This window comes from Benincasa hispida, chromosome 11 (assembly GCF_009727055.1).
Source record: "Benincasa hispida cultivar B227 chromosome 11, ASM972705v1, whole genome shotgun sequence".
Classification (NCBI taxonomy): domain Eukaryota; kingdom Viridiplantae; phylum Streptophyta; class Magnoliopsida; order Cucurbitales; family Cucurbitaceae; genus Benincasa; species Benincasa hispida.
This window is the reverse complement of record NC_052359.1, coordinates 76875700-76947788: the sequence shown is the minus strand read 5'-3', so window position 1 is coordinate 76947788 and position 72089 is coordinate 76875700. Positions and strand designations below refer to the sequence as shown.

The window sequence follows — 72089 nt, the reverse complement described above, 5'->3', positions numbered from 1 at the left end:
TTCTATTTGGGACTCTAATATTTAAAGATTCTCAATAATCGGTATGATTTTCATGGTTTGGTAAATCTCTCTAAACGTTTCAATAAATTTTGTAAATTATAGTTTTCTTTAATTGTGTCTTATATACACTAAGTTGATGCTTACTTAAATGTTTTATATTATATATATTTCTAATGGAGACAATAGATAAGAAGAGGTCTTTTGAGAGACTAAACAAAAGTACTTAGATTGAACGATGTAATATTAAATTTGTTTTCACCCATTAATTTAAGTTTTTGGGCCAATCGATAATTTAAGATAGTATCAAAGTAGATGGTTCAAATAGGTCTTATGTTCTAGCCCTTGCAACGTTATTTCCTCCCTCACTAAAATTAATTTCCACTTGTTAGGCCTTTCACATATTTCAAGTCTAGGAATGTCGAACGATGTAGTTTTAAATTTATCTTCGCCTATTAGCTTAAACTTTTGGATTAATCGGTGATTTAAGACTTAGAACTAAATTGAATATTTAAAAATTATGTAAATCAAATTTAAATCAAAGGTGATCACCAAGTTAAATAACAGTATAAGATATAAAGATTAAAATAAAAAAAATATTACTATTATTATTTTATCAAGTGAGAAATAAATGGAAACTTTCACATGGACTATCGAAATAGAAATTTTCAAATAATTAAAATATGTAATATGATTTTAGATAAAATTAAACTAAAATCAAGTGGGCGTCTTGGAATGAAACCTATCACATGATTCCCATTGACTATTTATAATTCTAAATTTCTTTATTTTTAAACAAAATTGAAAACCTCGAAGACTATTAAAATAAAATTGAATTTTATATTTAATAGAACAACAGAATTTTCTTAAGAAAAAATGTTGAGTGGGTTAAGGCCTCAAGGATCTATTGAAACACAAAATTAAAATTTAAGAATTTTTTTGACTTAAAACTGAAAGTTGTATCACCCTTTAAAATTTCAACTTAAACTATATATATGCATTTGGTGCCTTCAACTCAAATTATCGTAATTTCAAAGTATTTAGAAATTTAGTGTTACTTTTTTCCTTTTTCATTTCCCTCTCCTAATTTGACTTCGAAGTTAAAGGTTTGGTTATTAACTCCACATACTGTCTTGAATTCAACTTTAAATTCATTTTTTTTAAATCAACTGGATTTTTTTAACTCTTTATATCAAAAAAGGAATATATATTTATGATAGATTTCATTTGAAATAAGCAAGTTTCGAAATATCAATGTCCATGAAAATATCGAGGTCCCGATTTTATGGAAACATCGATGGAATTTCGGAAAATATTACGAAAATTGATAGAAATTGTTATAATTAGTTAATGGAACTTCGATTACAGGTTAATTAGAATATAGTTGATCAAATTTTAATCACAATTTCTATAAAGTAAGATAATATTTGGATTTTTATTGTAAATGTTAGTGTAAAATGTTGATGTAAGAGCAAATATTTAAAAAAGAAATGGAAACAAATTACAAAATAATATAAAGTTTAGGAATATTCCGAGGTGAAATGATGTGAAAATTATGAAAGTTTTGGATGGTTAAAAAAAAAAACTTACATCAATTAAATTTTGAGGTGAAATTGTTACGGTGTTGGTTGGTTGATAATGTTTTCTTTTATTTCGTTGGATTTTTTGCCTCTGACTTGGTATCAACATTCTTTCTTTATTGGTAGCAGATTTGCTAGGATGATCTTTTCCTTGTTTGATTTGTTGTCGTTGGTGGCATTTTTTGCCTTATGAGGCTTGTTTTTATTTGTGCTTTTGGTGTGGTTTTAGGGTAGGCCGCATTTCTTGCCAGTGTGAACTAATTCATTTTAATTCAAACGGATTTCACGTGTTCGGTGTTACTACTTAATTAGAGTAAGAAACAGGGCGGTTCTTTGAAGCTTGGGCTGACCAAGTAGTTTTGCTGTGGTAGAGTGTTGGTTGAGTGTTCATTCAACTAAGCTAGCAGGTGAAAAGGGGATGAAGTCATTGTTGCGGCATCACATTTAGGGGGAGCCTAAATCTGCAGACTCATCGTAAGCAGTATCAGTGTTAAGAGGAGCCTAACTTGCTCACTAGTATTCAGTAATGAGAAAACTGACCATATGTAATCTTAGTTTAAGTGTATATTGTAAAAACTAAGTTACGATTTCTTTTCACTTAGGTCAAAAGCCTCCCAAATGTAAGTGTAATTTCACCAAACTGAGTTAACAAGTCTCTGTGTGCATCTCCCTTATTCTTTACTTCGGTCTGTTTGCCTTTACTTTTGTTAATAGCCATTTTACTAGCTTGTGGTATTATTGTGATTAACTTTTTCCAATTGATATCAGAAGGGGTTTTTTTCTTGTTCATTGAGTCCTCAATGGAGTCGATCAGGGAAGGTGGATTTACTACACATCCACTAGTTCTGAATGGGGCAAACTTGGAAGGCTCAAATGATCCCTTCCTTAAATCTATAGACAGCAAGTCTTGGAAGGTGGTTCTTATTGGTTGGTCACATCCTACAGTTATTGACAAAGATAGGGTTGTTAGTCAAAAGCCTGAAAAGAGCTAGATTGAAGAGGAAGTTCAAGCATCGCTTAGAAACTCGCGAGCCTTAAATGCTATCTTCAATGGTGTCGATAAAACATTTTTAGGTTAATCAATACGTGTGTTATTGCAAAAGAGGTGTGGGAGATTTTTATTGTGGCCTATGAAGGAACATCAAAAGTAAAGATGCTAAGGTTGCAGCTCTTGACAACCCAATTTGAATCTCTAAAAATGCATGATAATGAGAGTGCTGCGGAATTTAATGTTCTCGATATCACTAATGAATATTTTACTGTTGGAGAAAAAATTTCAGAAGAGAAACTGGTTCGTAAAGTGATATGATCTTTACCTAAAAGATTCGACATGAAGGTTACTACTATTGAAAATGTGAAAGATATTAGCACCATGAAAATTGATGAACTATTTGGTTCTCTATATACATTTGAAATTTCCTTTGATGACAAAAAAAGGTCACAAGAATTGCCTTGCAATCTTTAGTGAATGATGATGGATCGTCAAGCAAAGTCAAAGAGTCTTATGAGAATCTAACAGAATCTATATCTCTCTTGACAAAACAATTTGACAAAACTCTCAGACGATGGGACAAGCGATCAACCCTCGTGGTCCCTATGTTCCATCTCATGACATAGACATGAATAACAACAACAATCATAATATTTCTAGACAGGGAAATCAATTTGTCAAAAAAACTTAAAGCGACAAAGAAGGCAATAGTGGTCAAGGTCTTCGCGAAAGAAACTTCAAGTGTTATAAGTGTGAAGAACTTGGGTAATTCCAGGTTAAATGTCCTAAATTTCTTAGAAGGCAGAAAAAATGTTTCTCGACTACCTTCTAAGATGAGAAAACAGACTCTAGTAATGAGCCAGACGATGAAGTGCGTGCTCTTATAGGAAGTCTCCTTATCTGTCCTGAAGACTATAAGACATCCTGTCTTGATGATTCTACTTCAAAATCCCAGATCGACAAAGCTACTGTTTCTCATGACAAATTGTCCTATGAGGAAGTTTTTCAGATGTGGCTTTATGACTAAAAAACTTTAGATGTTCAAAAAGAGAGAATTGAGAATCTGATCGAAGTCAACTGTTGTCTGCCAAGCACCATTTCTAACCTAAAGAAAGAGTTATATGTTATCAAGGCTGACCTTGAGATTATGTCAAAAAATTTGTTCGGATGCTCAATTCTGACATAGATGATCTCAACAAAATTCTATCCTTAGGAAAGAAGGTCTCAGATAAACGAGGCACTCAATTCAACAAGTCTGGGAATCGTCTCTAAAAAGGAGAATTCTCCCTCTTTAAAAGGTTCATTCCTATCAAAGATACTCAGATGTCTGAGTCATTGTCTAAAGCAAGTGAAGGAACATCAATCCCCTAGAATCAGTTAGTAAAAAGCAAGTGGGTTTGTCACTACTGTGGGAAGGAGGGTCATATTTGACCTTACTGTTATCAATTAACAGGAAGAATGAGTGACAAGCTATGGTAGAATTATCCCAGGTTCCTACCCGAGGAAGATATGTTTAGAAATCCAAAATAGAATGGAGGATAAAAAAGAATCATAGTAAAATTGATCATAGATGCCATGTTTCTTTCACCTCTCTTCGTGCCTTATCAAAAAAGGACTGATACTTTTATAGTGGGTGCTCATGACACATAATAGGTGTGAAATCATTTATTAAAAATATTCAACTCCATGGTTCTAGTCATGTTACATTTGGAGACGGAGCAACAAGGTTCTCAGTAAAGGTAAACTGTCGTATCCAGGTCTTCCCTCTTTAAAATGTGTTATCCTTGTTGAAGGATTTACTGCAAATTTAATTAGTATAAGTCAACTATGTGATCAGAGTCATTCGGTAAATTTCTCTAAAGATAAATGCTTTGTGACCAATGTAGACAATGTGAGTATCATGATAAGTATCTGCTCATCTGATAACTGTTATCTCTGGACTCCTAACATTTGTTTTGATGTCTGTCACATAGCACGAAACAATGATGTTGCTCCTTGGCATAAGCAGTTAGGACATGTTAATCTCCATCCTATAAAGAGGGTTGTATCCTAAAAAGCCATTCTTGGGATACCCATCTTATTTGGAGGTGGAGATGCAGTGTGTGGTGACTGTCAAATTGGAAAACAAGTAAGAGTTTCTCATAAGAAAGGTCTATCTTGTACTACCAATTGAGTGATGGAATTGCTTTACATAGATCTGATGGGGTTGATTTAGGTGGAAAACTTAAGGGGTAAATTATATTCTTTTGTGTATGTTGATAACTTTGTCTGATTCACGTGGTCAGAGAAAAACCAGACACTTTGCAAGTCTGTCAGATGTTAAGTCTCTAACTTCAAAGAGAATAAGAGCCACAAATTGTGAGGATTAGGACTGATCATGGTAAAGAGTTCAAAAACTCTCAATTTGAAACCTTTTGTAACTTAGAAGGTATTCAACATGAGTTCTCTTTTCCTACAATCCCTCTATAGAATGATGTTGTTGAAAGGAAAAATCGTACTCTTTAGGAAATGGCAAGAACTATGTTGCATGGAAAACGTGTGCCTCTACACTTTCAAGCTAAAGCTTTGAATACAGCTTGTCATATTTAAAACCAAATCTCTATTCGGCCTAGCACTCTAAGTACAAACTACGAAATTTGGAAAGGTAACAAGCCAAATGTTAAGTATTTTCATGTGTTTGGGAGTACCTGCTATATTCTCTCAGATCGAGATTCTAGAAAGAAATGGGATACTAAAGCTGATGAAGGTATATTTCTAGGGTACTCATCTAACAGTCGTGCTTATCGTTTTTTTAAGAAGCGCACTTGAAATGTTATGGAATCCATTAATGTCGTAGTTGATGACTTTCAAAATACTGAGAATTCCTGTAAAAATTATGAAGATCATAACGATACTTCTTATGTTGCTCTCGATGCTAGTGACATCAGTTCCCCCATTCCATCGTGCAACAATGTGTGTGAAAGTGATAATTCTAAACTGATTGGTGTAGAGAACGAGATGTTTCCTATATCCAGTCGTGCTCAAAAGAATTATCCTCTCAGTAACATAATTAGTGAGTTAAATACAATTGTCCGTACTTGCAAAAACGAGAAAGTGGACTATCTCAAACTGATCAAGAACGTTTATTTCACCTTTCCTATCGAGCCAAAGAACGTCGATGAAGCTCTGAAAGATGAATTTTTGACGAATGCTATGCATGAAGTGTTAAGTTAATTTCAACAAAATGAGGTATGAGAATTAGTTCCTCGTCACAGTATCCAAATGTTATTGGAATAAAATGGATCTTCAAAAATAAATCCGATGAACATGGAACTGTCACTTGCAATAAAGCTTGACTTGTTGCTCAAGGATACACTCAGGTGGAAGATGTTGACTTTGATGAGACCTTTGCCCATGTGGCTCAATTGGATGCTATTCATCTACTTCTTGGAGTATCCTGTATGCTCAAATTTAAATTGTGCCAAATGGATGTTAAAAGCGTCTTTTTGAATGGTATGCTGAATGAAGAGGTTTATGTTAAACAACTGAAGGGGTTTACAGACCCGTCATGTACTCAACATGTTTACAGACTTCAGAAAGCCTTCTATGGATTAAAGCAAGCCCTAAGAGCTTAGTATGAGAGATTAACATAATTCTTGTTATATAAGGGATATTACAGAGGGAGTTTTGATAAAACCTTGTTGATAAAGAGAATAGTAGGAGATTTTATAATTGCCTAGATATATGTTGATGACATTGTATTTAGCAGATCACCACAATCTCTAATAAATTAGTTTGTTCATCAGATGAAAACTAAATTCGAAATGAGCATGGTGGGAGAGCTAATATATTTTCTTGGTCTTCAAGGTAAACAACTCTCTGATGGGATATTTATATCCAAAAGTAAGTATGCTAGAAACATGCTTCAAAAGTTTGGCCTTGAAAACGCTAGTCCCAAACACACTCCAGCTTCAACTCATGCAGAACCTACCAAAGACTCCAATGCTATAAATGTTGATGAAAGCTTATACAGAAGCATGATTGGAAGTCTACTGTATTTAGTAGCTAGTCGTCCAGACATTGCTTACGATGTGGGCGTATGTGCTAGATATCAGTCTAATCCAAAGACAAATCCTCTAACAATTGTTAAACAGATCCTAAAATACATTAGTGGGACAGTGGACTATGACCTTCTTTATTCCTCTGATTCTTGTTGGAATTAACGTCCTAAATCTCGTGGATCTTATAGTTTTAAATTTTTAAGTACAAATTATTTATTTAATAAAATAAACAGTATTTTATTCGAAATTTAGAATGCATTAACTCAATCCAATAAACTAAGATCCTAGGTTATTTTATGTAGCTTGAATAATATGTGGTAGACATACAAGTGGATCATGTTCAAGCAATAACCTAAAAAGTCTGCAGTATATGGATAAGGTTGGGTACCTTATCTTGGTGACACTGCGAATATGGCCCACTTTGTAAGTGTTACAAAACTTGTAAGTGTTATAAACGATTTGATCCAAATACTGTACAAAGAGTAAGGGTATCCTACAAATATGGCCCACTTTGTGAGTAGGGGTATCATGTACAAATAGTTTGTATAAGACTAGACCAATAAATGATTAATCTCATAGCATTGTTAATTGAAAAGATTAACATTTCATAGGATGACCATAGGTAACTCGATCTCAATCTTGAGTGAGTTATGGATTTCTTTCTATGAGGGAAATCCTTTAATCTATATAAGTGAGAGTGGCCCGGGTCGCCGACCCATTAAACCTACTATTGTGGGGATTTGTTCGAGTAGGGAGCTAGGAATATAACTACACAAGATGGAGTTCACTCCTTCCTACTTTAAGGAAAAATAGATGAATGCTCTCTTAAGTGCTAACTCCGAGTCTTGAACAAGGGGCTTTCCCTCTCATTGTCCCAAGAGGGATTTGTTTATAGTAGGATCGTAACAAGTTGTTCATTAGAGAATCAATGAAACTTAAGAAGATAGATGTAATTATAGGGGTAAAATAATACTTTGACCCAGTTGTAATTACGAGCAATTCTTGAAGGATTGACTTATTGATGACTTGTTATATCCATGGATATAGAAATATATTTATAGTGTAAAGATTGCAGCTGTGGGTCTTTAGTGAAGTGACTCACAGTTGATGACTAATTCATGAAAGATCGACTTATAGTTCAATAAAGACCCAACTGTAATTACGAGCAATTCGTGAAGGATCGACTTATTGATGATTGGTTATATCCATGGTCAGAGAAATATATCTATAGTGCAAAAAGTGCAGTTGTGGCTCTTTAGTGAAGTGACTCACAATTAATGAATGTTGATTATATTAATTAAATAATTTGATTTATTAATCTCAAATCATTGGAGTTTCTAATCTGTAGATCCATTAGGCCCCTCTGCTAGCTCACTAAGGGTAAAACAATGATCAATTAATTTTGGAATAATTTAAATTAATAAGGATTAATATAAAGTATAATATATAATGACATATACTATATAGTTAATTATAAATAAGATTTATTATTAAAACTATATAATGTGAAAAAATAAGATTTGAATACTAATATGAATTGAATTCATATTAAAACTCAAAAGAGAGATATGCATTTTATATAATTTACATGCACAATTAATAATATGTGATATTAATTAATTAGTTGTTAACTAATTAATTCTTATTATTTATTTAATTATTTTATATATATTAAATTTGATTGAATATATATTTAATTAATAATAATATGAAATAAATAATAGGAAAAAGGGAAATAAGTCCGTACAGAGTGGATCATGGGTGAGGGCATAACTCCAATTGTTGTAGAAAAAAGAGTTTTTTTTTATAGAACATTCTTTTCTTTTTTTCTTTTTCTTTTTTTTTTTTTTGTGCAAAAGCAACTTCACTCGGTAGAAAATTTTCCCTACTCTCTTAAAATTCTCCATCCATCCCCTCTCATAAGCTCTAATTCCTTTACTAAAGAAGGATCCCAAAATCCTTGATCCTCCCAAAGACATAGTAGGGTAGTGATAGGTCTTGTAAAAGACTATCTTTTCTATGATAAAACCCTAAATTCTATCATTATTGTTTGCTTACAATGTCTATTTTATAGGCAAACTCCAATCCCGACTCAACAAAGCTAATTCGGAAGATTTTGAGCTACTTCAAGCCAAATAACACCAAAAGATCACTTAACAAAAAGACCCATGATGAACTACCACTTTGCCCTTTAAGAGGAACAATTCAACACTCTTCAGCAATACTTGCAGCATCACGACACTCCTTACAACGCTGAGCCTGATACTAGCTCGACGCTTGAAGACAGAATGTATCTATTTGCTGTAAAACAGGACAGCGTCGCAATGCTTGACCCAGGGTTGCAACGTTCCAAATATTAATGGAATAGTCCGCGCGCGTGTGCGCCTTGCTCAACCAAGTATCAACACAACGTTGCAATGTTAACCCAACGCTTCTTGACTTTTCTACGATTTAGCGTTGCAACACTGGTCTTGGCGTCGCAACGCTATGTCTGCTGATGTAAATTTTGTTGTTTTATTTTCATCGAGGGAAGGAAGAAAAACTTAAACTTTTAGTGAGAGACTTCGAATTTACAGAGCTATTCTTGTAAATTTTGGAGAGATTCAATCAATTTAAATTCAATCCTTGTACCAATTATGCAACTATCAATGGATTTCTTGAAGAATTTCATTGTCCATGAGTAGGTAATCTTTTTCTTGGGGAATTATGTAGATTGGCACTTTGAGACTTTTTCTTGAAATTTCTTTCATGTCATTACTTTCTTTTTAATGTTCTTGCTGATATTTAGAATAAAATTGATTAAGAATGAACTGACAACTCAAAATTAATCAATTTTTGTATGCAAAAATTACATAGTTCTATAACAAATTTATAATTAGGGTTGCCAGAATTAGTAGTCTTGATAGAAAATGTGGATTTCTTTTCCTCTTTTCTTTAAAGAACCTATTAATTCATAACCTTCATGCAATCAATGATAAATTTTCAGTCTTTTGATTTCAAGAGTTGGAATAGTTAAAAAAAAAACTCAGTTTAATGCAATTTAGGGATTAATTGTGAAATGTCTTTAGGAAGCAATTAAAACCTAGATTAGGGTTAATTGTCAACGTAGCTAATTAGGGAATTAGGGAATTTATTCTTAATGAACTATTGAATAATCTAATTGCATGATTGTTTGGTAAGTCAATGATAGAATTGCCTAGTTTACATAAAATCTCCAAGATTTCATTTTCAATTGAATCTTATCTCATAATCTTTCTTACTTCTCTCTTGATCAACCTCTTACTCCACCATTGCTACGTGCTAGTTCTAGTTGTAGTTAGGATATTATAAATTTCATTTGTTTTGGATAAGATAGAACTAACAACACCTATTTTAAACCAAAAAAATTGGCGCCATTGCCGGGGAACCGTGCAATAGCCTTTAAAAATCCTTGAATTCCTTTTTCTTAGAAAAAGAAATTAAAAAAAAAAACAAAAAATTGTTAGTTTCATTGAACTCTCCTTTTGTGCATGACCTGTTCCTCTTGGAGCATGCTTTGTGATTTTGTTATAGATATTGACAGTAGGGAAAAGAGACTATGAAGGGAAAGAATAATAAGAGAAGAATGAGAATTTGAAGAATCAGTTAACAAGAGGAACCAATATAAACAAACATGATGGGTGAAGCAAGGAAGCAAACATTAAGAGAGCTTGCCGAACCGGATTACACTCAACAACCGTTATGTATAGTGTACCCAGAGACTATGGTACCATTTAAATTGAAACACGGTTTAGTTCATCTCTTACCCACTTTTCGATTTAATCTGAGGACCCACACAAACAGATGAAAGAATTCCATTTGGCATGTGACGATATGCACCCATATGGGGTAACGCAAGAACAACTTAATCTTAGGGCCTTCCCCTTCTCCTTGAGGGATGTGACTAAGGATTGGTTGTACTACTTGCTGGCCAGATCGATCATCACGTGGAATGGTCTTAAGAAAAAGTTTTTATAAAAAATTTTCCCTACATCTAAGGCTAATAATATTAAAAAAAGGAATATATGTTATAAAGAAATTGGTAGGAAAGTCCTTATATGAGCATTGGGAAAGGTATAAGCAACTTTGTGCTTCCTTTCCCCATCATCAAATTTCTAACCAATATCTTATTCAATATTTCTATTGAGGATTGCTTCCATCTGACAGGAGCAACATTGATGTAGCCGCCGGTGGAGCTTTAGCTAACAAAATATCCACTAAAATTAGTCAACTAATATCAACTATGGCAGAGAATTCATAGAACTTTGGATCAAGGACTCTAGAATATGATGTTGTTCAAGCTAAAGAGGTTAATGAGTTGAAAACTCAAGTATCTAATCTAGTTTCTCTTTTCACTCAGGTTGGTCAATGTGGGCTTCCTCAAATTAAAACATATGGAGCATGTGGAGTGGTTGGACATGCTTCGGAATCTTGCCCACATGGTCAACCTCAAGTTAATGCAATAGGAAGTTTTCAAAGGAAGTACAACCCCCATTGGCAAACTTATAACCAAGGGTGGCGAGATCACCTAAATTTCAAGTGGGGATCCCAAGGGCAATTTGAGAACCTTAACCAATCTTCTTCAAGCTTCTCAAGTATGTCCCTCGAGGATGTAGTTAAATCTCTTGCTGACCATTCATTAAAATTTCAATAGGAACTACACAATTTGCAAAAGAACAATATACAACTTCAAAAAGAAACAAAACAACTTTAACAAGACACAAAATCTTTCAACAAGAAACAAGGCAAGGCTTTTCAAACTTGGGCACACAAATCACGCAACTAGCAACTGTGGTAAGCAAGCTTGAGAGTAAGTCATCAAGAAAGCTCCTCACTCAACCAGAGCATGTAAATGTAAGCGCAATCACTGTAAGAAGCGGTAAGGAAATTGCTTCTTTTTCCCAAGTAGCTAGCCTAGTTCAACCAACTCCCAAGAAGCCTAAAAAGGTAATTGATCATGATAACAAGGTAAAAGAATATGAGGAATCTCCCATCTTCTTTGAGGTACGTAACTACTTTCCCCCCTAATGTAGATCAATATGTACCTAAGGCCCCCTTCCCTAGTAGACTAGCAAAACCTAAGGTAGAAGATATTGACCATGAGCTAATTGAAATGTTTAAAAAGGCAAAAACTAATATTTCATTGCTTAATGAAATACAACAAATACCTAGGTATGCTAAATTTTTAAAAGACTTATGTACTAAGAAAAGGAAAGGGAAAGAAGATGAGAGAGTAATGTTAGCAAAAACGTGTCTACTTTGCTAAAAAAGGACATGCCTTGTAAGATAAAAGATAGAATTATCACTCATGCCATGCTCAACCTAGGTGCATCAATAAATGCCATGCCTTTTCATGTCTAGGAAGATCTTAAGCTGAATGGCTTACAAAAAACGAATGTTTGCATACAATGAGCGGATAGGTCATATATTCAACCCCTAGGCATAGTAGAAGATGTTTTGTTGAGAGTTGGAGAATTAATCTTTCCTATTGATTTTTACATTTTAAAAATGGATGAACCATACTCAACTTCTTCTCTAATATTTTACTTGGTAGACCCTTCATGAAAATTGCAAAAACAAGAATTGATATAGATAAAGGGTCTTTGTCAGTAGAATTTGATGGAGAGGTAAAATCTTTCAACATTTATGATGCCATGAAATTTCCTAAAGAATATATGTCTCTTTGTTCAATAGAAACATGTGACGTGTTTGATGAATTATTATTTTCAATTGATGAAAATTTGGATTATTTGGTTGCTCCCTTCATTGACCTTGATGATGATGACTCTTTGATTGACTCATTCTTTACTTTGAATGATTTTGATTTGAATGATAACCTTTCTAATGATGATGTTGTGGAATCTCAGATATAAGGGATCAAGCTTAAGGCTCTCCCTTCTCACCTCACGTATGTTTTCTTTTGAGAAAAAAAAGCCTTTCTTGTGATCATATCTAGAGAACTGACATCTTCTCAGGAAATTTCACTAGTAGAAACATTGAAGGATTACAAGAAAGCGATTGGTTAGACTTTAGAAGATATCAAGGGGATAAGCCCTTTCCTTTGCATTTAGAGAATTGTTCTAGAGGACAGAGCTAAGGCAACCGTTCAATCTCAAAGGAGACTAAATTCAACCATGAAGGAAATTTTTCATAAAGGAATCCTCAAGCTACTTGAAGTCAGTATAATTTACCCAGTCTCAGATAGTCAATGGGTAAATCGGGTACACGTGGTACCGAAGAAAAATGACATGACCATTGTGAAAGATGAAAAAACATAGATGATCCCCATGAGAGTGTAGAATGGTTGGAGAATGTATATAGACTTCAGAAAACTCAACGAGGTAACGAAAAAAAGATCATTTTCCTATACCTTTTATTGATCAAATGGTGAAACGGTTAGTCGAGAAGTCATATTTTTGTTTTCTTGATGGTTTTTCTAGATTTTATCAAATACCGATAGCACAGGAAGACCAAGAAAAGACTACTTTTACTTGCACTTATGGTACGTATGCATTTTGAAGAATGCCATTTAGGTTATGTAACGCCCCAGGTACGTTTCAACGATGCATGATGAGCATATTCTCTAACTATATAGAAATATGCATAGAGATTTTCATGGACGACTTCACTGTGTATGGTAGTTCTTTCGAAAATTGTTTGCACAATTTGAGTTTGATCTTGAAAAGATGCATAGAAACAAATTTGATTTTGAATAATGAAAAATGTCACTTTTTGGTTTCTCATGGAGTAGTATTAGGACACCTTGTATCTTCTAAGGGCATAGAAGTTGATAAGGCTAAGATAAATGTCATAGCTAACCTTCCCCATCCTAAAAATATAAAGAAAGTACGCTCTTTTCTTGGTAGTGCAAGGTTCTACAGGAGGTTCAGCAAGGAGTTATCAAAAATTGCACTCCCTCAATCAAGCCTACTTTAAAAAGATGCAAAATTCGATTTTCATGTGATCTGTTTCGCATCTAGAACACTCAATTAATCTCAAATCAATTATTCAACAACAAAAAAAGAATTTTGATCTATAATTTTTTGCTTTGGATAAGTTTAGATCTTATATTCTCGATTTTCCAATAATCATTTATACTGACCACGCTACTCTCAGGTACCTAATGACGAAGAAAGAATCAAGTCCTAGACTTGTCAGTTGGATTCTTCCTTTACAAGAGTTCAACTTAACTTTCAAGGATAGAAAAGGATCCAAAAATGCATTGGCGGACCATCTAAGTCGAATCAAGCAAGAAGAAGAGCTAATACCTATTAGAGTAGAATTCCCAGATGAACACCTTTTCAAGGTAACTGCTTTCTTATCGTGGTATGCCATCATGGTAAATTACCTTGTTACAGGTAAGTTTCCTTTTAACATGTCTTCACCTAGAATGTCCAAATTAAAAAGCGACTCTAAATACTATGTGTGAGATCCTCCTTATCTATGGAAATTTTTTAATAATCAATAGGAGATGTGTCCCTAACGAAGAATTTGAGTCTGTTTTATCATTTTGCCATGAACATACATGTGGAGGTCATTTCAATCCTAAACGAACCGTTAGAAAAATTTTAGATTCAGGATTATTCTGAGATTCTCTTTTTGTCGATTCATATGCTTATTGTAAGTCTTGTGAAAGATGTCAAAAATCTAGATCTTTGTCTAAAAGAAATAAAATGCCTCTCAATTCAATTCTTGTTTGTGAAATATTTGACGTATGGGACTTATATTTCATGGGTCAATTTCCTTCATCGTTTGGTTATCTGTACATTTTGCTTGGTGTGGATTATGTTTCAAAGTGGGTCGAGACAATCCCCACTAGAACAAATGATTATTCTATTGTTACGAAATTCATGAAAAATAATATATTTTCTAGATTTGGAATACCTAAGGCCATTATAAGCAATCAAGGAACGCATTTTTGTAATAGGACTGTAGAGGCATTATTGAGGAAATGCAGAGTTCACCACCGTGTAGCAACCCCTTATCATTGTTAAACAAATGACCAGTCGAAAATCTCAAATAGAGGAGTGAAAAAGATTTTAGAAAATACCATGAACCTGAAAAGAAAATATTGGAGTTCTAAATTAATTATTCACGTTGGGCTACAGAACCGCTTTTAAGATGCCTATAGGTACAACCTCATATAGAATTGTATATGGCAAGTCATGCCATCTTCCAGTAGAAGTTGAACACAAAGCGTAATGGGCAGTAAAACGATGTAATTTGAATCTAGCCCAAGCCGAAAAGGAAAGACTCCTAGAGCTACAACAATTGGAAGAGTGAAGACAAAATGCTTATAAAAATTCAAAAATTTATAAGGAGAAAACCAAAATTTTTCATGACAAAGGCTTAATAAAAAAAGGACTTCAAGATTGGACAAAAAGTTTTGCTTTACAAATCTAGACTACAATTGATGTCTGGAAAGCTCAAGTCCAAGTGGCTAGGTCTTTTTGAAATTACTAACGTTTTCTCTTGTGGCGCAGTTGAGATAAAAAGTCTTGAAACAGGAAAAATCTTCAAGGTGAACAGTTACAAACTCAAAATCTACAATGAAAGGGCATGTAAACCAAGTTCAAATGGGCTTGTCTTTAGCTAATCCCTCATATATTTGACACCCTTCTTCATCAATGTCAAGCAAACAACACTAAAAATTTGCAACATGACAAAATTTTCCTTTTCTTTTTCTTTCTTTTCATTTTCATTTTTTTTTCTGTTCTAATTTTTTCATTTTTCTTCTTTTTTTCTTATTTTAGCATTTCAAATAAATAGAACAATTTATTCTTCTCTTTTTCTTTGTAGGTGATTTACTCAATAAAAAAGAAAAAAGAAAAAACTCTAAAAACCGGAAAAAAAAAAAACAAAAGCAAGGAAATTCTCTCTCAAGCAAATAAACGATCAACAACAAAATCAGGGAAGTTTCTCTCTACATCCCTTCTCTTTTGTTTCTTGAATTCATTTTCTTATTCTAAACATTAAGAACAATGTTCCATCTTTAAGTTGGGGTGGGTAAACATTGCACGTTTTTTGTATTCTTTTGGAATTCTTTGACTAGTTTTAAAAATGAGCCTCATTGAAAATTTTTGCGTGTCTGGAACACTTGAGCATCTAAGCTCGGGTTAATAGATTGTTGAATACTTAGATTGATTACATAGATTTTGTGATTCTGTTCTGACATATCTGATTAAATTTGAGGCTCTGATTCATCTTGATAGTGTAATTTTGATTCTTTGAAAAACATGTCTATTGAATTCTTTATTTCTTTAAAAGACCATTTTTGCCTCGAATGCAATAAATTCATATTTGCACATTCAAGAATCTCATTAACTTTGATTCTATGCATCATTTGTTTTTACTCAATCTCTTGATTTTTATTGATGAAACTTTGATGACACACTCTTTCTAGTAAGGATACAAACAAAATTTTAGACCTTTTAAGTTTTTCAAACAAAATTTTGAAACTCATCTTTCAAAATAAACTTTCTTTTCCTTTTAACTTCATAAAAAATCGAATAGTTAGACTTTTAGATTTATTTAGAATCTTTAAACTCTTAGAAATTTCATATCTACTTAATTTTCTTTGTTACCTTGATAGGACAAACTTTTGTCTAAGAACAATCATTTTGTTTTAGAGACAAGTCTAGACATAGAGGAATAAAAAGGGCCTAGTATATAAAAAATTGCTAGCAATAAAACAATAAAACAAAATTGCCAAATTAACATAACCTTCACTAACATGTGTGTGCGTGCATGGGTAGAGGTGAAAAGAGCTACCTTCATCATGTTTCTGTTAGGGCCCACGAGAAAAGAGTGATAGGTTCCAGTCGGTGCGAGTGTGAAAGTTATCCCTCTAAGTAAAAGAAATGCCAATTACGTTTTGTGTGTGTGAGTTTTTTTTTAAAAAAAGGGCACCCTTATTAGAATTTCCTCTCTCTAATGCAAGTTAGGTATATCATAGACCGATAACCAGGCCAGTGTAGGGCAAAGAGGAATTAAAAGTTGGATGTCTCCTTTCTATTAGTTTAGGCCTTTAAGTAAACTAAAACTAGGTAGTCTTTTCTTTTATGATTTTGCAAGAAAAAGACCATTTCTTTTCAAAATAAGCTTCAACCTTTTGTTAGCAAAACTTTGAATTTTTAAATGCTTTCTTATATCTTCACTTCCTTGATTGTTGAGAAAAGAGATGAGAATCAATTCATTATGTAAGATACTTGTATGTATAGACCATTTGGATGTGAAGATGAAAATGTGCCAACTTGAATAGTCAATCTTGAATAAAAGAATGAAACTTTGAATAAACAATAAGCAATCCATTTTGGCTTGATAGGTCTGGTAAAAGACTATCTTTTCTATGATAAAACCCTAAATTCTATCATAGTTGTTTGCTTAAAATGTCTATTTTTTGTAGGTAATCTCCAATCCCGACTCAAGAAAGCTATTTCGAAGATTTGGAGCGAATCCAAGCCAAATAACACTAAAAGATCACTTAACAAGAAGATCCATGATGAACTACCACTTTGCCCCTCAAGAGGAACTATTCAATACTCTTTAGCAATGCTTGCAGCGTCACGACGCTCCTTACAACACTGAGCCTGATGCTAGCTCGATGTTTGAAGACAGGATGCATCTATTTGCTGCAAAACAAGGCAGCGTTGCAACACTTGGCCCAGGGTTGCAATGCTTTGAATATTCACGAAATAGTCTGTACACGTGCCTTGTGCAACCAAGCATCAGCGCAACGTTGCAACGCTGGCCTTGGCGTCGTGACGCTATGTCTGCTGATATAAATTTGGTTGTTTCATTTTCAGTGAGGGAGGGAAGAAAAACTTAAACTTTTAGAGAGAGACTTCGAATTTATAGAGCTATTCTTGTAAATTTTGGAGAGATTCAATCAATTTATATTCAATTCTTGTACCAATTATGCAACTGTCAATGAATTTCTTGAAGAATTTCATCATCCATGCGTAGGTAATCCTTTTTCTTGGGGAATTATATAGATTGGCACTTTCTTGTGACATTTTCTTGTAAGTTCTTTCATGTAATTACTTTCTTTTTAATGTTCTTACTGAAATTTAGAATAAATTGATTAAGAATGAATTGAAAACTCAAGATTAATCAATTTTTGTATGTAAAAATTACATAGTTCTATAACAAATTTGTAATTGAGGTTGCAAGAAATTAGTAGTCTTAATAGAAAATGTGGACTTCTTTTGCTCTTTTCTTTAAATAACCTTTCAATTCAGAACATTCATGCAATCAATTTAAATTTTTAGTCTTTTGATTTCCAGATTTGGAATAGTTAAGAAAACTCATGAGTTTAATGCAATTTAGGGATTAATTGTAAATTGTCTTTAGAAAGAAATTAATACCTAGATTAGGGTTAATTGTGAAATTAGCTAATTAAGGCATTAGGAATTTATTCTTAATAAAATATTGAATAATCTAATTGTATGATTCTTTGTTAAGTCAATGATAGAATTGCCTAGTTTACATAAAATCACCAAGATTTCATTTTCAATTGAATCTTATCTCATAATCTCTCTTACTTCTCTCATTACTAATTTTTTTATATCAATTCTTGATTTTTGACTTAGTTAGTTTCTAGTTACTTAAAATAAATAGTCGCTTCCCCTCCCCTCCCCGATTAATCTTTTGCATTTTGGAATTCAATTGTCTATTTTAGGCCAATTAATAAAGGTTACGTGCTAGTTCTAGTTGTAGTTAGAGTATTATAAATTTCATTTGTTTTGAATAAGATAGAACTAACGACACCTATTTTAAACCAAATAGGTAGCCTAATGATGGTGTCCGTTGAAGGATTGGTCTTCAAGATCGTGTAGAAAACTCTCACTGAAGAACTAGTCTTCAAAAGGTAATTTTTCTATAATGAAAAATTTACATGATTAACGTTTTAAATCTGTAAAATCAATTCTAATTTTTCCATCCCAGTTCAAAGAGAAAAAGCAATTGCACGTTTTCGTATTAAGATTCGATCCCTTCGATTATAATGGAGTTCTCGTAGGATATTGCGATGCTCTATAGGATGGAAATTTAGAAGATAGTAAAAGCACCTTCGGAGGATGTTGGTTCAGCAAGAAGCAAAACTATGTTTCCTTGCCAACTATTGAAGTTGAATATATAGCTGATAACTTGTATAAATACAAGTTATCGTTCTCTCAAAGTTGGAATAATTAGGATCCTTAGTGATATAAATGCACTCATTATGAAAGAAAAATGCATGAAATTTCATACATGTAGTATACTCATACAAAAGTATCCTTTTAAGTGTTGCAGCCAAGGCCAACGCAAAGAGTGTGTCTAAGAATATTCAACGCATGAAGGATACATTGGCTCATGCATTTCATGTCAAATCACCACTTGCAGGCATGGACATCTGACTAGCTTCATCTGAACATTTGAAAAGTGGCAGACGGTTGTTCTAGGGTATAGAATTTAATGCAAGTCAAATTGCAAGTTGTTGAGATTTGCCTATAAAAGGAGAAGCCACCTTTAGAATCACAGTTAGACACTTTAGAGTCCATGTAGTTAGAAACTTTCTTTAGCATCAGTAGATAAACTCTGTTGTTTGCAAGCAAGAAGTAGGAGGGAAGACACCATTTCACCATTGATCAAGAGGTGCTATTGGAGAGAAGCTTGAGAGAGATATCTTCTTCAACTTCTTTACCACATTGATTGTAGCAAGCATTAAAAACAAGCCCAAGAGGACACGAGATTGAACTCTGTGGCTTGACTTCTTCTTTTTACACTTCCTGTCCATTCACCATTTCATTTCACTAAGCTGAGATGATTTGCATAAACACTTGTTATCTTTAATTCAATCATATCTTTGGCTATTTATCACTTCCTCATTTTTTTACCTTCGAAATTGTGTGTGTTTGTGAATTTTCTGACTTAATGACAGCATGAAATCTAGTGTAAATCTCCCTGATCAGTTGATTAAAGTGATTAAGTAGTTAAGTCACTCGAGAGAGCAATTTTATTATTGAATGCATTAAGTCAAGGCGTGAAGTAAGTCTAGAGATAGAGTTGCTCACATCTTTTTCCTGTCCTTTATGACCAACGCATGCACCCTAGAGATAGGATTACATGTGGCTTTCGCATTGAGAGATGTTGAACTTAGCATGAACTAATAAATAGAATTTTCAATGCATAACACATACATTTAGATTGTAAACAAGCACCTGTATCATCCTCATCTCATCTTCATTATGCTCACATAGGCTTGCTAAACTTGCCAGGAAATTAACGCATATCAATTACACTTAGAACCATTCATCCATAAATCCCTTTCTCCCTCTGAATTTCTATTTCTTCTTGTAAGCATGTCATTAGCTTAGTGTAAATAACCAACATTTCTCAAGTTAATTAGGAAACATTTGCATTAGATCCAAAAACAAGGTATGTGTTAGAGCATTCTAGAGTCCATGCTTTCGACCCTGGACTTTCCAGGAAACTTAAGTTAGATTTATACTTGAGTCTGACTTGAGAAAACTTGTACACATTCACGAGGTGTGCGTGCATCCACTACCAACGCATCGCCTCATTTTCTTACCAAGAGAGAAATCACTCCATCATTTATCTCCATTCATCATAGTCATTCATCACCATTCTCCTTCATCATTTTAAGCACGTTAAAATCAAAATCATGGGTCGAACAATAGTTGCTGGTAGTAGTTGCACCCAACTCGTGTGGATGAAACAGATGCTTCAGGAGTATGATGTTGCCCAAGATGTCATGACCTTGTTTTGTGACGATGTTAGTGCTATCAACATTTCCAAAAATCCTGTTCAACATAGCAGGACTAAGCACATTGATATCAGGCACCACTTCATTAAACAACTTATCGAGTCTAAGGTTATATCTCTTGAACATGTCAGTACTGATAAACAAATTGTGGACATCTTCACCAAACCATTGGATTCTTTTCAGTTTGAATCCCTGTGTGTTGCGTTTTGGGTGTGACGAATTGATTTATAACATTAGTTGCAATTTTGGTAAGTGGAGAGATTTAGGCCAAAATTCAAATTCACCAACCCATAATTAATTCTTACCATATTTCATGTAATGTGGTTTACTATTTAAATCAAATTTTTTTCCTCTCCGTTGGTGGTTCAATCCTCAAATGGTTTTGGTGTTGGCTTTTGCCCCTCAAATCATGTTGAGTTCAACTGTCTCCCTATATTTCTTCATCAAGCATTGTTGTTCCTTATGGTGAACACTTGGAGTGGTACTCATACTTAGACAAGAGAATGGTAAGACTAAAGAAAAAAGCTAATAAAAAATGGCATATCAGTCTAAATGTTTTTTCGGCTAGAGCAGATATTCTTGATGCTTCTGTTGAAGAATCCTCTTCCAAAAGATCTTGCTTGGGCTCGTCTCCCTCTAATATCCCATCCCAGAGATGAAGGAGTCTATTGAAGATGTGCCTTTTGTTTAACCCTTCTTGCATGTTGGGGATTCTACTCAGTCAGAGTCCATTGTCATTCACCCTCTTTCTATGGTTCTGTGGGATGGCTCTACTGTGAAGAATGTTAATGATTATATGAATAAGCCTCCCGTAAGCACTGCTGATTTCCAGAATTTGTTGAGTACCTCTATTGATGAAGAGATGCAACGGTTCCCTCTAACCCTCACTTTTCTGATATTAAATTTGATGTTCTTTTTTCATGTACGGTTGGGTCTGAGTCTGTTGTTGATTTTGTTGTTGCTTCTAATTCGACTAACCCTGCTAATGATTTTAGTCTAATGTTACTTTTGATAATGTTGTTTCTCCTGATACTGATAATATCGTTTTTGGTTTTACTCTTGTGATCTCTTGATTTATGTTGAGAAGTCTCTCATGGTATCCCAGATGTTATTGACATTCTTCTTAATATAGGGGATTCGGTTGTTCATTCCGAGCATAGTCCTGCGAGGTCTTCTCTAGTTGCTTCTACTCTTTGCACAGGCGATCAGGTTGTGGTGTCCTCCCATTTTGTTGATTCTAATAGTGGGTATTCTGTTTTTGGTTCAAGTTCCTCTGAAGGGATTGTGTTAGTTTTCTCTGATGATAATATTCCTATTGCCTAGGTAAGGAAGCTAAAGAAGGGGGCTTCTATGAATGTGCTTGATAATTATGGTCCCTCTTTTCGTACTCGCTCAAAAAGAAATTCCCCTAAGAAGAAGAGCCTCGACTCTGAATCTGACCCATTTTTTTAGATTTTTGTCTCTAGTAGTGAAGAAGTCATTGTCTTTGTCAAGGACAAGCCTCGCACAAGAGTTCGTTGTCATAAAATTTCTTTTAATGTTCCCTATGTGCCTATTGATGGGATATCATTTCATAGCAAGGACAATGTTCTAAAGTGGAAGTATGTGGTGCTGCAGCGTATTGTTGATGAGAAGGTTTTGTCTGATCAGACCAAGTCCTGTTTGAAAATTATGGACCTTCTTCAACATGTCGAGCTTCTCAAGATTGTTGTGGACATCAGTCCCTTTTATCCTCAATTGATGAGAGAGTTCATCATCAATCTACCTTTCAAGTCCAACGATTCCAGTTCTTCTGATTATCAGAATGTCCACATTAAAGGCACTTGTTTCACCATTTCTCCTGCTCTTATTAATGTTTATTTAGGCGTGTTGATTTTCCTCCTCTTAGTGAACCTCATCCCTCGACTGAGGATCTTGTTGCTGAGCTTACAGGTAGTACTTGGTCTGAGTGGTGTTCATCTGGTTAATTGTTTCCCTTCACGTTCAGTGTGAAGTATGCTTTTTGTTTCAAATTGATATTGCTAATTGGTATCCTTTAACTTTTGGGTCCATTCTTTCTCATTCTCTAGCCAGTCTTTTGTATCAAATTGGAACTTTGTCTACTTTTGATTTTGGGGTGTTTGCATATAATCAACTTCTTCGTCATGTTGACTTCTTTACGATCAAGTGGCCTATTTACCATGTTTATTCTCTCATATCTTGTTATCCCAACAGTTTACCATTCTTGGTCCAAATAATGCTTCGAGCCTTGCTCCCAAGTTTCTTAATCTTATTTACAAGATTTTTCACGGTTCCCATGTCTCTGATATTGTGCCCCAAAAGTTCTAATACTCCTCTTCCTGAGGACTTGCAGGTTCCGGAAGGTGGGTTATTGATTCCTACTGAGCTTGGGACTTGCATCTTTTACATTATGGCTTCTGAGTCTCATACCTTGAGAACTATTATTCGTGATCTAGTTGATCGCTGGGTTTAAATTGATTTGTTGGTCCATTTTTTAAGTGTGTCGCTTCTGCGATTTGATGATGCCTCAACTTCTCAACCCCCACTGTCGAAATGATTTTCTTATTGGCAAAAGGGGGAGATCATTGAAAGTTGGTTGTTGTGGTTGTTCTAGTGGTTTTTTTGGTTTTAGGCTGTTCTTATTCTTTTCTCTTTTTTATTATTGTTGTTGCTCGAGTTGTATCTCAAAATCTATTTTGATTAATATGAAATGGTGTGTTTTTGTTTTTCTCGTCCCAATGTGTTTGGTTGGTTTTCCAATAAAAAAAGTGTAAATGCAATTGGTAGCATTTTTAGGAATAATAACCATGTGTATAACATCATTTAAAAAAATTGCAAATATAGCCAAGTCTATCAATGATAGACTTCTATTGTTGATAGACTCCCAAGTCTATCAACGATAAACTTCAATCGTTGATAGACTCTTACTAGTGATATGGTCTATAACTGATAGACTCTTACCAATAATATGGTCTATAACTGATAGACTCCTACCAATAATATAGTCTATCACTGATAGACTATTTAAATTTGGTCATATTTGTAATTTTTTTTTACATTATGTCATATCTGCTAATACTTTGGGTCTAATGTCTATATTTGTAACTGTCTCTAAAAAAATCATATGCTAAAGGGAGAGCTTGTTACAGTTTTGGTTAGCTGATAATATCTTCTTTTATTTTGTTGGATTTTTTTTGTCTTTGACTTGGTATCTGTATTCTTTTCTTATTGGTGAATTTGTTGGGGTGATTTGGTCCTTGTTTGAATTGTTTCCGTTAGTGACTTTCTTACTTTATGAGGTTTTCTTTTATTTGTGCTTTCAGTATGGTTTTAAGGCAGACGACATTCTTGCCAGTATGAACTGATTCGTTGTAATTAAAAAGGATTTCGCGTGGTCAGTATTATTGCTTAATCAGAGTAAGAAGCAAGGCAGTCCTTTGAAGCTTGGGTTGACCAAGTAATTTTGCTATAGTAGAGTGTTGGTCGAGCGTTCTTTCAACTAAGTTAGCAGATGAAATGGGGATTAAGTCGTTGATGTGGCATCAGATTTTACTAAATAAATATAATTCTGCAAAGTAAAAATCGAAAAACTATTGTAAGTTGATCAATATATATATATATATATATATATATATATAATTTCAGTGAAAATTACTTCCATTTTATATGTGATGGTTTTCACATTAATGAAATCTATGAGAAAAATGAACTCTTATTGAGTAAATAGTCTTGAAGAGCACTTTATTTATGTGTTCAATAGTTAAGACCAAAGTTATGATCTCCAAAGTTTATTGGCAATTGATCAACAGTCTTGAACCACGTTTGTGAATGCTTGCCACTAAAACCATAGTCCCTAAATAACACATTAGTAACGCCTTTACCTTCAGTTCTTGGAAGCCAGGCCGCAATAATTGCATCTATTGAAGCAATATAAGGTTAGATTACTACAGGTGGTCCTGAGATTATTATAACTACACAGTTCATAGCTCCACAAACATTTGTGATCGTGCTTGGACCAGGGTGGGGGATTGTCAAATTCAAGCTATCACCATTGGTTTCTGCATATGGATATTCTCCCACTACAATAATGGCATAAGAAAATTTGTGTGACTAGAGAAACTCCTTATCTGGATTTTCCTTAAATAAAAATTCAATTTTAAGATCAACGATTTCTTTTATAGTTTCAACACAGTTATACCTAAAAAAGGGGTTGAAATAATATTACATTACATCATAATGTTAAAAATAATTTGTAATTAGAAATAATTTATAAGGAATAAATACTAATCTAAAACAAGATATTTTACTATTTTTCATACCAACAGTAAGGTTGTTGCCACTAAGTTCTTGCCATTTCATAGTTCAACCATCACATTCATATCCAAGGTTGTTTGCATGGCTACTAGCAACAAGTGTTTTTGGTGCCTTCTTTTGAAGGGAAAGTAACGGTTCCGCAATTGATTTTCCATTCTTTAATAATACCAATGATTTTCTTACTGCTTCTCTAGCTAGTTTCCTATGCTTCTATATATAGTGTGACAATGCAATAAGAGAAAAAAAATACAAAGTTAGAGTTTTTTTTCTCAATTAAATAATTTTAAACATCTAAATTTATTACCTTTTTACCAAGTTCATTAATCAAGCTTTGGTCAGCTAAGGGATTCTCAAATAAGCCCATAACAAATTTGACATGCAATATTCTCTTCACGACATCATCAATTCGACTAATAGGAATTACATTATTTTTTACTAAGTAGGTAAGGCCATCAATGATCTCGGTGTAGTTGTATGGTACCATTATCTATAGCAAACGGTTAAATTAGTAACTTTTTTTTTGGTTGAAATACACTTAAACTCTTCAACATATGATATACTAACCATGTCAACACCTACACTAACACTTGCTAAAATAGGATAGGTATAATTCGCATGTGGTGGAGTTGTAATCTTATCAATACCCTGTCAATCTGAGATGACGAATCCCTAAAATGTGGACAAAATATTCAAGTCACTCTTTAATAAATGTTTTTCCAAATGATCAAAATTTAAATAATAGAGTGGCACCGTAAAATACGATAGGAAAGTTATATTACCTTAAAACGAAGAGTGTTCTTAAGAAAGTCAGTAACAAGATTTTTGTTAGCATGCATCTTCTCTCCATTCTAACTTGAATAAGAAACTACAACAGTTGCAACTCCTTTAATGATTGAGTTATAGTAACCTACCATGTGGATGCGAAGTAAGCCATGTCTATCGATTACTGTATTGTTCTCGTTGATACCTTTAGTTGTTCCACAATCGTTCACAAAGTGCGTTGCACAAGCTGCCACGTTTTCTCTACATAAAAATTTTTTTAAAAATTGCCTCATTAGTAATTTTATTAGAATACTATTATTATTTTGACCAAATATGACAATATCTTGATCAAATCAATCATATGTGAAAGACTATGTTTTGAGTTCCAAAAACATCATCTGATTCTAAGCAATCAACACATATAGGGATAAAGAGAGGATAAATGTTGAAAATCCCTACCGATCTCAAGTAAAGTTTTTTACAATTGCAAAATGCAATATAATTATTACCAAGTAAAACATCAATATATTTCTGGTCTAATTAATAACTATATATTTATCTTTCAATATCAATTTCTCAATTTAAATTTGTCCATATATTGAACCCGTGGAAAAACAAGAAGTCAAAATGTTGTCTAAATATATTAAATGCTTTATTTTTTATAAGGTTCAATTTCCAACGACATAGGGAATACCCTTGCGAGAATTAGGTGGGATATCTCCTTGTAAACCTGGTATAATCTCTGTCATAGCTTGAATGATCTTAGGATCTTCACCATAACTTTCATAACACCGACCCCATCTTGGATCTCTACAAACCTAATGAAAAAAAAAACCCTCAAAGGAAATCATATCATATAATAAACAAACAAATACTAATATCATATAATATGACCATTAGAAATGCTAGGATATTCTTTATCAATTGAAAAAAAAAAGTTAATTATTACTACACAAGGTGCAAAAGTGTAAGAGATGCCAATAGCTCTAGTTTTAAGTGCGGTAGTGCCCCAATTTTTCTTTACAAGTTGAGGATCCCTATATAATTGAAAGAAAAATCCACACATATTTATATCAATTCAAGTAATGCTATAAGTTGTATGAAGAAGTTAGGTAGATATCTAGCCTCATAGCCCCATGTCCAATATTGTGGGAGAAGATTGTTGCATTAGACATTGTTGTGACCATGTACTACATCAATCCATATATCATTGGAATTTCAAGCCTAATCGACAAAGTTCCTTTCTGAATTTTATTAACCATGTAGATCCGATGATTAGCAGAAGCCTTTTTTTATGAAGCATTACCTCCACCATTCAATACAATCCTTATAATTCAAAATTATTCATTTATTACATTCACATTTTCTTGGTATAAGATATATTATTTACTAGTCTTATTGTTTTCAAAATACGTACTTTTAAACAAAAGTTTGGTGAGAATTAAAGTTAACGTATGAGACTTACCATCATAATATCAATTGAAGCATTAACTCATTCGATTTGCACCATTTGACCTATTTTTTCCTCGAGAGTCATGCGACCAAGCAAGTCTTTGATTCGAACATTTAATGGTTGTGTTCGATCTTTGTATCTCGAGTATTTAGCTTTTGCTGAAATTTAAGAGAAACAAATGAACAAAAGTCCCACTAAAATGATGAGAATTTTTGTCATCTTGCATCCTTAACAAAAATCAGGTTGATAATAGTAAAAGTAAGTTTATATAAACCTTTGTACTATACAAAATTATAACTAAATTCAAAAGAACAATGATTAGGTTCAGCCTACTCCCTCTCCGCTTTACACACAAATAAAAAATAAAGACAAAAACAAAAATGACACATGACATGTTCTGTTTGAGTGTCGGACTGTACAATAAATGGATGGACCTAAGTTTTTCCCAATTTAAAATCTAGGAGTTCTTGATCCTTTTAAAGTCTATTATGCTTTGTTAGTTTGGAGGGAAAATAATGGAGAAAATACTTTGAACGATCGAAAAAGAAAAATGATCTCATATAAGAGGAGAACACATGCAAAGAGGGAAATATATAATTCTAACAACTTTTTGCCCATTTTTTTCAATGATGGACCAATATACTCATGTAAATAGCGAAGGAAATTAAAATTCATTTTTTTAAAAAAACCCCTAAAATAAATAGCTTGAAGAACATTAGAAATTTCATCTATAATTAAATAACATAAAGAGAGGTTGAATGTCCTGAAAAACATTTTTTAGATAAATCAACAAAGTACTATGCATTAATAACAATTCAATAAAGTTCTTTTCTCAAAAAAAAAAAAAAAAAAAAAAAAAAAAGTAGATAAATAAAAGTAATAATATAAAATGAGAAAACTTATGAAGAGGCTTTGACTCAAATACCTCAGTTTTTATTTGTTTATAACTAACTTTGTAAACGGTCAGCTGGTATACTCTATAAATACCATTGATTTTAAATCAACATAGAGAGTTATTATCACTTTCCTTAGTCTTTTGTAAACAACACAAACTATACGCAATCTTCATCAGTAAAAGAACTCAGATCTTCCCATAGACATAGGCAATCTTACCGAACCATGCAAACACTGTGTTTTCATCTTCTTATCTTATCTTTCTTGTTCACATGAGTGTTTTTCTTTACTACAAATCGGGCGTTATTCATTCATCATTCAAAACGCATCAAGTAATCTGAATATTGAGTCAATCGTGCATCGTTCTTCGCTATCGAGTAGCTTCAAGTTCATCTTCTACTTTGAGTCGCACCGAGTATCATTCAAGAACCGTTGAGTACGATCGAGTATTAGTTCAATTTTCATTGAGTTCCATCGAGGATTTAACAAAGACTCGTCAAATGAAGAAGGGAATTCTCGTCGAGGATCGAGTAGGAATATGTTGAGCATCGAGTGTCAAGTATCGAGGATTTGACAGAATATTTTTTAGCCTTTCCTTCATCTATCCAGTATTGATCTTGGGTATTTGGGCTTTGTGAAGAGTGGTTAGCCCAACAATTTATGGTATCAGAGCTTTTAGAGATCATCAAGGTCAATATTCTTAGAGCATCAAGATACTAAAAAAATGAAGACTTGATACTCGATCAGACCAGAAATAGTTGTTGCAAGGTATGAAATTGAGAAATTTGATGGGAAGGGCGATTTTGGCCTATGGAAGGCCGAAATCAAAGCCATTCTTGGACAACAAAGAGCACACAAGGCTCTTTTGGACCCATCAACTCTGTCACCCACTATATCAGCACAAGAAAGAGAAGACATGGAGCTTACAACATATGGGACTCTGGTTCTGAATCTCAATGACAGTATCGTGAGACAAGTAATTGATCAAGACACGGCCTACAAGATGTGGTTCAAGCTGGAAGATCTTTTTGCAACCAAGGAACTCCCCAACAATATGTATCTAAAGGAGAAGTTTTTCACGTTCAAGATGGATTCTGCCAAGCCTCTTTTAGATAATATGGATGAGTTCAAAAGGATAGTCTCAGAGTTCAAGTGCCTTGGCGAAAAAATTGGCGATGAGAATAAGGCTTTTATGAAATTAAACTCTCTAACCGAAGCCTATAAGGAGGTGAAGAATGTCTTGAATTATGGTAGAGTATCAGTTACCACTGATGCCATCATTTCAGCATTAAGAACTAGAGAGTTAGAGCTTCAATCAGTCAAGAAGAAGTAGCCTAGTGCAGAGGGGTTGTTTGCCAAGGTGAAGAACAAGCAGAATCAGTCTAAGGGGAACAAAAACCAGTCAGGTGAAGAGCAAAAACCTAAGACCAAGCTGAGATGTAACTACTGCAAGAAGAAATGTCACTTGATAAGAGATTGTTACAGCCTGAAAAGGAAAAATCAAGAAAAAAAGAAGGATCAGAAGGGAAAACAACCAAAAGCTTTAGTGGTTGAAGGTTCTTACTTTTATTTTTATGCCTTAGCCTCCATTAGAAATCAAACCAACCAAATCAATCCTCTTGGGAAGCATGACTGGGTACTTGACTCCAGTTGTACCTATCATATGACACCTTTCCGACCTTGGTTTAATACTTACAAGGATGTAGATAGAGAATCTGTGTACATGGGAAACAATGAAGCCTGCAAGATCAAAGGGGTTGGTTCAGTATCCTTGAAGCTAAAGGATGAATCAATCAAGCTTCTAAGAAATGTGAAACATGTACCTTTGCTAAACAGAAACTTGATATCTTTGGGCATGTTCGACTCCATTGGGTGCGAATGCAGAGGAAGAGTTCTTGATGTGATCAAGGATTCCAAGGTTGTGTTGGTTGGTGAAAAGGTCAATGACCTTTATATTGTGAGAGGAGTAGAGATGATGACAAGTGCCTACATAGTTTCAACAGCAAGCTTAACAGAGGCTAACTTGTGGCATAAAAGACTATCCCATATTAGTGAAAAAGGGATGCAAGCACTGTCCAAGCAAGGAATTTTGTCCAAAGGTATCAGGGAGCCCTTTCCTTTTGTGAACACTGCATTCTAGGTAAAGCAACCAGATAAAGTTTCACAAAATCTCAGCACATCACCAAAGGAACATTGGAGTATGTCCATTCTGACCTACGGGGACCATCTTTTACACCAAGCCTTAGTGGCTCAAGGTATTTTCTAACCTTTATAGATGACTTTTCTAAAAAGAGCTGGATATACTTTCTTAAAACTAAGGACCAAGTTTTTGGTAAGTTTAAGGAATGGAGAGACATGATAGAAAATCAAACATCTAAAAGGATAGAATACCTTAGAACTGATAATGGGCTTGAGTTTTGCAATGAACATTTTGATAAATTTTGTAGTGAGAATGGTATAACTAGGCATAGAATAGTGAGGTATACACCTCAATAAAATGAGGTTGCTGAGAGGTTAAATAGAACCATTATAGAAAGGGTTAGGTGTTTGCTCTCTGATGCTATCTTAGGGGAAAATTATTGGGAAGAAGTTGCAGCATATACAGTGTATACCTTAAATAGGTGCCCTCACACATCTTTAGAGTTGCTTACCCTTGAGGAAAAGTTGACTAATCATCCTCCTAACCTAGATAACCTTATGGTCTTTGGATGTGTAGGGTTTGTACACCAAAATAAGAGAAAGTTAAAAGCTAGAGTAGTCAAGTGCATGTTTGTAGGCTTTATAGAGGGTGTCAAGGGGTTTAAAATGTAACATCCGGTTGAGAGGAAGCTCATAGTGAGCAGAGACATCACCTTTAGGGAAGAGGAGATGTTTATGCAAAAGGAGAAAAAGATTGAGGATGAAGAAGAGTTATCCAACACAGGAATTGAGGTGGAGTTACCAACTGAGCAGCCAATAGAGTCTAGCCAACCTAGTGACACAGGAGAAACTGATAAAGATGTAGAGGAACATGAGAAGATGGCATGTGAGTAACCGGATTTAAGCCAGTATGTCTTAGCTAGGGTTAGACAAAGAAAAACTACCACACCTCTAGCTGGATATACTAAAATGAACTATATGAATCTAGTATTAAATGTTATTGTAGCTTCTACTAACAAAAAACCAACAACCCTTAAGGAAGCAACAAGTTGTGCTAATGCAAGGATTTGGATTGAAGCATTGTGAAGAGATGCATTCACTAAAGGTGAATGACACTTGGTCTATAGTTCCTCTACCAAAGGATTACAAACCTGTTGCCTCTAAATAGATTTTCAAACTTAAAGAATGAGTATCCTGTGATCAAAAGCCTAGGTATAAAGCTAGATTGTTTGCAAAGGGGTTCACTCAAAGGGAAGGAATAGACTATTCTAAGATTTTCTCTCCTATTGTCAAACAGACCTCCATAAGACTTCTTCTATCCTTAATTGCTCAAAATAATCTAGAATTGTATTAACTAGATGTCAAAACTGCTATTCTTCATGGACATCTAAAGGAGACAATTTATATGATGCAATCAAAAGGATTTGAAGTTAAAGGAAAAGAAAATCTCTTTTACTTACTCAAAAAATCTATATATGGATTAAAACAATCATCTAGGTGTTGGTATAAGAGATTCAATGACTATATTTAAGGATCTCATATCTAATAGTTCCATGAGCGTGCTCGGATCGTCCGATCTCAACGTGACCAACAAATCTTAATTAACGGCATAATATGAATAATAAATTAACAAAGGGATAGAGTTCCATACCAGTTGAAGACAATCTTCAATCTTCAGAACTCCAATGTAGTGGAATACCTCCACGCAATCTACTAACGTCCAGTGGAAACGTCGATTGCAGCAGCATGAACAACGCGAATTCACGATCGCAATAGGGACGACACCACCACTAAAGAGCCTCGGGTATTCTCGGAGTGAAAACCCAAAGGGTGGGCTTTGGTGAATTTGGTAGAGGAAGTAGGAAACACAAATCGTGTAGGCGATAAGCAAGTAGGAGGGAAAAAGCCACTATCGCATAGCAGAAATGCTTATCATTTAGGAGGAGCTACATAATCGTGTAGGATTTACTGAACGATCGTTTAGGAAAAGGTACACAATTGTTTAGTAAATTTGGCACATTATACGATCTTTTAGAGAAGTTATCTGATCGTGTAGGCGACAGTGTGCGATCATTTAGCGCAAGGTGGACGATCGTTTAGAAAGAGAAGAGCTATCGTATAGTCTCTCGATTTTCTTAAGCGATCACTTAGAAGTTTCACCAGCGCACTTTCACTTTTTTCTTCGGGCGATTGAACGACGGGGTTTCAAAAATGAAAATATTTTTCATTTTAACTCATCGGTTACAATAATCGACGTTCCCCACTAGCCCACGTCCAAACATGAAAATTGGCTTAATTATCATTAATTAATCGATTAATTAATTAATAAATATAATCATATTATATTTTTATCCTATAATTTGATATCACGTATCTACTATAGTATTTTCTTTTCTACTTGATATAAATCATATTTATATCTAATTTCCTCCAAAATAATGTATCTCATACATTTAGCCAATTATATCATATATAATTAATCAGTCCAATTATATCATATATAATCGAACTTCCTCTTGTCAATTTGAACATTTCAAATTAACCCAAATACTGGTTCTCGACTTTATCCAAGCTACCCAGGGGACCTAATAGACCTGTGGCTCGAAGCTCCAATGGTCCATGAATAGCTGACTAAACTCTTTAGCCACGAGATCCACCATCCGTTAACTGTCAAACATTCTATTAAAGACCAACAGCTGAACTCTTCTTACCACAGATATATTTCTGTGTTCATCAGATATAACCAATCATGAGTACGATGACCCTTCACAGATGCTCGTATGTACAGTTGGGCCAAATTACCGTTTTGCCCCTGTAGTTACATCTCACTCCTTAAGTACCACTGATTCCTCTAATGAACAATACAACATAGTTCAATATGTGTGAACACCTCTCAGACCAAGAGAAGATGTGTGGCGCCACATTGTTCAAGCCCCGGAATCAACCCTTAAGGGAGTTATTTATCTACTTACCTCTGCCTTGGGGAAGAAGTGAATTCTATCTTGTGTAGCTGAGTTCCCAGCTCCCAAATCAGACGAATCCCCAAAATGGTAGGTTTGAATAGGCGACCTAGCCACTCGCACCCATACAAATCAAAGGATCGCCCTCAATGGCAGAAGTTCCCAACTCACTCAGGATTGAGATCATGTTACCTATGGTCATCCTAGTGAAGTGAAGTCTCTGTCATGAACGATGTTATATAACAAGACGTTAACACTTCGTGGTCAGGTCTTATACAAACTCTTTGTATAGGACGCCCCCGCTCGCATGTCCCTAATACGAATGATCAGGATCAGACCTTCTGTGACAAGTCACAACACTTGTGATTATTCCACAAAGTTGGCCGCATCTGTAGCGTTACCAGGATAAGGTTTCCCTCCTATATCCATATACTACAGACCATTTTGGTTATCACGCAAGACATGATCCACTTGTATGTCACCACATACATACTTGAGTCACATACAGATAACCAGGGATTTTATATTTATTGGTTTGTGGTAAAGCAAATAAAACAAGTAACCAAGTAAATATCATATATTAACAACACAAGCGTTCGTATATACTGTTTACAAACTACAGGACACGATACTTTAAGGCATCAACCTCAACAATATTTTTAACATTGGGTTCAAAAGAAGTTCATTTGACATATGTGTTTATGTAAATACAGGTTCTTACAAGGACAAGGTTTACCTACTCATATATGTAGATGATATGTTACTGGAAAGTAGGTTCAAAGGAGATCTAACCCATGCTAAAAACCTCTTAAAAAGAGAGTTTGATATGAAGGACTTAGGAGAAGAAAGCAAGTTCCTAGGAAAAGAGATCTAAAGAAACAAAGAGGAGTCTATTCTAAGAATTAATCAGTTCAATTACTGTGAGAAGATCCTTAAAAGGTTTAACATGAATGATGCTAAACCTGTGAGCTTACCTATTGCTCAACACTTTAAGCTTTCCTCAGCTAGCTCTCCTAAAGATTTTGACCAAGAACATCAGAAACAGATGATTGTCATACCCTATAGTCAAGTAGTCAGAAGCCTAATATATTTAATGATTTCTGCCAGACTTGATCTCTCATATTCAGCTAGCTTAGTTAATAGATATATATCTAATCTTGGTAAGAGACACTGGGAGGCTACTAAAGGGATCCTAAGGTACTTGGTTTTGTCTAAAACCTCAAGATTAGTCTACCGAAGGTCAGCTGAACCAAACTTAGAGCTTTATGGATATGTGGATGTTGACTACGCTAGTGATTTGGACAAAAGAAAGTCCTTAACAGGTTACGTTTTCCTTTATGGTCCTAATCTAATCAGCTGGAAAGCATCACTATAGCCTATATTAGCCTTATCTTGAACAGAAGCTGAATATATGGCTTTAAAAGAAGCAATCAAAGAGGCATTGTGGCTCAAGGGATTGCTAAAAGACTTTAGAATAGATCAAACAGTGGTGAAACTCTACTGTGACAACCAAAGTGCTATCCATTTGTCCCGAAATCCACAATACCACACTAGAACTAAGCACATTGATATCAAGTATCATTTCATTAGAGATAAAATTGAGACAGAGGAGATAGAAATTTTAAAGGTTCATACATCAGACAATGCAGCTGACATGTTAACAAAACTTGTTTCAAAGCTTAAATTGTTTAAATGTTTAGAACAAGTTGGCTTTGAGCTTCCAGACACAGGGTAGACAGATCGGTCAGAATCAGGAAGATCAGAAGATTGTAAGGCATTAGAGTCAAGGTGGAGAATTTGAAAAAACTTTGACTCAAATACCTCAGTTTTTATTTGTTTATAACTAACTTTGCAAACGGCCAGCTGGTATATTCTATAAATACCATTGATTTTAAATTCAACATAGAATGTTATCATCATTTTTCTTAGTTTTCTATAAACAACATAAACTGTACGCAATCTTCATCGGTAAAAGAACTCAGATCTCCCCGTGGACATAGGCAATCTTGCCGAACCATGTAAACATTGTGTTGCCTTATCTTTCTTGTACATACGAGTGTTTTTCTTTATTGCAAATCGCGTGTCATTCATTCATCATTCAAAACTCATAAAATAATCTAAATATTGAGTCAATCGTGCATCATTCTTTATTATCGAGTAGCTTCGAGTTCATCGTTTCTCCTTCGAGTCGCACTAAGTAGTGTTTAAGAACCGTCGAGTATGATCAAGATTAGTTCAGTTGTCATCGAGTTCCATCGAGGATTTAACAGAGACTCGTCAGACGAAGAAGGAAATTCTCATTGAGGATCGAGTAGGAAGACGTCGAGCATCGAGTGCCGAGTATCGAGGATTTGGCAGAATATTTCTGAGCCTTTCTTTCATCTATCCAGCGTTGATTTTGGGTATTTGGCCCTTGTGAAGAGTGATTAGCCCATCAACTTACCAAGACATAAGAAAATGAGAATTGACAACAAGGAATTGGTCGTAAAGTCTGGTTAATGCATATTTGATTTTTGAGTTATTTATACAACAAAATTATTAAGGTTTTACTACTTTTGTCCTAATTTTTTGTTAATAAAAAGTTGTAAAGTTTACTTCTTTTGGTATTTTCTTATCTCAAATTTAGTAAAAGTTTTTAAGTCAATTCTATTATGACAACCGATCACAATGCTTATTTTGATGAAATTAGTTGCACAGATTCTTTATTGAGTACTATTTTATTTATCCATATAACAATCTCTTCTTTTTAGTAAGTATTATATCTATAATTCTCCTTATATATTTTTTTAAAAAATTTTATTTGAGTTCAAACATTATGTTACCATTCAATCATCTACCTTTTCGAATCTGATCTAAAATATATATATATATATATATATATGTGTTTTTTTAGTCAAGGATATATGTCTTAGCAAGTTAGATGCTAATTTTACTATATCAATAACATTAAAATAAATATTTTTTTACCTAATTTATTTATTTTATGAGAAAAATACAATTTTATTCCTCGAGATCTGGTTAGATTTGTATTTGGGTTCCTAAGTTTTCAGACTCAAAAACTTTACTCGTGCAATTTGCTTGTAGTAGCACGCATGTCTCTTTATAAGTTTTTCTGTTAATCACTGATAAAAAAAACCTATGTGACACCTATTTTTAAGAACTTTATAATTATTGATTTTATTAATTTTTTATTCTCCCACCCTCCTAAAAATATTTCCCCTACCTCTAAGTGAATTCTCAGACAAATTAACAAATATGATCTTTCATTGTTCTCCATAGTTTGGAGCTTCCTTCGAAGGGCTCCTCAACTAGGAGCTTCTATTGAAGGGACTCCACTCTACACTTTCCCTTTAAGATCTGTTTCCTTAAGTTGTATAATGTTTTATTCTCTTATAATTGTTATGCAGGGTCGGCTTAAGCTATAGGCGAGTGAAGCGATCGTCTGAGGCCTTATTGGTATCTATTTAACTTAATTTTTAATGAAATTAAATTTAAAATATACAATAATATACTTATTACTTTCCATAAGATTTTTTTTATAATACTGAAAATACAAACTACTAAAAAATCCATAAAGAATGGGCTCATAAAGTCTCTCAATTTTCTGATTCGCTGACATTTCAATTTTATTAACCTTTTATCATTTTATTCGTAATTCCTTTCAAATTTCTTTAAAAAACTCAACCATTAATATAACTCCCTCAAAACTCTCGTAAGTTTACGTTGGAGAGTTGAAAAACTCTAATATTTCTTATTACTTATTTATTTATTTTAAAACTAAAACCATTCTAATTTTCCTCATAAATATATTGCATATGGTAGGTTTGATTCATATTAAGTTGAATTATTTCCTTCTCTCTAAATCTCTCTCAACTCTCAAAATTTCATCGATATTCTGTGTGGCCTCACAAGTCTAAGTTTGATTATCAATTGCTAGAGTAGAAATCATTTCCTCAACTCAATCCAGCTGCTTCAAAGTTCCAGTTTTTTTTTTCATTCAAATTATTTTACCTTTTTTTAAGAAAAAAATACATTATTTCATATTATTGATTATTCAATACCTTAGCATCTAAGATTCGTTTATATTTTCATACTTAGAATATCAATATGTCTATTAGAAAATATGAATCTGAATATGAAAAGCTCAAGAAGAAAAAAAGAGTAGAAAAATTGAATGAACCTCAAAAAGGTGCTCTCGATAAATTTGTTATTGGAAGTAAAAGTAATAAAACTGATGAAATAATAGAAGAAATGATAAGTACAGACAAATTGAAAGATGAAACAAAAATAGTAGATAATTATATGGTTAAAAATGAAACATGTAATCAAATAAACTTGAATGAGACAAAATTAGAGAGCAAGGAGGAAAGTGAAAAAAGAGAAAACAATGATTGAAAAAGCGTTAGGATGACTCGTCACTCGTAAACTGGATGTTAAACAAAAAGTACTAACAGACATTGTAACATCAGAATACTTACAACAGAAAACAAGTAAATGAACACAGGAGTTGGTAACCCAATTTGGTGATAAATCACCTATGTCTAGGGAATAGTGTACCTAAGAAAAACAATCCACTAATACAAAAGAGTTAAACAATTTACAACATAATACTTATCTGTAATACATGACCACTAAAGTGACTCACGTAGAACTTCAACTCACTAACCACCTAGGATCCCCTTAGATGTGAGACTCCTTCTCGAGTGTACTTAGACTCCCCCTAAGTTTGATAATATTAGTGTTAACCACCTCGGCTTCCGACAATGAATGAGACTCCTCTCATGTTTATATCTTTCTTTAAGTCACCAAACTCCCTTCACTGATGATTCTTAGGATCCCATAAGACGTTGAATTTCCCTTTCGATTCTGAATCTTAGGCTCCCTCAAGACTGAGAATTTCTTTTCTAGTAGCATTAGTTGTTGGAATTGGTGTCCTAATTCTCCCAGAGTCTCATAGTTTGTAAACTATACACATTGTTATGAATAAAATAAGAGTTATTTTATTTGGCATTTACTCATATCCAATAAAACAAAGCTCCATGGTTATTGTATGTAAACTTAAGCATGTATATGAGATATACAAGTGGATCATGCCTTAACTGATAACCTAAATATGTCTGTAGTATAAGGATTAAGAAGGGATACCTGATCCTATGACACTATGTATACAGCCCACTTTGTAGAGGTTTACAAGTGTTGTGAACTACTACAGATGGTTGATCCTGACCATTCATGTAAAGACATGCGAGTGGGGGTGTCCTATACAAAGAGTTTGTATATGACCGGACCACGAGATGAATAGTCTGTTTATATAACGCCATTGATACTTGAGACTTACATCTCACCTAAACAACCATAGGTGACATGACTTCAATCCTGAGTATTTTAGGAACTCCTGCCTTTGAGGGCGGTCCTTTGATTAGTATGGGTGAGAGTGACCAGATTGCCAACTCAACAGGCCTACCTTTTTAGGGATTTGTCTGATTTGGGAGCTGGGAACTAAGTTACATAAGATGGAATTCACTCCTTCCCCAAAGTAGGGGTAAGTAGATAGATTGCTCCTTAAGGGTTGATTCCGGGTCTTGAACATAGTGGCTATAACTTCTCTTTAGAAGAGAGGACCGGTCATAGTAGTTCTATGATTTATGTTCATTAGAGAGATCGGTGGTACTTAAGGAGTTAGATGTAACTACAGGGACATAATGGTTAATTGGCCCAGCTGTACTTACGAGCAATCTGTGAAGGGTTATCGCACTGTTGATTGGTTGATATGGACACAAAATATATCTGTAGTAAGGAGAGTGCAGTTATCGGTCTTTAGTGGAGTGCCCGGCAGTTAATGGATAGTGGATCCCGTGACTAAAGAGTTTAGTCAGTTATTCACATACCATTGGAGCTTCAAGCTATAGGTCCATAAGGTTCCTTTGGTAGCTCAATGGATTCAAGTTGAGAATAAGTTCTTGGGGTTGATTTGAAATGTTCAAATTGACAAGAGAAAATTCGATTATATATGATATAATTGATGTGATGTATGAGATACATCAAGTGGAGGATTAATATAAATCTCATTTACATTAAGTACCATAAAATAGAAAGAAAAAAAACAATGGTTTATATGTTTCATGAGATGAAATATTAAAATTATAGGTAATAAATATAATATGGTAAGTTTGTTATCATATATATTTATAATATATTAATTATTAGATAATTATATCTTTTTCTCTAATAACCAATTGAGTGGGAGGTTATTGGTGATTTTATGGTACCGTGAGATAAAAGGAAAAAGGTTTTCCTCAATTTATAAGAGTTGTTATTCTTGGCAAAATAACTCACGAATTGTTTTCAAGTGGAATTGTTTCACTAAACGATAGCTAAAAGATAGACTAAACGATCGTGGAGTGTTAATATGTGATAGTTCACTCAGTTGGTTGTAGCTAAACAATCACAGGGATTATCTATATGATAGATTGCCTTCGTCTACCCGATTGAGCATTCGTCTATGCAATAGACACTTCCATCTCCCACTTGCTCAATCGTCTACACGATTGTTATTCCGGTCTCTTTCTCTAGCCAAGTCCACACAGAGTCACACAGAGCCCACACTTATGGATTCTCAAACCGAGAATACAAAGGTAGCCATTGTGATGTTGTCCTCACTCAACTCGACTGAGTTCAAGGTTTTGGAGGTCGTTTGTTATGTGTTCACGGTGTTTGTGTGGTGGTTTTTGTTGATCGTGCAGTGTTGCGGTCATTGTGTTCGAGCATTCGTGTATTGCTGTCTGGGAGACTGAACTAGCGTTCGTGATCGAGGGAGTTTGAAGCATGAGTCTTTAAAGGTATGTATAATCTTTCCCTTGATTATCTTGTAAAGCATGCTGTAATTTCGTATTGTGCATGACCAATAAGTTTCCGTTTCTTGACTGTAATTGTTAGTGTTCAATTTCGAATGGAATTTGGAACGATCATTTCGTTGCTCATGGAAATCCTCATGTTTGATTTCCTTCATTAGCTTAGGCTCCCCCCAAGACCTTGATTATCTTCAATGTGTTGCCATCAACAGATGAAGAATCTGCATAGTGGAATAATAAGCAACAAGAAGGAACACCACGATACACACAATGGTCGTAGAACAAAAAACTCATTTTGCTTGATTCACAAAAGTGGCGAACAAAAAGGGCTGCCTTAAAAAATCAACGTAATACTTTTATAAACAAATCTAGAAAAGGAAAAAACTCCTGATTTGGAGAAGATAAGACGTGCCTCAATAAAAGAAAATATCAGACAAAACAAATTTGTCGAATATTTCCATATTAGGAAAAAATATTATGCAGGAAAGTAATCTATTGTTTAACACTGATGTTAAGACTATTTCTGAGACATCTGTAGAAATCAAAGCCTTAGAAAAATATGAAGCCATCAAATGAAATCTCCAACAAGCTCCCCCTTTGGTTTATATTTTTTTAAGGCAGAACAGAAAAAACAACCAACAAATTCAACACGGCTGGTTGTAAAAAATAAAGACTTAACAATTACAAAAACAACATCAAAACCAGTGTTGAATAGCCAAAAACAATAAAGTCTTCAAACCACAACACCATTAAAATAAACCTGTAAGAAACAATCTACAAATCGTCATAAGTACAGATTTCAGGAAATGGTGTTATTCCGGTTTCATGATTTTTCATTGATAACTCGTTACTTTGTTCAGCCACGAGAATACATGAAATTAGTTCATAATACTATTTAAAACTCTTCTCTCGATATTGCTACTACAGGAGCATATTCGAGACATGAAATATAGAAAATGTCTTCTCTAACATATCAACATCAGTAATTTTCTCTTCACATAACAAGAGTTTTGAACTGATTTTAAATAATGTGGAATTGCAATCACTTACTGGTTTAAAATCGTGTAGCCTCAAATGCATCCACACATAACAAGCTTTTGGAAGAATAACCTTTTTTTTTTTTTTTTTTTAATGATTATACCTTTTAAATTTTTTCCACAAGATATGAGTATCTTTTATTGTAAGATACTCTATTTTCAATACCTCGTGGAGATGATGACGAAGGCACTTTTGCTTTGTCCTAACTAAATGTTGTATTTTCTTCTTTAATTGTTTCCCCAAGGTTCATAGCATCCAAGTGACTTTCGACATTAAGCACCCATGACAAATAATTATTGTCGTTAATGTTAAGGACTGTGAATTCTAATTTCGTAAGGTTTGTCATGGCAACACTATCACAAAACATTGTATTTATATTAGAAATTTAATATATACTAAATATGCAAAATAACATTTAATTTATTAATTATAATAAAGCGGAGAAAAACGACCTACCTTTAAGACTTACCTTAAGCAAGGAAACTGACAGAAGCCCGTGTTGATAACGTGTTGTAAACTTAAGGAATACAGATATGGATACAACATAATATAATAATAAAAGAATAAAATAAAATAAATAAACTTATAAAATAATTAAAATTATAAAATTATGGAAATAGGAATAATGAAAATAGAAAATATATGAAATAATCTTTTTATTCTCCCCAATATGCATATATTTTAAAATCACCAAATGTCACTATTTATAGGCAATTTAGCAAATAAGATACAGTCTTACATAGAGACCAAGCATGAATTATTATAAGGTACATGGACAATATGAAAAATGTCACGTGACTTTTAGAACACTAAGCATTGGACATTTGTTTTTATAATATTTATAATACAAAGAATCTTATTGAGTAAATAGTTTTTTTTAACATTTTGCTTATATGTATAATGGTTGAGCAACTGTCAATAGGTTTTGATGGGCTCTGTAGTAAGTCCAAATTCAAATGGAAAAAGAGGATTATAGTGTGGATGTCCAAAGTTTATTGGCAATTGATCAACAATCTTGAATAACGTTTGAGAAAGTTTGTCAGTAAAACCATAGCCCCCATACAACACATCAATAATACCTTTGCCATTAAATTTTGGAAGTCGTAACAAGTGCATCTATTGAAGCAATATAAGGTTGGATTACTACTGATCTTCCTAACATTATTATAACTACACATTTCATAGCTCCACAAACATTTGTGATCGTGCTTGGACCAGGGTGGGGGATTGTCAAATTCAAGCTATCACCATTAATTTCTACATATGGATATTCCCCGACTACAACGATGGCATAAAAAAAATGTGCAATTGGAGAAATTCTTTATCTGGATTCTCTTTAAACAAAACTTCAATTTTAGGATCAATTGTTCTTTTATAGCTTCAAGCACAGTTGTACCTAAAAAAAAGAGGTTGATATCATATTACATTTGATCATAATGTTAAAAGTAATTTGTAACTAGAAATAATCTATAACAAAATACTAATTTACAAGAAAATATAGTATTATTTTTCATACCACTAGTAAGATTATTGCCACTGAGTCCTTGCCATTCCATAGTCCAACCATCACATTCATATTCAAGATTATTTGCATGGATACCATCAACAAGTATTTTTGGTGCCTTCTTTTGAAGGGGAAGCAAGGGTTCCCCAGTTGATTTTCCATTTCTAATAACGCTAGTGAGTTTCTTACCACTTCTCTAGCTAGAATATATCTTATATATATAGTGTGACAATTCAATAAGAAAAAAAGAACACAAAGTTAGAGTCATATTTTCTCAATTAAATAATTTTAAAGATACTAAATTTAGTTACCTTTTTACCAAGCCCATTAATTAAGCTTAGGTCAGCAAATGGATTCTCAAATAAGCACAAAACAAATTTGACTTGCGGTATTCTTTTTATGGCATCATCAATTCGATTAATAGGAATTGCATTATTTTTTACTAAGTAGGTACAATCATCGATGAACTCGGTGTAGTTGTACAATACCATTATTTGTAGTATAAAGGTTAAATTAGTAACTTTTTTTTTTTTTGTTGAAATTCATTTAAATTCTTCAACGTATAATATACTAACCATGTCATCACCAACAGTAACAGTTGCTAAAATAGAATGCGTATAATTTTCATGTGGTGGAGTTGTAATCTTATCAATGTCTTGCCAATCTAAGATGACGAATCCCTAACAAAGTAGGTAAAATATTCAAGCCACTCTTTAATAAATGTTTTTCGAAAGGATCGAAATGTAAATAATAGACTGAACACCCTCAAAATACGATAAAAAAATCATATTACCTTAAATCGAAGAGTGTTCTTGAGAAAGTTAGTAATGAGATTTTTATTAGCATGCATCTTCTCTCCATTCCTACTTGAATAAAAAGCTATAATGGTTGCAACTCTCTTAATGATTGAGTTGTAAAAACCTGGCATGTGGATGCTAAGTATGTTGTATTGTTCTTGTTGATACCTTTAGTTGTTCCACCATCGTCCACAAAGTACTTTGTACAAACGGCCACGCTTTCTCTAAAAATTGTCTCATTAGTAATTTCCATAAGATACTATTATTATTTTGACCAAATATGAGATCCTCATTAAATCAATATATGTGAAAGACTATCTTTTGAGTTTCAAAAACATCTGAGCAACAAGTAGTTTGATTTAGTAATCAACATATATAGGGATAAAGAAAGATAAATGTTGAAAATCTCTACCGATCTTAACCAAAGTTTTTTACTATTGCAAAATTCAATATAATTATTGCCAAGTAAACCATGTATATAATTTAGTTCCAATTAATAACAATATATTTATCTTTCAATATTATTATCTCGGTTTGAATTTATCCATATGTTCAATCGGTGGAAAGAAGAAGTCAAAATATTGTCTAAATATATTAAATGTTTTATCTTTTTTAATGCTCACTTTCCAGCAACATAGGGAACATCCTTACGAGAATTATGTGGTATATCTCTTTGTAAACCTGTATAATCTCAGTCATCTCTGGGACAATTTTATGGTCTTCAGTGAAGCTTTCATAATATCGTCCCATTGTGGATCTCTACAAACTTAATTGGAAAAAAAAACCCTAAGATGAAATCATGTCACATAATAAACAAACAAATACTAATACAATATAACATGACTATTAGAAGTGTTAGGATTTTATTTATCAATTGAAAGAGAGAGCTAATTATCGCTACCCAAGGTGCAAAAGCATAAGGGATGTCAGTAACTCTAATTTCAAATGTAATAGTAGCCCCAATTTTCTACCAAGTTAAGAATCCCTATAAAATTGAAAGAAAAATCCACACATGTTTATATCAATTTGAGTAATGCACTATAAATTTCATAAAAAAGCCAAGTATATATCTTTTCTAGTAGCTCCAAGCCCAATGTTGTGGGAGAAAATCATTGCATTATAGATATTATTGTTATCATGTATTGCATCAGTTCTATATATCATTGGAATCCCAAGCCTAGTCGACAAAATTCCTTTTTGAATTTTATTGACTATGTGTATCCAATCCTTTGCAAAAGCTTTTTTTGATGAAGCACTGCATCTATCACTCAATAGATCCCTATAACATAAGATTATTTGTTTGTCACATGCACATTTTCTCAGTAAAAGATATATTATTCACTGGTCTTAATATTTTTTATACGCTTAAAGAAAAGTAAGGTGAGAATTAACTCGTTCGATTTACCAATGAGATTTCCCAATTTAATCCCAAGCCTAGTCACATGCACATTTTCTCAGTAGTATGAGATTTACCAATGAAATATTTTTTCATAACATAAGTTGAAGCATTAACTCGTTCGATTTGCATCATTTGACCTATTTTTTTCTCAAGAGTTATTGGGCCAAGCTATGAAGCATAGATACAGATACAGTTATATGATACGGATACGATCGGATACAACGATTCGTCAATTTTTAAAAAACTAAGATACGAATACGTCTAAGGATACGTCATTTTTTTATATATTTTTTTATATGTATAATTCTAAAAAACGAGGATACATCGTTGAAGATACATTTTCTTTTTCTTAAAAAAACCTAGGATATAGATAAATTTAGCATACAAGTTAATACAATAGCACAAAATAGAATACAAATACTGAAATACAATACAAAAAAAGCAGATAGTTAATAAAATACAATAGAAAAGTGACTCATATTGCAAAGAAGAAGAATATTAGAGGGAGAAGTATGAAGATAAACGAAGAATTTATTCATTAAATTGTTGAAGATATCAAAATGGTTTATATTTTGGTGGATTTTGTGGGGATTCAAATGTGAATATGAATATTAGATGATTTTAGGGTTTGGTCTTTTATTTATTTTTTTCGTTTTAGTTTTGGACTCGAGTAATAAACTTTTTAAATAAGTTGCCTAGTTTTAGATTGGAAAAAATTAGATGAATTGTTTGTCTTTTTTCTTTAAAAGGAGGTATGCGTAGAAATAAATAAGTCAAATTGCGTGTCAAATAAAAATACGTGTCTGATACGGATTCTTTACCTCACATGAAGTATCTATGTTTCATAAGGACCAAACAAATGATTAATCCATTTATTTGATGGTTGTGATCGATCTTTGTATCTCAAGTATTCAAACTTTTATCAAAGTTTTAGAGAAACACATGAACAAAAGTCCCATTAAAATTATGAGTATTTTTGCCATCTTGCATCCTTAACAAAAGTCAGTCCAAAAATAGTCAAAGTAAGTTTAAATAAGCCTATGTACTATATGAAATTATAACTAAATTTAAAAACTTTGAGTTGCCACTATTCTTTGTCAGTTTGGAGGGAAAATAATGGAGAAAATACTTTGAAACTATCTAAAAAGAAAAATGATCTCATATAAAAGGAGAACTCATGGAAAAAGGGAAATATATAATTTAACAACTTTTTGCCCATTTTTTTCATTGGGGACAAATATGTTCACGTAAATAGCGGAGGAAATTAAAAGGAAAATTCTTATAAATAAAAAAATTCAAAAAAATATTTAGACTGGTAAATATTTTAAATTTTTTTATATTTAAAAAGTTCAAATTAAAATTCATTATAAAAAAAAACCTAAAAATAAATAGCTTGAAGAACATTAGAAATTTCATCTATAATAATTAAGTAAACATAAAGCGATATTATGTTTGAATTGATTTTCAAGTGTTTAAATATATATTTATAAATGAAAAAAAAAATGTATTTATAAATTAGGAGTGTACATGGATTGGGTTGAGCTGAGGTATTTTTTGGACAACCCGAAAATCTGGATTGGTTAGGCTTGCAACCCAAAGGACCTAAATAAAATCTTCAACCCAACTCTTAAAATTCGGGTTGGGATGGGTTGGGTTGTCGGGTTATAACTTTTTTTTATTTAAAATATATAAATTTATATACAACACATGACTAATAACTAAAATTTCATTAAATTCAATTGTTAAATACCAATATCTATGATATTTATTGCAAACTTTAAATAAAGATAAATATCATAATAATTTTAAAAGAAAAACATTAAAAATTCAGATTGGATTGGAAGTTTAACTTAACTCAACCGAAAACAAAACTAACCCAACTCAACCCTTATATTTTGGGTGGATAGTTTAGGATTGTTGACTTATTTGAACACTCCTATTATAAATACTTATAAAATCAATCTAAACCGGCCATATAAATGTTTGAAGAATAAAACATTTTTTTTGTTTTTTGAGACAACAGAACACTTTTTATATAAATCAAGAAAGTAGTATGCATTAATGAAAATTCAAGGAAGTTCTTTTATGGAAGAAAAACACATAAAAAGTAGATAAATAAAATTAATAATGTAAATAAGAAAATTTAAAAAGGCAGAAGATAATGAGAATTGAAAAAAAAAAAAAAAATCCTACTGTCTTAGAATCTCAGAGTGAGATCTAAAAAGGAATTGGTTAATGTATATTTAATTTCGAGTTATTTACAAGAAAATTATTGAGGTTTTACTATTTTTATCCTTCTAAATTTTTGTTAATAAAAAGGTGTGGTAAATTTTAATTTTTTTTTTTGGTATTTTCTTATCTCAAATGTGATAATAGTTTTTAAGTCAATTGTATTATCACAATTCACAACCGATCACAATGCTTATTTTGATGAAATCGGTTGCACATATATTCTTTGAATACTATTATATTTATCCATGTATAATTTTTATTTGAGTTCAAACATTATTTGGCCATTCAAACAATTTTACAATACCAATAATGTCAAAATAAAAAATAAAAATTATTCTTTATTTTACCTAATTTACATATTTTATGAGAAAAATATAATTTTGTTCCTCAATGTTTGAGTTAGGTTTGCAAGTGAGTCCTTGAGTTTCCAAACTCAAGAATTTTACTCTAAGCTTTGTTTGGAGTAGCGCCCCAGATCTCTTTATAAGTTTTTTTTTTTAATTAGACCGCTGCTACAAATAGTACTACACCCTTAATCGTGAAATATCGATTGTTTATTGAACCCTGTGAATTGCGTGAAAGTAGGATACTCCAAATTCGGGAGTCTAAGAGTTTTATAAAACGTTCTTGATGGAAAAAAATGTGAATGAAAGATCCCACTGAATTGAATTGGGTCCATGAATCTAAGAAATAATGAGAATTCTTGATCTCTGGTGTACCAGTTATCGTGCCCACGGTAAACACTGGGTAGCCAAGTGCGGAGCGGATAACTGCTGAAAGCATCTAAGGAGTAAGTCCACCCCAAGATGAGTGATCTCCTATTCCGACTTCCCTAGAGCCTCCGATAGCACAGCCGAGACAGCGATGGGTTCTCTGCCCCTGCGGGGATGGAGCGACAGAAGTTTTGAGAATTCAAGAGAAGGTCACGACGATAACCAAAAAGAATTACTGAATAGCTTAGTAAAATTGATATGACTGCTATGGATGGTCCGATACTGAATAAACGAGTATCACCTCTAGATGGAAACAGGAAAGCTCACTTGATATCAATGGCGGATCTAAAATTTTAAGTAAGAGATATAAGTCCATGAACATACAACTAGTGGCGGATTCAAAATTTCATGACACAGACATAAATTTATTAACCTCTTCTTCTCTATTTTCTCATCTTTTCATATTCTTCTTTCCCTGCCTTCATTTAGATTGGTTTTAGAGAAACTTCAATCGAGGGGAAAGATCCTTTCGTTTACATATCTTAAATCTTGATTTGATTGAGGAATGTAGCATGATTGAATATGTTATATTAATACAGGGAATCATTAAGTGAAAGGCTAAAAAGTAGCTTGGTATGTTGTCACCTATCATCTTTGATGAGAACAATACTAACCTTCGTATCCATGGTACTACCTTATGCTCCTCAGGTGATTTGCCAAGACATACTAATTAATGTATTCATTAATTGTTCTACATATTTTGGAGCTTCCATAATTAAAAGGATTCGTTTGTGCTTTTTCTCTTGAGATCGTTTCCTTAAGTTGTATTATTTGATATCGTCTTGTTGTATGCATGTCTATTTCCTTAGTTGTATCATCTGTGTGTCTTTTTTCTTAAATTGTATTATTTGTTCTTTTGGTTTTGGTTTTGTGTCAAGCTATGTAGCACTAGAAAAATTTGTATCATTTTTTGAATGCTTTTAATACATCTTAATAATAGTTACAATTGCAAGGAAACATAAATAATAGTGGTAAAAATTAAAGAAAATTTGGAAAGATATAGTTTCAAATTACAAAATAAGATAATTCAACTGTAATCGACGGTACTTCTTAAATTTAAGTTGGGGTTATCAAATCCATACATCTCACTTTTTTTTTTTTAATAAAAGGATCACTAAATAATAAATTAAGCAAATTTCCTTAATAAGTAGAGGAATGATTGAGTATCTATCCCCACCCCATATTTTGTTGAAAAATCAAAGTAGCACCGATACAACTTTGAGAAAATGAAATTGATGGAAAAATAAATGTTGCGAAAGCAAATCAATATCTCAATGTTTACTAAACAAAGAGAAGAAAAATGAAAATGAGAGTGAAATTCAAACTTCTTATTGAAGTAGGAAAAAAATTGTCGATACACAAAATGTAGTACACAAAATTGTGATATTCAAAATTTGATATAAAAAATTGAGATTTGTGATACACCCAATACATAGTAGCTCATCCTTATATAGGACAAGGACACGAACCTAATTAATACTACTAACCGACCATTTAAAACGATATTAAAAAGAGAAATTCACAAAATATTAAAAGCTTAAAAATAACAAACAATTTAAAGCTTAGATCTAACATTTATTTAGACATGAAACTGAAAATTAAATATAAAATTAAAATTAAGAAACTTAAAAATTAAAATTTTTTGAACAAACAAAACAAGAAATAAGAAATAGAAAATCCAAATTATAAAAGGAAGACATCCAATGGAGACGTGTCTCCCACTAGAAAAATAAAGAATGCAGAAGAAAAATTAGTTTATCACAACCGTATTATGTCAAGTTTTAATTTAAGAGTGTTGTCTTATGAATTAGTTTTCTAATATTCACTAAGTATCACAAATACAATCATCCATTGTTAATTTGGAAAAAATCTCAGATTTCATCTCAGCACTCCCAACAGTCCCTTAACGATTTATTATTTATCAAGTTAGCAGCATCTAAAAATAAAATCCAATGACAATAAAGCAATACGACTACGTTTAGTTCAACTGTTTGGATTTTTATTTTTTGTTTTTTGTTATTTAAAAGTCTATTGTTTTCTATGTTTTATTATCTACGTTAACACTATTTCATAACCAAAGTCAAATTTTGAAAATTTCAAAAAGGAGTTTTTGTTTTTTAAATTTGGCTAAGAACTTTAATGTTTCTACATTGAATTGTAAACTATGACTAAGAAATTATGACAGTTTTGAAAGACCCAAATGGTTACCAAACGAACCTAACTATTTGATTCTAAATAAAATTAGAAAAAATATCAATTTACGATGAATTTTTTAAAATTTTTTTTAGAAGATTTGAACCACAAACCTCTTAATCTTATACGTTAGTTGAATTAGTTGTTGGTGAATTTTTTAAAGTTTTGAGAGCAAATAAATATATAAACGGTGAGAAACTTAACTTGTAATTTAACGTTGAATTAATTACAAAATTCCAATTATTATACATGCTTAAACTTTAAACAAACAAACAAGTGATGGAAAATATACATATATAATCCATCTCATCACTTGGCATTCCATACATAAATACATACGTGTGTGTGTATATATATATAACACTCAAATATATATTCTCAAAATTCACACCACTGACAATGGCACTGACTTATCAAAGTCCGTACTCCGTAAACTCCTAATTCTCCCTCTGCTTTTATTTTGCTGTTTCTTCTTCGTCAACCCCCACGACGGCGTTCGCGGCGGCGGTGCGTCGTTGTCTTTACCGGCGCTAACCTGTATCAAAATCTTAATAATCCTCGAGTACTGCATCGACTGAGCAATTTGCATTGCACTCATCCCTTTATTCGTCAGCGCCTCGACGTCGGCGCCTCTCTCAACGAGCAGCTGGACTACATCGTCGTGAGCAGCCTCAACCGCGCAATGGAGTGCTGTGTAGCCTTCGTCCTCCTTAGCATTGATATCAATACTGATATCGATCAGGGCTCTAGCGGCGTCGGTCTGGCCCTTGAAGGCGGCTCTGTGGAGCGCTGTCCAGCCATTTTGGTCGCGTCCATTGATAGCGGCCCCACTGTCAAGGAGGAGTTGGATTGAGCGGACGTCGCCTTTACGTGCGGCGGTGGCAAGCTTGTCGGCGAGGCGGAGCACGTCGAAGAGGCGGGTGTGAGAGTGGTCGAACGCGATGTCGTATGGCCGTTTTCCGGCCCAATTTCGAATGTCTTTGTTGGCTCCTTTCTGAATTAAAAGCTTCACGATTTGCTCGTCGCCGATTCTGGCCGCCATGTGCAGCGCTGTATCTCCTGTTGTAAACAGCAACTGCCCTTTCAGTTATAAAGAATATTCGCTTTCCAAACAACTAGATATTTTGCACTTATTTACAAATTTACCCTCCATTGTTATTTTTCATTCTCTCAAGGTTGATCATAGGAAATTATAAAAAAAATAATAATAATAAATAACTTTTCTTATACACAAAATAAAATAAAATACATTACTATTAGGTGCGACCAAACTGCACAAAAAGATGGATTTTTCAAAAAATAAAAAACAATGCTTCACACTATTTTTAATTGCGCCCATTTTTTTACGCTCTACTATAGAGTGGATCAAATATATATAAAAGAAGAAGTGAGAATGTGGAAAAAAAATTTCATAAGTAAATAAGGTTATTCTAATGATCATTTCAATTTTATTTTTCACTTTTGAAAATTTAGCTTATAAACATTACTTGATATTTTTATTTTGAATTAAAATTCAAGATAAGTTTTAAATTATATAAGAAATTTAGGTCCCATTTAATAATCATTTCCTTTTTTGTTATTGATTTTTGAAAATTAAGTCTACTTTATCTTACAATGATTTGTATTTTTCTTAAGTATAATGATTAAATTCTTAGCCAAAATTTCAAAAACATAAACAAGTTTTTAAAAGCTATATTTCTTTTGTTTTCAAAATTTAGTGTAGTATTTTAAACCATTTAAAAAACAATTAAAAAAAATTTTAAAAGTGAAAATAGTGTCTATAGACATAATTTTCAAAACTAAAAATTAAAAACGAAATGATTATCAAACGGTTTTAAAGTTTTGTTTTTTAAAAAAGAATTAGCTCATTTTTACCAACAAAATAATTATCAATGAGACTTAGAAGGGACTTTCAAATGTCAGTTTTGCCCATGGCCCCAAACTTTTTTTTTTTTTTTTTCTTTTTGGCTACCCTTAGTCAACTCTTTAATGAAGTAAATGATGGGGATTTATTTGGATGGATATTATAAATTCAAATTGTTAATTGACACTTCCTAAGATTAATGATTAAATAGAAACTCTATGATGGAAACAACTAGAACTGGTTAAAGAAGGGAAGTTTTGTAACCATATGGATGAATTCAATTAGTTTAAGATAATTTTACAAGGTTAAATTACATTTCCATCAACTTGGTAGTGTTAAATATTGACATGAACTTTAGAAAAATAGTTTTAGCAAAAAATTTTAATCGTTTGTAGTGGATTAAAAAACACTTTTGATCCTTAAACTTTTATGTAAATAACAATTCAGTCCATAAATTTTAGTTAGTAACGATTTGTCACTACAATTTCAATTTGTAACAGTTTAATCCTAACTTTAATGAGTTACAATTAGTTAATGTAGTTTACCATTTTTAATGACTTTTTATCGTAGAAAATATTAGTATGATTTGATGAAATTTTTTATACAAATTTATAAATTAATCAGAAATCAAATTCATCTAACTAATAAGTGACACTTAATTTTGATGAAAATTTTCACCATAAGTACTAAATCAGTTACAAATTTTAGAGTAGACTTAAATTATTATAAACTATATATAGACAAAATCATTATCAACTAAAGTTAGGAGACAATATTGTTAGTTCTGTTATAGTTTAGAGAACTAGTGTTTTTAATTTTTCTTTTATTTACCATTTTCAATTAGTAGTAGAAGTGTTCAAATGACCTAACCACCCGAATAATCTAGACTATCCAATCCAAACTATTTTAATTTTGTTTTTGAGTTGAATTGAATTTTTTATATTTTTGTTAGATTGGGTTGGATCTAAAGTTGAATAAAAAAAATTGGTTTGATCCAACCTAACTCGAATTTTATATATATATTCATTTTAGAATTGATGTATTTGTGAATTCTTTATGTTTTTCTTGTAAAAACATTTGTTTTTGTATAAAGTCTAATACATATTATAAAGGTTCGTGAGTTTTATGATATTTTAATTATTAGAAATGTGTTGTTGATAGACTTATGTATTTTAAATCAAGAAGAAAACAAATAATAAACCCAACGGAAACCAAATACATCAATAATTAATAGTGAGAGGGGATGAGAAAAGTGAGAAAGTCCACCTTGTTCAGTATTACGAACATCAGGTTTAGCGCCATTAGCGAGAAGCAGCCGAGCACAGTCACGGCGGCGCTCTTGAACAGCGAGATGCAGCGCCGTATCGCCTTCCTTAGACAGAGCATCAACACAAGCTCCTTTCACCAAAAGCAGCCTCAAAACTTCCACATGCCCTCCGGCCGCCGCCAAATGAACCGCCCCAAACACAGACCCTTCTCCTCGCTCTGTACTCGCTTTTCTCGCCAACAACAGCTCCACAATCAACGCCTGCCCTGCCCCCGCCGCTGCCTCCAGCGCCGTCATGCCACACTCCCCCACTGCCTCCACATCCGGATTAAACTCCAACAACAACTGCACCAAATCCGCCCTCCCCTGCCCAATCGCCAAGTGAAGCAGAGTTCTCCCCTGTTCGTCTACAGAGTCCACCGCCCTCCAGCTCGGCTCACTCCTTTCCAACACCTCTCTGATCTGATCCATGGCCCCATCCGCCACCAGTCTCGCCACTACAGCCGACCCCACAAACATAACCTTAATCCCACTGTCAATGAAGACCTGTTTCTTTCTGGTGGTGAACCAGTCGGAAGGAACAGAGTCAAAGCTGGAGGAGAAGTCTTTGATCGCGGCGCCGGGGACGACGACGCTGTGGAGGAGGAAAGAGTCATCAGAATAAGGGAAGGAATCGGGGAGGTTGAAGCCCGGTGGAAGATGGTAAAGGATTTCCACTGTTAAAGTTGCGAGTGGAGGAATGATTCCAGATTGGGGCTTGAAAGTGTAGCGGGATTTGATCAGAGGCTGCAGCCGGAAGGCGACTGGCATGGTGTACATGACGTTCCGAAGAGTGAGGTCGCCGGAGCATTTTTGGCCCGGTTCGATTCTGATTGGGATGAGGTTGGAGGGCTCGACGGTGATGAGACGATCCATTTTTTGGGGGGATGAAAGGGCAGAAACAGAGGTTTAAAAAACAGAGGTTTAAAAACAGAGGAAGGCCGGCGGTTGATTATAAGAGATTGCCAAGTGGGGATGTGAAAAACAATGGGAGACTTGTTCTATTAGGCCTCTTTTTCTTATAATTTTGTTGTCTTTTTCCTATTTCTTTACTTTACAAGATACGCATTACAAACAAGGAGGAGCTTTGTGGGATTCTCATTTTTAATTTAATGTTTTCTATTTTTATAGTGATTTAAGAAATGAGGTGTTTCTTTGGAAATGTGTAGGATAGGAAAATCAAAATCGAATATCTTGAGTTCGAGATTAATAGTATAATTACTATGTCAATTAAAATAGGTTCATTTTGGCTTTTTTGAATATGTTTTTAGGGTATCCAATTTTATTGTTTTGGGATATATGGTTGGCCAAATAATATTTTAGGTTCTAAATTTTTTACGTCCAATGTGATAGAATTTTCCATTGAAAAGATTAAAAGATCTTCTAATTTTTAGAAGATTCATTTTTGTTCTTCTTTATTTTTTTTTTTCTTTTTGAGTTGCTTGAGAGTGTGAAGATTGTCTACGAACATAGGTTTTGTAGCATATTTTGTTGACATTTACGTGTTTTTTAAGAAAGTTTTTTAAAAAGCTACCTAACATAGAATTGTTTCAAGTTACACACGTTTAAACTTTAAGCTATTATAAGTAGGAAAAAAAGTAGCATTTAGTTATAAATTTCTAAAACATTTTTTCCTTAGAAATACTTGCATAAATTCAAGAATCGTGAAATTTGGTTGAAATTATGTGGTGAGAACTTAATTTCATTGTTTAAATGATAGGATAGTTTTTATGAGTAATATGAAATCTCTTCTTGAACATAATGATTTTTATTGACAATAAAGAAAAATATTTTCATGTATCTTATACTACATCTAATTTTTAAACACAATCATTCAACTACTATTTGTCACATGATAAGTTTTTTTTTTCTTTTATAATATTTTTTAAAATTTTCAATTATGTGGTTGAGATAACCGTAGAAAAAAGGGTACAACTTAGAAGGTAGGAAGTATTGTTCAACCATATAAATCACATTTTTCCTTTGATTTATAGCATAGTGGAATTTTACTTTTCAACTCTCAAATTGGTAAATTCATTCCTTTTTTCTTTTTTCTTTTTTTTTTTTGAAATAATGCACTCTTCTTGTAGGAAAAGCGAATTAATTATTATTATTTTATATATATAAATGATCCTATTACAAAGTCAAGTTTGGCTTTTGTGTGTTTTGGGAAATAGAAAAAAGGAGGTTTGGACTTGGTTCTTCACCAATTTTTAATTCTCCATACCCAACGTCACATATTATTACAAATATTTATTAAATTTGATATTTCTAAATAATTAATCGTTTCAATAAATTGGATTATTTTTTCTTATAATTTAAGAAAGAGTAGTTGGGAACTTGGAATTGAAATGAACCAAACCTAGTTTGAATTTGAGGTACTAAATTGTTATCTTACATTTTATATGGTCATGTTTCTCCTGTTTTTGAGATGAGTATGTTGGAATTAAAATTAGTTTGATTAGATTATGCAAAGTAGTCGTAAATTTTTAGGCACATTTGTTAGTGAAGGCTTGTTTGAGAATCCCACATTGCTTAGTTTAAGAAGTGGAATCTCTTTCTTATACTTCTTAGGACTTAAAAGGTGCCCATATTTTAAAAGGAGTGAGGAGATAGGTAAATGTGAATATGGTTGACATCCCATATGTGCACTATTTAAGCAAGGTGAGTGTGTCTCTTTTTTATTAAAAAATAATTGTTATTTTATTTTTTTTTAGAAAATATATAAAAGAAATAAGTTTTAGTCGTTCCAGTCTTCTACCCACGTCTTATGCACACGTTCTACGATTGGGCGCGTTTATAAAAGGCATGAATTTTCATCAGTCTTCGCAACTCATTTTTCCTCGGTCTCTCTCGATTTCGAGCATCTCAGTCCTGAAGGGTGTGGGTTTTTCGATTTGGGTACAGTGTAGCTTCGATCAATATAATTTTATATATTCTAGGTTGTTTTATTCTAGGGACGGCGTGACAATTCTATAGAACTACTCGCACAATTGGGCAAAGCCGCGAAACGTCTTAAAGAGACCAAGATTCGCGACTCAGCCTGTAACAAGTTTCTGGTTTGCAGGTTCCATTTTCTGACTACTACCATTCGTGACTATTCATTGTTGTCATTTTTTGTCCATTGAAGGGTTGTAGTTTTAACATTTTAAAGACGTATTTCATCTATCACTACTGCGATGGCCCTTGGGAATCAGAACGACATCATGACATCCGACCTCAACCGTCTATTCCGGTTTGAATGAGCGAACTTCAAATGGTGGAAGCAGTAGCTGTTGTTTTTTCTCATAGTCAAGAAGGTTGCCTGACACTTGTACTACGAAATACCAACCATCCCGAAAGAAGATCCGACTAAACAACAAATAAAATAAGCTACTTATTGGGAAGAACAAGATTTTTGTATAGAAATTTCGTATTAAGTGGTTTAACTGATGATCTGTATGATTACTATAGCACAATGAAGATAGCAAAGGAACTATGGGATGCCCTACAAAAGAAGTACGATACCGAGGAAGCTGAGTCAAAAAAATAGGTCGTCTGCTGTTACCTTAAGTTCCAGATGACGGATGACAAATCTATGGAGACCTAGTCCCATGAACTTCAGAAGATAGCCCATGAAATAATAAGTGAAGGTATGCCCATAAACGAGCAATTTTAAGTTGTCATTATTATTGATAAGTTGCCTCCTTTGTGGAAGGATTTCAAGAACACCTTAAGGCATAAGACCAAGGAGTTTTCCTTGGAGTGTCTGATCACCTAGCTAAGGATTGAAGAAGAAGCCCGAAAGCAGGATAGAGACAGAAGGTGAACACTATTCCTGGGAAATCTGCCTCTGCTGTAATAAAGCTTGACCAAAATTCTAAGAGAACTAAACGGAAAGGTTAGAACCATAGTTCTAGCAACCAGAACAATCAGAAGAAACAGAAAATCCCCTTGGGAGAAACGGTACAATTCCTTTGCTTTAACTATAATAAATTGGACACATGGCTAGGAATTATAAGAATAGACATCATCCTATTGGTCAGGCGAACTTGACAAAAGAACCGTTAGTTACCATGATCACAGAAGTAAATGTGATCGGTGGTTCTGAGAAATAGTGGATAGACACTAGCACTAAGCACCATGTCTGTTATGACCTTAGTCTCTTTAAAACTTATACTGAAACTAAGGATAAAAAAATTTTGTTGGGAGATCATCACTCAACAAAATTTGCTGGAACCGACGAGGTGAAGCTAAAGTTTACAACTGGGAAGGCTCTCACTTTGAAGGATGTCCTGAACACTTCGGAGATAAGAAAGAACTTGGTCTCGAGCTATCTCCTCAACAAGGCCAGATTTATCCAAATAACTAGGGTAGATTTATATACCCTAACTAAGAATAATGTATTCATAGGAAAGGGTTATGCAACTGAGGGCATGATCAAATTAAATCTTAATGTTTGACATGCTAGACTTTATCATGTTAATAAGAGACTAATTGTAACATGATTACGCTGGAAATGATACCTAAGTTATCCATGAATGAATTTGATCAATGTGAATATTGTATGTTGGGAATGTCCTAGAACTCGCAGTTCGTGTCAAACATTCTATTTATCAATAATAATAAGTTGTTGATTTTGCATTCTACTATGAAAATCCAATAAACATATCCATGACTATAGTCTAAATACTTTAACTTTATGTGGTGACATAAACAGGATCAAGTTAACAGTATATAGCCTAAATGGTCTAATAAATATATGGATGAAATTGGGTATCTTGGTAACACTATTGGATGTGACCCACTCTGTAGTTGTTACAAGGAGTTGTAAAGTGTTACAAACGATGTGATCCATAGATCGTTCATATAGAGACATGTGAGTGGGGGCATCCTATGCAATGAGTTTGCATATAGACTGGACCACGAAAATGGTCACTTTACTTTATAACGACCGTTTACTATTAAAACTGACTATTTCATTTATTAAGTTACCTAGGTTAACTCAATCTTAATCCTGAGCTAACTATGAACTCTTTTTATTCGGGATTATCTTTTGATCTACAAACGGTGAGAGTAGTCCAACAACACTGCTCAATAAGCCTCCCATTTTGAGGATAAGACCGGATGAATAGCTAGGGACATGGCCCTGTAAGATGGAATTCACCCCTACTCGATTTAAGGTTAATAGATAGGTTGTTCTCTTAAGTACTGATTCCAGATCTTGAACAATCGGGGCCTCGCCTTCTCATGATAGAGAAAGGACTTGATTCATAGGTATTATGAATCAAAATTATTCATTAGAGGGTTAGTACGAACTTAAAGAACAAGATGTATTCACAGGGGTAAAATGGTTATCTTGACCCAACTATGATTATGAACAACCTGTGAAAGATCGACTTACTGATTATGGTTATATCAAGTGGTCATAATATATCTACAGTGAGGGGAGTTCAACTATGTGTTATAGTGGAGTGACCCATTAGTTAACAAATGGAGATTAATTCGGTCTAATGAGTTTAGCCAATTAATCTCGGATTGTTAGAGCCCATGATCTGTAAGTCCGCGAGGTCCTCCTACTAGCTCGTAAATGGATAAGCTTTAGAATATCTTGATAAGTTAATTTGAAACGATCAAATTAGAATTAAACGGAATAGGAGAATTTATATTTAAATATGATTTAAATATATGAAGATGGATTTGTGTAAAAATTAATTTAATATTTGATATTAAATTAATTAGAATTATTTAAATGATTATTTAAATACTTATTTATTAATTTTATTAGAAAATTAATTCATGAAATTAATTTTATAAAATTAATAATATTTTCAGTTTTAAAATCAAATTATATTTTGAAATCGTTTTTGAAAAAAAAAATAGAAAATTGAAAAATTACACGAAATAGAAAAATTGGTTTTTCCATTACCATCTTCTACTTGCTCACACAAAAACCACTTACTTTCTCTTCAATTACTCCAAGCATGAGCTGCATCTCATGCAGTGATCTTCTTTGCATGTTCACCTGCAATAAATAAAGAAGATTGTGGTGGAATTGAGGCATGCATTCAAAGAAATTTTAGAGAAAATTTCGTGTTGAAGAAAGAGTTCTTCAAGCAGATTGGTGCAGTGAGCTTCTCCTTAGTTTACCATTCGCTCAAGCTGTTCTTAAGTCCCACAACTTGTTCTAAAGCTCTAAGAGGATAGTGGAGAAGATCTTAAGGTGGTTCACGGTGTGTTTTAGAGAAGACAACTGCTGCAAATCAAGATCTTGAAGAATTCTACAAAGGTATGACTACAAACACTCTTATATTAAATGAGCATGCTTTAATTTCTACCAAAATTAGTGAATTAGAATGTTTATTGATCCTTATCGCTTCCGCTGCATGGTGATACACTCTTACATTGTAGTCAGGCTAAAATAACTAAAACTCCACATAAATCTGTACCTAGGGAATCTAGGCCTCTTGATTTAATTCATTCTGACTTATGTGAATTTGATGACATCTTGACTAGGAATAGTAAAAGATATTTTATTACTTTTATTGATGATTGTTCTGATTTCACCTTTGTATATTTGCTAAAAAGCAAAAGTGATGCATTTCATGCTTTCAAATTATTTGTAATTGAAGTAGAAAGTCATTTTAACAAAAAGGTTAAAAGACTTCATAGTGATAGGGAAATTGAGTACGACTTAAAAAACTTTAATGAGTTCCTTAACTCACATATAATACACGAAAAGACTGCACCTTACTCTCTTGAAATGAACGGAAAAACGAAAGAAAAAATAGAACTTTAGCTGATTTAGTAATTGTTATTTTACTTAGTTCAGGAGTTGCGTCTTATTGGTGGGGTGAAATCATCCTTACCATGTATTATGTTTTAAGAAGGATACCAAAATCTAAAAACACAACCTCACCTTACAAAGTCCTCAAGAATAAGAAACCAAACTTGTCATACTTTAGAACTTAGGAGTGTCTAGCCCTTGTAAGAATTCTAGACCCTAAAAGAAGAAAGATTGCTAGTAGAGCCTATAAGTGTGTCTTTATAGGTCATGCCATAAATAGTAAAACCTATAGGTTCTATGACCTAGTAAACCAAGTGATCATTAAGTCAAATGATGTTGACTTCTTTGAGGATAGATTTCCTTTTAAATCAAGAAATAATGGGGGTTGGGGATTCAGTAGTATAACCCTAATTAGAAATCCTACCTCTATAGAGGAAGCCAACCCCGAACCTAGAAGAAGAAAAAGAACTAAAATCGTCAAGGATTTTGGGGATGACTTCTAGACCTATAATGTAGAAGAGGACCTTAAAGACCTAAAAGAAGCCCTATCCTCTGTAAATGCCAACTTATGGCAAAAAACTATAAATGATGAAATGGACTCTCTTGAGTTAAACAGGACTTGGCATTTGGTAGACCTACCCCCTGGTTGCAAAGCAATAGGTTTCAAATGGAGTCTAAGGAAGAAGCTTAGACCTGATGGAACAGTTGACAAGTTTAAAGCCAAGTTAGTAGCAAATGGCTTTAGACAAAGAGAAAACATAAACTTCTTTGACACCTTCTCCCTAGTCGCTAGAATTATCTCAATCCGTGTACTGTTTTCTCTAACTACCCTAAATAACCTCATAGTATATCAGATAGATGTAAAGACTGCTTTCCTAAACGATGAACTTGAAGAAGAGATTTATATGGAAAAAACTGAGGGCTTTATAGTCCATGGTCAAGAGAACAAGGTTTGCAAGTTAGACAAATCTCTTGATGGTCTAAAATAAGCTCCTAAGCAATGATATGAAAAATTGGATAAAAGTGACAGATGCATCTACTACAAGTTTGAAAACAATTTTTGCACTATCATGTGTATGTATGTACATGACTTGTTAATATTTGGGTCGAACTTGCATGTCATAAATCATGTAAAATCTATGTTGAGTGCAAACTCGATATGAATGACTTAGGAGAAGCGAATGTAATCCTAGGCATAAAAGTGACTGGGTCTAAAAAGGGAATTTCTTTAGATCAATCTTACTATGTAGAAAAGATTTTAAAGAAATAATTAATTTGAATGTAAACCAACATGTACTCCTTATGGCCCTAGTGTCAAGTTGTTCAAGAACACTAGTGACAGTGTTAATCAAAATGAGTATGCGAGCAGCATAGGTAGTCCCATGTATGCTGCTGACTACATTAGGCTTGATATAACTTATGTTGTAGGATTACTTTGTAGGTTTACAAGCAGACCTAGTATATAGAATTGAAATGCTATTGAAAAGGTTATGAGGTACTTAAAGAAAACCCAAAATTTAGGATTACATTATCAAAAGTTTCCCGCTGTCCTGAAATAATTCAATGATACTGACTAGAACTCCCTTCCGGATGATTCAAAGGCTACAAGTGGCTATATTTTCAATATAGCAAGCAAAATTATCTTTTGGAAGTCCAAAAAATAGACTATCTTAGCCTGATCCACGATGGAGTCAGAAATGATAGCACTAGCAATAGCTAGTGAAGAAGCAGACTAAATTAGAAATTTGCTATCAACGATTCCCCTATGGGAAAAAGTGGTACCAGTCATATTGATCTATTGCGATAGTACTACAACAATCGCAAAAGTTTAGAACCATTACTACAATGAAAAGAGATGACAAATATATTGTAAGCACAGTACCATTAGAGAGTTCCTCACTACTGGTGTAGTTAAAGTGGATCATATACGAACTGATGAAAACTTGGCAGATCCTTTGATGAAAGGACTGGCTAGAGAGAAGGTTTTCAAAACCTCAGAAAGGATGGGATCCATGCCTATAAAGAGATGAATCACTGTGAAGAAAACCCAATCTGTAGACTAGAGATCCTAAGAAACAGGTTCAACAGGTAATAACTTATCACAAGTGATAAAGTGAATCATGCTAAAACGAAAACAGAGTTCCTTTCCTATGACCTAGAGTCTGAGCATGATATCCTGAAGTATAAAAAAGGTTGAACTTAGTTCTTAATTAGATCTATATTTGATGTCAAGTGGAGTACCTAGCTATAAGAGTACTCTTGATAAACTCACCTATACGAATGTGGAAGTGAGGGCCACTTCCTATGGAGTCTTAAGTAAACTCTCTAGAGCGTTCATTAAATTGGGATACACATTTAGGCCTTAAAGCATGGGCTTTTAAACTACACTCTAGTAATGTTATGTGTGAGATGTTGTTAGAGATAGAGTTTAAAACTAAGAGTTACTCTAGTATTCTTTGATCATCTACATTACATAAAGGTTCAAGTCGTAAGACACCAATATTTTACAGACTGATACTGTTCGATGAAAAATGATTTTTTTATGTTTTTAAATCTTTAAGTGGAGGATTATTGGTGAAAATTTTAAGTTTTAAAGAAAAAAGAGAATAGCTTGTTTGAGAATCCCACATTACTTAGTTTAAAACGTGGAATCTCTTTTTTATACTCTCACCTTGAGTTGTGGGTTTGAACCCCAAGGGGTATCCATATTTTAGAGAAAGTGAAGAGATAGACAAATATGGGTATGGTGGACATCCTACACACGTCCGCCACCACCGTCCATCTAGTCGATCAGACAAGTGTGATTATTTTTTATTAAAAATAATTATTATTTTATTTTTTTGTTTTGTTTTAGAAAATGTCATCATTCCAATCTTCCACCCACGTCTTACATGCACGTTCTACGGATGGGCGAGCCTTTTATCAGTCTTCACAACTCATTTTTTCCCAGTCTCTCTCGATTCCTTCTGATTTCTTCACTTTTCGTTTTGGTTTTCTGAGCATCTCAGTCCTGAAGGGTGTGAGTTTTCCGTCGGGTACAATGCAACTCTGATCGAGACAGTTTTATATATTTTGGGTTGTTTATCATAAGGACGACGTGGTAATTCCGTAGAATTTTTAGCACACTTGAGCAAAGCCGCGAAACGTCTTAAAGAGAGTGAGATCCGCGACTCAGCCTATAACAAGTTTCTGGTTTGTAGGTTTCATTTCTGACTACTGCCATTGGTGACTGTTCGTTGCTATCATTTTCTGTCCATCAGAGGGTCACAGTTTTAACAACATTTTTATCAAGTCTTTACACTCTTTCACCATTGGTATTTGAAATATTATTTGTTCCAAAAAATACAATTGATTTTTGAAATTGTTTAATATATATATATATATTTAGAAAAATGAAGTATGAAAATTGAAATGAAAGTTGATGTAGTGCAAAAACTAAAAGAAATACATTATATCAGTTACAACTCTATAGAAGATTAAATGAGAATAGAAAAATAACCATAGAAGAGTGAAGGGAGAATAACGAGAGAATGAAAAAATGGGAGAAAAAGGAGAAAGCAAACAGTGCAAGATGAGAAATATACAGGGTAATTGTTTTAAATAGTAAAATTGTTGAAAATTTTTTCAAGTATAGCAAAATGTCGTTGTCTATCATTGATAGATCACGATAAACATCTATCACTGATAATTATAGATGTCTATCACAGTCTGTCGCAGTCTATCACTGATCAATAGTAACATTTTATTATATTTGTAAATAAATTGGCTCATTTTCTTTTATTTGAAATAACCCAGATATAAAAATATATAATAATAAAAAGTGCCGCATCATATATATTTATGTTTGTTAATTGACAAAAAGTTGATGGTAGAGACTAAAATGCTACAAACCCCAAAATTCAATACTTAAATTTTCAAGTTTGAAAAGCTAGGGACAAAAAAAAATTAAACTTTTATCTTAAATAAATATAAATTTAATGTTGAATTTGATAACCAATTGTTTTTCTATTTTTGATGTTTTAAAATTAACTTAACAAATACTATCTCACTTATAAGTTTCTTTATTTTGTATTCTATATTTTAATAATATTATTAAAATCTACGTTAAATTTTAAAAATAGAAAATTTTGTTTCCAAAATTAAGTGTTAAGAATTTGTCTAATAATTTTTTTTTTTTACATCAAAGATAAAAATAATGGTAAATAATTTTGTGAAATCAAGCACTATTTTCAAAAAATCAAAACTAAAATTAAAATTGTTATCAAACCTGCCTAGAAATTAACCATATTGAATTAGTTAGATTTTTCTAAGTCATAAAAGATTTTTTTTTTTTTTTTAATTGATGCAGTGAAAAGAAAAGTATAAGACAGTTCAAAATTTAATAGAGAAAACCAGACCATGATTAATAGAGAAAACCAGACCATGATTAAGATTTCTTGCTTAGACAACGTTGTATATATTAATTTAATTTAAGAGGGCAACAGTTATAATATTATGATTTTTTTGGTATTAAAGCAGTTAAATAATCTTAAATTAAAAGTGCTAATATATATTTTTTTTTAATTAAAAGTCACTTTCTATGAGTGTAAAATCCTAACAGGGATGAAAACGACTTTATTATTTTTATTATTTTAGTTCAACAACAATTCTTGTTGGAGGTTTTTTTCAGTGAAATGGTAGGAAAAAAATATAAGGATGTTTGTAAATCTGGCAATAATTTTTTTAAATTACAAATATAGCACAAATTTTAATTTGATTTCCATTTTTTACTATTTCAATTTTGTCTCCATTTATGTTTCACCAGGTATATTTGATATTTCAGTCGACTGATAAACTTGTACTTTTGGTATATCAATAAACTAATATATTTTATAAATATATCATAAATATAATAAATATATTATGATTTTAATTACGTCAGGTTGGAAGTTGATTTTGCTTCGTTTTGATATGGAGTTTTTTCATTTATTAACGGTTTTGATAGTCTAATTTAGGTTTTATCGATAATTTTCTTATGTTTTCATTTTATTATGATGATATATTTTAATTGCATTAATTGTATCAACTAATATGCTAAGATATAAAGATTTAATTTATTTTGTATTCAAATTTTTATATGATTTTAATGGCATATAAGTTACATTTAATTTAGTATAGCAATTGTGTTATGTATATATTTCATATATTAGTTGATTGATCTATCAGATTTAGAAAGAAAGAAAAATATATCAATGATATTCTTGATATACCAAATATGAAGTATATCGTCTAAAATGATATTGAAATAATTCAAATATATCATTTGGTATTTCGATTTTATATCAATACTAATTCAAAATGCATTTCAAGTATATCATTAGTGTATTAATTGTATACCTTCATTCGTTCAAAATGCATACTAAGTATTACATCGGTGTATCAATGCTTTATTGACGCTCATTCAAAATTCATTTAAAATTTAACAGTAGTATATCGATAGTATAGTAGTATTCATTAAAATTCATTTCAAGTTTATCATTGGTGTATCTGAATTATATCAACACTCATTATGAATTCATTTCAACTATAATATTGGTGTATCAACAAAATGTCAATTGCATTTCATTCTAAATTAAATTTCAAATATAATATTAATAAGTTGGGAAGATTGTGAATATTAAAAAGGTATAACTTACAAATATTGCTATAATTGTTGACATTGATGTTTCAAGTTGAGTTCTAAGATGAATATTGTTTTTTTTTTACTAGGGCTTGAACAAACACGTTGAAGTGGGAAACTACTAAATTAGTTATATATATATATATATATTGCTGGCATAGTACTAATACTTAGTTGTATTTAGTTTCTTTGTAAACAACTTAACTGAGGTTTGTATAGTTTCCTTGTATTAATATTACAAACTTCATTTTGTTATATATGAAAGTTCATATTTATGTTCATGTACATATTTTGTGTCAAAATTTGAGGAAACATAGGTGTAATAACATGTATGAAACAAATAATTATCCGTCATTAAATTTTTTTTTTATATCATAAATGTCATGAGATGTAGTTATGACATTAAATAAGTGTCAATGTACATAGTTTAGTTTAGAAAGTGCCACAATTGCGATATTATTGACACTATAAATGTGACATTATTAATATTTTTTTGACAAATTTTTAATGTCAATGTAAAGGTCTAATTGACAGAAAATGTCAACTTTTTTATGATTTATTGACAATGATAAATTGTCATAAAAAATATTTAACCATGATGGGTAATAAAATGTTAAATAAATAATTATTGTTAACTGAATTGAAAAGTCATGAAACAACTAATAATGACTAATTTTTCATGTGTCATCTATACACTTTTCTTGATGGTAGATTCAAAGACTAAAAAAAAGTCAAGAAATGTATTAATGACAGTTTTTAGAGTCCTGAAAACCTTGTTGTAGTGATTAGTATATTATTAGTATATCAAGTCAATTCAAAATTCATTTTAAGTATAACATTGGTGTATCATTAATATATATCAGTACTTCTTGAAAATATATTTACTTTAGTATATCAGTAGTTGACAACCTCTTGTTCAAGATTCAGTTCCAATTGTAATATTGGCATGTAACATATATTCATAATATATACCAATATAACAAATTGAACCATTGTAAAGTTAATGATGATATTCTAGAAAATTGATACTCTAAAACAAATGAATAAGAAATCAAATTTAGCCTACGAATAATAACATGTGCATAAACACTTATTGATTGAAAAATTTGGTATAATGAATAGTAAATTTGCTATATCAATTGTATAGTTGAACGATCTACTAAATATAAAGTATATCCATAATTTATTGATATGCCAAATATAAAATATATCAGTTAATTAATATATCAAATATTAAAATATATTAGATATACTACTAATATATCTGTTCTTACACCAAAAAGGGTTAAATTGGAATAATTATAAACAAAAATTATTTCTAACATATTTATGTTATATTTGTAAATTTCATAAAACCATTGCCAAATTTACAATATTTGTAACTTTTATTTTTGTTATCCTTGCAAATGTCTCTTACTTCAACTAGTTACACTACTACAAAAACTGTATTACTTGACCTTTTTTTGTAGTCAACTATCAGTGTTACTTGACGTTTTTAGCTTGTGTCAAGAATAAGAGAAATTTATTGATTGACTAAAAGCATCGAGTTGTAATTTTTTTGATACTTTATAACTATTTTAAGTGTCAAGTATCTAAATTCTTGACATTTATTATGGATCAAGGTTTTCATAACTTGACACTTTTTACTTGTCAAATGTAATTTCTTCTTGATACTCTAAAACTGACAACTTAATGAATACTTGATACGTTTTGCTTGTCAAGTTCGTATGTGATTTTTTTTTAAAAAAAATTGTATTATTAGAAATTACCTATAATTGCTCCTGTTTTGAGATCCAATAATTATATAATTTAATTGAAGATGATAGTTATTTATTGACCAAATAAACAAACAACACATATATATGAACAATCTAAGCATTAATCAACCCAAAAATTCCACCAACCTAAGAAAGTTCATATATCTTGAACATATATATTTTCATATAACAACCTCATGTTATCAAAGTTCATAACAAAGTTCAAATAAATAATGTCTAAGTTATAAGAATATGAACCCCATAAGAATAACAATTTCAAAAGTATAACTAACTATCAACCCCATATGAACACATTTCCATACAATCAACACCCCCCCCTCCCCACACACACACGTAAACCTCGAATTCTACATTTTCTATATAAGTATGTTTAGCCATGAGGATGTTATGTTAATTAATTAATCAGTGAAAATCTATGGTTTAATTACAAGGAATTACTAATGAAGAAAAAAAAATCAAAGAGATTTATTAATTGAATTTGGCCGAAAAACATTAAGTTACTGCTGGTGAGGTGGCGGTTTGATATTCACTCATGGGAGGCGACCAGAAGTATAAGAGGAAGATGAACTTCAGAAGCTTGATTTTGGCAAATGATCGAGCGAATTAAGTGAGGTCGGTATCATTTGAAAGCTGGGAGAATCTAGTTTTTGAGGTTGGTTTTCCGGGGAAAGATTTCACAGGAAGAAGGACGAAAAGTAAAGAAATTGCAGAAGGGCCAGGCTTTCGAATTAATCAAGGCTATCAGTGAAGATTGGAAGCTCCAGGTCGAATTACAAGGAGTTTAGGGCTAAAATTTTAAGAAATTCGATGTGTAAACAGGCAGCTGCTTAGGAAGATCAAGCAAGCAGCTCACCATAGAGAGTGAGAGCGAAACAAGGAAGATGTGAATCTCGCTCAGGATGATAATCTCGTTAGTTTTTGTGCTGATCTCGCTCAAGAAAAGAATCTCGCTGAATTTTTGGACTAAATCTCACTGGTGTTGATATAAATCTCGCTACTATTGGCCAAGAGGATCTAGAAGAAGCTTACAAACCATTAAGAGCCCCGACGAGTTGTGAATGACTAAAATGAACTTAATGTTTTCAATATTTGTGTATAAAAGATCATGCAATTTTCAGTAATGTTGATAATGAGTTTATACATTCTCAAGCAACAAATGTTTAATAAATTGTATAGCATTTCTTCTCCAGCTTGTATATGTTTTATCACATGCCAAGGTATAATGTAAATTCATTACAAAAGTTAAGTTTCTATGATGAAGCATGCGTTTCTAGAGAAAGTCTATGATAGAATGACTCTTAATGTAAATGTTTTACTATTAAAGCTTGATTTGATGCTAGAGAAGAACCCGGTACTGAAGGACACAGAGAAGGTATCTGGGTAATAGTACCTAAAGTGTTGACAGTACTTAGAAAACTCCACGTGGATGTAGGTAGTTCTGAATGAGAGGCCGAAGTATGGGTCTCCTAAGCCATATACTAGCAAAGAGAGGGCGAAGTATGGGTCTCTTGGCCGGATACAGACATTGGGAGCTAGAGTAATGTATGCTCGTTTTCAACTAAGGTTTAATGATGTTTAAGGATTTTTATTGATATTAAATGAGTTTTCTTCTTAGAAGCTTGATGTTATGACCATGTTTATGTCTTTTTAAAGGGAGTTGCTTGATATGTTTCTCGATATGTTTATATGTTTATGATAATGTAAAGCATGGCATAATATGATTTTATAGTCACTCACTAGGCAACTAGCTCACAGTTTTCCTATGTTTTCCTTTCCCAAGTAACGGCCAGATTCCTCAAGATTGATCCTGTTACTGCTTGCCATTGAAAGGCTCGACTAATTAAAAAGAACATAGGTTGTTGGTCTATATCTATGTACACATTTTTTTAGGGGGATCAGGGCTATGTTAGTGAAGTTTGGGTCCAACTGTAAATATTTTACCTGTAGATATTATGTCGTGACTATTTGCATGTGATCATATAAAGTTTGTGGAGCCTTCTGGAGGTGAGATGTTTGTGTTCATTGATAATACTTATCTAGTTAGCTCAAGTTAGAGGGTTAAGATGGTAAATGCTAGCAACAGGGCTAGAAATTGCTACCGTCATATCTTCTTCCAGGTTATGAGGGTAATCTGGGAGGGGATGTGACCCTCCCTTCCCCTCCCCTCCAATCCTTCGAACAATTCCAAAAATTACAACTATCAATCCTAGATGAATTTGTCATAGTCAAATCTTACTCACTATGCTCCCGCTTCCACAAGAATAATGTAGCTCACCTTGAACTTTTTTTAGAATGCCTTGAATTTGTTTGTTGGCGCTTCGAAAAAACCTATTCAGAATTCGTATTTAGCATATTTATTTATTTGTAGTTATTTGCGATTATGACTCTAGGGTTTAGAGTATTGTGCTATATAAATTCTTTAACCCTTAGAGGCGCCGTTTTGGTATATTCAGAAAACATACCCTCTAATAATATTATTCTCCCTCTGTCCCGTAGACGTAGCTAACACATCGTTAGTAAACCACGTATATTTGTGTGTTGATATTTTTTATGTTTTTGTATTCTTTAATTGTCGATTACGTAACAAACTAGTATCAGGGCCTTGTTAGGGTTTTTCAAAATTTCGCATTTGTTCGACAATTGAAGATGTCTGGCATGGACTAGGGGAACAAAACTCGAATATATACAAAATACTGGGAGTCAGAACAGGGCAAGATCTTTTGGCCTCTAACTCTATCACCTGGATATCGTCAGATTTAGGCTCAAAATTCTCCTTAACCTCACAAACTGGCAAGCATTAAGTGACGTCCTCCTCATCACTGGAGTAGTAGCATTCCGCAAGGAACTCGGCTTCCAAGGTATGGATGATGGACTGCTCTGGTGTGCTTTCAAGTTTCTGCATGGCCTCGTTTAGCTGGGCAACTTGGGTAATCAATCCTTGTAGCCAAGCTTGAAAATCCTACTGAAAATTTTTTGTATCCTGCTGAAACTGAGAGGTACTATTAGCAAGTTCAGAAACTAAAAACTTCAAAGTCATACCTGGGCATGAATCTCTAGGAAGTGGTTCCTACTCCTCCACTATATCGACATGGACTACCTCACGCCTCTAGGTCTTAGAAAAATCAAATGAATGGTATGGCAATGGCTCATCCGGCCTCCCAGTTGAAGTTGTAAGTCGAGCAACAAAGTCACTCAGAATTTGCAAGTCAGTCCTACCCTCAGCCTCAAGGTAAGACTCTTCTGCTGGATGCACTCGAACTCTTGTTGCCTACAGAGGTTGTCCTGCTCAAACTTAAAAGCTCACTTAGCAAGCTCCATAACCAAAGCCTCTAAAGACATATCTGACCCTGAAAACTGAGTGTGAATCGACTAGTGTGGTGTTGTGAAATCTTGGTTGCCAAAGCTCTGTTGCCATCTTAAGTATCCATGGTCAAAGGACTCACCCCACCAAGAATGGTGAGGCTCGTAGTCCCAAGGTTCATAATACCCCTCTTCAGTGAATCCACATGGTGCTGGCATCCACTACTACCTCGGCCATACTTGCGTGGGATGCCCCTCGAGTAGGCATATCCCACAAACTTCTACTTGTTGCGATCTCCTTTTCCCCAAGTGGCCAACCAAGGAAGTCAACTCAGCAAGCTTGTGGCAAAGGCCACTTACCTCATTATTAAAATTTGCAACTTGACCTTAGGACGTCGAAGACTAAATCGAAAATCCTATCATGCTTAACTGATATAAAAAGAAAACAAATCAAACCAAAAGAATCTTTAACTAAAAACTAACTGAGAAGAACTAATTGGCTTCCACAGCAATGGCGTCAATTTGGCAAGGTCGAATTTACCATTGCCCATAAACCCGTGTGATAACTGGTAGAAATATAAGTTATTAAAGCTCAAATTATTAAAACAATGGGAGAAAGCGACGGTGAATAGGCAATATTACGATTGAATGTGCCAAACTAAAAGAAAAATTGCAATCGCTAACTCTCATCGCATAAAAGCAGTTAAACGGAGTTATTCTGTGCAGGAACAATGTGATAGCGCGTTTTGAGTTTGCAATCCAAGGGTACCTCAAAGATGATCACATAAAGACCTTACATAAAGGCGACAACATAATATAATGAAACATGATGGGACGTAAAGCTGATAACGGTAAAATAAGAAATTCAGTTGACGGTCGTTGAAGATCATACCGCTGTAAATACATTGAATTTCCGGTGACTATCAGACGGCGCAATAGGGTATGAAAATTAATGTTGCCCATCCACGCAATCATTAGTGAGAAGAACTGTTTTGTCTGGAAGTCTATAAATATCCAATGCTACCAAACCAGGAGAAGAACGAAGCCAAGGAAAGGGAATTCTTGAGAAGAAATTAATTTTCGGAGAGGTCGAGAGACTGCCGGAAATAGCACGGAGGAGAGACACCAAACCCTTGCGAGAGAAAGAGTTTACAACTTGGGGAAGAATTGAAGTGATAAGAGTATTAAAAACACCAAAGGAAGCAAGACATTGCTTACCTGGCTTGATACTTACACCATTCATTGTTTTGTACTTAAACACTTTATTTGCAAGAATGGAAACTTCATTTCAATTTATGTTCAGTCTCTTCACACCATACATGAGTAACTAAATTTGTGAATGGGTTGAGAAGTACTTAGCTAACATGACTTAAGCTATGGATTTTATGCGATCATCTTGTCTTATGTATGCTTCATTCATCATTTGGCGTACTTGAGAGAGTAGTCTAAAGACAGAATCTAGGCTTGAGAGAGTTGGATTAGATCGCATAAGCAAGAGTAAATACTTAGAAATAAGGTCTATCTATTGCATACCATACACATCGCATGCATCCTAGACATAGGAAATGTGTTATTATGCATTGAGAAATGTAGTGCTTAATATTTGTGTATAGCATGATCGCATGACTTGTACAATATCTTAATAAATGCTAGCAAAACCTCTTCTCAACCCCTTTATCGCATATTTGTTACAACACCACCTTCTCATCGCTGTGC

At 33.1% G+C, this 72089-nt stretch overlaps 2 protein-coding genes, 1 long non-coding RNA gene and 2 pseudogenes across 3 annotated transcripts in view; 1 reads left to right on the top strand and 4 right to left on the bottom strand.

Annotated features, from left to right (window-relative positions):
- The first annotated feature begins 6371 nt into the window (after positions 1 to 6371).
- On the top strand, positions 6372 to 6770 carry LOC120090867 (uncharacterized mitochondrial protein AtMg00810-like). The gene has a single exon (XM_039048568.1). The coding sequence runs from the start codon at positions 6372 to 6374 to the stop codon at positions 6768 to 6770; it is 399 nt and encodes a 132-aa protein (XP_038904496.1).
- A 17374-nt stretch (positions 6771 to 24144) lies between these two features.
- Positions 24145 to 27139, bottom strand: LOC120090866 (annotated as a pseudogene).
- Positions 27140 to 41717: 14578 nt separating this feature from the next.
- LOC120091671 lies at positions 41718 to 45485 on the bottom strand (annotated as a pseudogene).
- A 4419-nt stretch (positions 45486 to 49904) lies between these two features.
- Positions 49905 to 53823, bottom strand: LOC120091736 (protein VAPYRIN-like). The gene is made up of 2 exons (XM_039049852.1): positions 52831 to 53823; positions 49905 to 50759 (listed from the first exon to the last, which is right to left on the bottom strand). Exons 1-2 carry the CDS (start codon positions 53744 to 53746, stop codon positions 50086 to 50088), a joined length of 1590 nt encoding a protein of 529 aa, XP_038905780.1. The 5' UTR covers positions 53747 to 53823; the 3' UTR covers positions 49905 to 50085.
- Positions 53824 to 71917: 18094 nt separating this feature from the next.
- LOC120091965 overlaps positions 71918 to 72089 on the bottom strand; it is a 10287-nt gene continuing 10115 nt past the window's right edge. The window contains exon 4 of the long non-coding RNA XR_005485871.1: positions 71918 to 72089. This exon is cut by the window's right edge and continues 211 nt beyond it. This is a non-coding gene — a long non-coding RNA (uncharacterized LOC120091965).

Excerpts from the sequence above, each read along its gene's own strand:
- LOC120091736 (XM_039049852.1), bottom strand. The coding sequence starts at position 53,746 with ATGGATCGTCTCATCACCGTCGAGCCCTCCAACCTCATCCCAATCAGA. Across the intron at positions 50,760-52,830 it reads TGTTCGTAATACTGAACAAG|GAGATACAGCGCTGCACATG; the intron begins GTGGACTTTCTC and ends TGTTTACAACAG.
- LOC120090867 (XM_039048568.1), top strand. The coding sequence starts at position 6,372 with ATGAGCATGGTGGGAGAGCTAATATATTTTCTTGGTCTTCAAGGTAAA.